Below are 72,089 nucleotides of genomic sequence, written 5' to 3' on the forward strand. Positions count from 1 at the left end.
AGAATGGTAATTCCAGAACACTTAATTGTGCTCATGAGGAACCTTTACATAGATCAAAAGGCAGTTGTTTGGACAGAACAAGGGGATACTGATTGGTTTAAAGTCAGGAAAGGTGTGCATCGGGGTTGTATTCTTTCACCATACCTATTCAATCTGTATGCTGAGCAAATAATTCAAGAAGCTGGACTATATGAAGAAGAATGGGGCATCAGGATTGGAGGAAGACTCATTAAAAACCTGCGTTATGCAGATGACACAACCTTGCTTGCTGAAAGTGAAGAGGACTTGAAGCACTTACTCATGAAGATCAAAGACCACAGCCTTCAGTATGGATTGCACCTCAACATAAAGAAAACAAAAATCCTCACTACTGGACCAATGAGCAACATCATGATAAACAGAGAAAAGATTGGAGTTGTCAAGGATTTCATTTTACTTGGATCCACAATCAACAGCCATGGAAGCAGCAGTCAAGAAATCAAAAGACATATTGCATTGGGCAAATCTGCTGCAAAGGACCTCTTCAAAGTGTTGAAGAGCAAAGATATCACCTTGGAGACTAAGGTACACCTGACCCAAGCCATGGTATTTTCAATCGCATCATATGCATGTGAAAGCTGGACAATGAATAAGAAAGACGGAAGAAGAATTGACACCTTTGAATTGTGGTTTTGGCGAAGAATATTGAATATACCATGGACTGCCAAAAGAATGAACAAATCTGTCTTGGAAGAAGTACAACCAGAATGCTCCTTAGAAGCAAGGATGGCGAGACTGCGTCTTACATACTTTGGACATGTTGTCAGGAGGGATCAGTCCCTGGAGAAGGACATCATGCTTGGGAGAGTACAGCGTCAGCGGAAAAGAGGAAAACTGTCAACGAGGTGGATTGACACCGTGGCTGCAACAATGAGCTCAAGCATAAAAACAATTGTAGTGATGACTCAGGCCCGGATAGTGTTTCGTTCTGTTGCGCATAGGGTCACTATGAGTCAGAACCAACTTGATGGCACCTAACAACAACAACAGTGTTAGATGACTTTTAAAAGTGGACTTTATATACCCTCTCTCCCCTGTGAGCACCTTCCTCCTATTATTGACATCGTGCATTTATACAGTCTATCTGTTACACTTCAAGCCCATACTAAAACATTTTATTAATTGAAGCCTGTCTTAGTTATCTGGTGCTGCTGTAACAGAAATACCACAAGTGAATGGCTTTAACAAACAGAAATTTATTCTCTCACAGTCTAGAAGGCTTGAAGTCCAAATTTAGGGTGCCAGCTCCAGAGACACGCTTTCTCTTTCCGTTGGCTCTGGAGGAAGGTCCTTGTCATCAATCGTCCCCTGTCCTAGGAGCTTCTCAGCACAGGGGCCTCGGGTCCAAAGGATGTGCTCCCCTCCTGGTTCTGCATTCTTGATGGTAGGAGGTCCCCCGTCTCTCTGCTCCCTTCTCTCTTTTATATCTTAAAAGTGATTGACTCAAGACAAATCTAGGTATTATATTTGGAAGTCTGGAAGTCCGAGGTCTCCTACTTTGTTCTTCTTCAAAACTGCTTTGGCTATTCAGAGCTTCTTTCCGTCCCATAAGGAGTTTACAATTAGTTTTTCCATTTCAATAAAGAATGCTCGTGTAATTCTGATCAGGATTGCACTGAGTCGATAGATTGCTTTGGGTAATACTGACATTTTCACAATATTAAGTCTTCCAATTCTTGAACACAAAATATCCTTCCATTTATTTAGGTCTATTTTAGTCTCTTAGAGCGATATTTTATAGTTTTCCTTGTAAAAGATTTTTAAGCCACTGGTAAGGTTTATTCCTAAGTTTTTTTTTTCTTTCTTCCTTTAGGTTATATTATAAGTTGTATTGTTTTCTTGATTTCCTTTTCAGAATATTGAATAGAAGTGGTGATAGTGGGTATCCTTGTCTCATTTCCATCCTCAAAAACTAACTCAAAATGGATCAAGAACCTAAATATTAAAGCTAAAACTTAGAGTTCTTGGGAAAAACAATGAAAAACAGGGATGGAACTGTGGGACCTAGTTTTTTTTTTATGATAGATTATCAAACACAACTACAGATGTACAGGCAGTGGAAGGCAAAATAGGTAACTGGAACTTCCTAAAAATTAAATATATATGCTCTTCCAAGAACTTTATCAAAAGAGTAAAAAGTACAACCTGCATACTGGGAAAAAAATTTCCTGGAATGACAAATCCAATAAGAGTCTAATTTCCAAAATATATATAAAACTTCTACAACTCAATAACAAAAAGACAAATATCACCCCTGTCAAAAGAACTATTAAAGCAAGGGATAATTAAAAAGGAAACACAACTTGTAATAACTCCATTAAAAAAAAAAAACTCCATACATCCCATAAAAAAAGTAAATTTGATAAAGATGTTTGACCAATATATATTTTTAAATATTTTATTGACTTTTTGGTGAAAGTTTACACAGCAAATTTTATAGCAACTGAATGTGTCAAAATTTTTGATGTTTTAGCTACAATATTGTAGTGATTAGCATGTGAGTGACACAGGAGTTAGTATACTGGGTGACACCAGCCCTAGCAATGCCACTGCCTTGTGGACAACCAAAGCTTTTTCTTTTTTTAACTTTCATCTTAGAATGCTATTCAAGACATAAATACCTGTAATTTATTTGCTTGGAATGAGATGTGTCTAAAAACCCTAACAAGTACAAAAATTTATCCAAGTCAAAAGAGCCATCCTCAGGCACTGCAGGACTGGATTCTCGCATACTGATTCCAAGAAGGACAGAGAGAGACTTTTGAGAGGAAATCCTGCAGTCAGCATTTTTGGCTTCCTGTATTTTTCAACCATGTGTTGATCCTGTGGGGATTTTAGAGCCTATATTCCTTATGCTTATTCAATAGTAAAATCTTGACTGACTATGGAGAGGGTAGTTCACCTGTCTAGTCTTCCAAAAGAGCAGAGAGCTAGAAGGGAGACTTTTTATAACCCAGGGACTCTTACATGACTATTGTGTGGCCATTGACCTTCAGCTGGTCAATTCAATTCAGAAGAAAACCATCCCATTCTCAAAGCCAAAACTGTTGGGGAAAAACAATGAAAACCAGAATTGCTCCCAACCCAGAAGACCTCTCCACAAAGTTAGAAAAGAACAAAAACAATTTTTTAAATGAATAAGCATCAAGCCAGAATGTGATGCATCACAGCCAGTCTGCTAAAGAGATAGCAAGGACAGAAAGAAATCTTAAAATTTATATAGAGTAGATGCAACCCATTTCATACATTTTCTCAAGATAAACAATTTGTCCTCAAATAAGTGAAGTTGACAGCACCATTTGTGGCACATTGTTTATCCTAACTTAACTGGGTTTTGGGGTAGCCGCCAGTTTTGTAAATCATTTTTATCCAAAGGAAAAATGAACTTCTCCTATGTTATGACAGGATGTAGCTTTACAGCTTGGAGCCACCAAAGTTACCTGCCCACAGAAATTGAGAGACAAGGGGGCTGTTTTCCTTACTGATCACGCTTTAAAGAGATGATTCTCAAGCCTTGAGGAAACATTCCTGGGTTGTAAAACTGATAAAAAAAAAAAAAGGCTATTTAGCTTTTCAAGAAGATCTCTCAAAGGAGGAAAAAAAATACTATTACAAATTTTCTAAAGAAAAGGCTCTAAGAAAAAGGGAAGAAGGAGGGTCTCTTCCCTTTTTTGCATCATAAAAAATTACATATCCATATTTTTTACTCTTCAATTTGTATTTTTTCTTACACAAGATGGACTGTCCCTGGCCTGTAAACAAAGAAGCGTTCCTGAATCTTTTTTTTCTTCTAAATTTAATTTATTTTGCTGTTGTTGAAAATACACACAGCAAAACACACATCAATTCAGAAGCAAATTTAAAAGCATTTCTAAATATGATTCCTGTTTTTTTTAATCTGAATAATTCTGCTTACCCCTTCTTTTTTCTGTATTATCTCCTTAATTTAACCAAAAGTCAAGAATATGTGTCTGGTTTTTCAAGAAAAAAAAGGAAAAAAAATACATTACATTCTGCATAGTTTGGCAAACTAATTAGAGTGAGAAAAGATTAAATACTTGGAGACCACATAGTAAGTGTAATTACAGTAATTCCCAGCATTCACGGGGTGCTTGCAATGAAGAGACTTCAGAAATATGCTAGTGAGGAGACAGTTATGTATGCTGTCTGAAGCCTCTCAAATCACATCTGATTTGTAAGATTCTCAAATCACATATGTGCAAGTCACTATTATGTATGCTTCTTTAAGGCTTTGTACACCTTTATGATGATTTTTATAATTCTTTTAAACACTTACTTATAAGTCACTCATAATGTGAAGTTAGAATTAGAGAACTTTAGAACTTAAAAATAGAAACATGTATATTTCTGTGATACTCTCTAGCCGTTAATTATAAGTCATTAGAAGCTATAAATACAAGTCATTAGAAAGAAGTTCTAACCTTGGAAATAGATAATAGAAATATGTAAAATATGTATTAAGCAAGGATATAAATATGTCATATAACAGCCCCCTTGATTTCTAACAAATCAAATTTCTATTAATTAGCAAAACAAATGTCACTAAACAATTATCATAATTTTAAATTAACTTAGCTTTGAAACTAAAATATGTCACAAAAAAAATACAACAGTTTAATTGGCAATAATTCATATCTCCACAAATTAGCAAAACATAAATGTTATATAGAAGAATTCCCTAATTGGCGATAAAGCATACCAATTATGGTTAAACACAATGGCATACATGGTATACAAATTTGTCGATTTCTGCTCATTCCCGAAAAGAAGACAGAACCAAAGGTCTCTTTGGTTCTTTGTCTGAAGGCTGAGAGTCCACTGAGTTATTGCTTGCCACAAGTGACCTAGGACTCTAGCTACAGGGGAGCTCCTCTGAGTTCAAGGCGTGGTTAAGTCTCCTCCTGGAGACCACAACTTAAAGGTGAAAGCCTGAAGTCCAAAGCCTTGGACTCTAACCATTGAACAAAGCTTTTAAATATGAAGTCTTATTCTCCAGTGCTGGGTGAATGTCTGAGGTCTTGTTCGTGTACCTTGCCATGAGTACCTTGAAGTAAATTAAACGAGTTTATGCATAACAAGCCTGAACTTTTAAAAATTTATTCTTAAGATAAAATCTCTAGGACAGAGACCACTGGGACTGAGTAATTATATAGGATAAATATCATTCAAGGAGGAAAGTTATAGTAAAAAAAATGATTTGGTTATTCAGAAGGAAGGATTGATAAAAATAAAAGAAATGTGAAAGTTAAAGACACTCTCACCAAACCCTCCTGCTTTCTCTGCTCCCTCTGCTCCCCCTGTGTCTCCTGGCCCCTTGTTGCCTCAGCTTGACTCCTGGAAGGAGGAGGTGACAATCTTTAGACAAGCGGTTTTCAATGTCGTTAGAAGATTTCCTGCAAAGAATGATGAGGATACAATTTCTCTAGCTGGTAATGAATTACCTGTTTGAAGACACAGTCTGTGTTCATACCATGTCTGACCCTACATTTCATCTCCAAGAGTTCCTTACCATCCACCCACCACACAGCAAGAAAATCAGAATTGATTAAAAAAAAAAAAAAAAAAAAACCTGACTGTGGAAGAATGGAGAACTTGGGTAAAAGATGAGGCAACAGGATGGAAAGTAGCCACACCAGTCACCTGGAAAAAAAGTGCACAATCAAGGTGCTAAGCTGATAAATGCCAGCATGGGAAGGGGAACCAACGTGCCTGCCTAAAAGCTCCTGGATATATGTTAATTTTTCCAAGTCAAAGAAACCGTCCTCAGATCTCTGAAAGACTGGATTCTCATATACCCATTCAAATATGACAGAACAATATTAGCTCTTTAGAGAAACACCCGCAGATGACATTCCTGTCTTCCCATTTTATCCAAACATATGGTGATCCTGATGAGATTTTAGAGCCCTTATTACCTATGCTTATTCGGTAGTAAAATCTTCACTGTGGAGAGGGTTCTTTACCTGGCTCATCTTCCAAAAGAGCAGAGAGCTAGAAGGGAGACATTTTTATAACCCACAGTCCCTTACCTGACTCTTGTGTGACCATCAACCATCGGGTGATCCATTCTATTCAGAAATTGTCAGACCATTCTGTCACATCACTGTAATTGTTGAAGAAATACATTGAAAAACTAAATCTGCTCGCAACCAGAAAGCTCACCCACAAAGGTAGATAAGAAAGAAAACATTTATACTACTGAATAAGCACTAAAACAGAATGTTATTCCTGGATAGAGTGGGAGAAAAATTTAGAACAAAATTCACACTCATTAAAAAGACCAGATTTACTGTTTGATAGAGACTGGTGAAGCCTCCAAGACTACAGCCCTTAGACAGCCTTCAAAACCTGAAACCGAACCTACTCTTCGAGATCACCTTCCAGCCAAACAAGAGACAGGCCTATGAGGTGAACAATAACACCTGTGAGGAAAGTGCTCCTTAGAAAAATCAACCATAAGAGACCAAAAGGGCAGCATTTGCCCAAAACAAAGTTCAGAAGGCAGGAAAGGGGCAAGAAAGATGAGTGAACACAAGCAGGGATCCAAGGGAGGAAGCGGGTACCATGCTGTCACATTGAGGAGAGTACATCTAATGTAAAGAAACAAAATGTGTATAAATTGCTGAATGGGAAACTAATTTACCTTGTAAACTTTCACCCAGACCACAATAAATTATTCCAAAAAAAGCAGTATGTGATTCATCACAGGCAAACTGCTACAGAGATTGCCAAGACAGAAAGGGATCTCACCTTTCATATATCTGAGTAGATGCAACCACTTTTATACATGTTCTCAATAACTAGTCCTCAAGTAAGAGGACTTGAAAGTACTATTTGTCACACTTGTTTATGCTAACTTTACCTCGATATTGGGGTAGCCACAAGTATGTGTTAATTAGTTTTATTCAACCACTGGCAACTTCTGACCTTTTTACTGTCGCTATGGTTTTGCCTTTTCCAGATTGAATGGCATATAGTTGGAATCACTTAGTACATAGCTTTTCAGACAGGCTTCTTTCACTTAGAAATACGCATGTAAGGTTCTACCTGGAACATTTCATACATTTTCATAGCTGGATAGCTTATTTTTTTTTATTTTTTATTTTTTTTTTTAGTCTCATGTTATGAATGCTCCACAGTTTATCTATTCACCTATTGAAGGGCATCTTGAATGGTTCCAACTTTGCACAATAATGAATAAAGCTGCTATAAACATTCATGTGCAGGCTTTTATGTTTTCAACTTATTTGGATAAATACTTAGGGGCAGAATTACAGGATCATATGATAACCCTATGGTTAGCCTTATGAGAAATGTCAGAGTGTCTTCCAAAGTGTCTGCACCACTTTGCATTTCCACTGGCTATTCATGTCATTCACTTTTACAAACTGAACAATGGTGTCACCCACATAACATGTGCTCTGCGCTGTGTGGAGGATACGCAGGTGTTCGTAGCAGAGTTCCTACTGCCCTGACCCAGCAGTCAAGAGGACATTCAGACAGAGAGGTGGTTCCCACTGTCACAGAAAGGATGTAGCAGTAAACATGTCAAGTAGAGTAAGGCAAAAACAGAACAGTCTTTGTATTCCAGGGTGAGCCAGGGCATGAAAAAACTTGAAGGATCGTCAAAATATTAACTATGACACAAAGCCAGACTACATTTTAAAAATAACTTGATATCATCCATATTCCTGAGTTTACTAATGATTCATCAGCATTATTTAGTATATCAGTCTTAAGAATGCTGTGCATAAGGGTAATTGTGAAGTCTTGAGTCTGAGAGGAGGATTTTGGGGAAAAATCCTGGGTAGGGAAAGGAGATGGAGGGGATGGAGCAGAGCCAAGACATCCAAAAGATCAGAAGTGGCCATAAGTGTTCAGTTCATAACCTTCTCATTCATTTATACCTCTCTGGGGGTTCTCAAAGTTAGACCAGGAAGGTCCCTCCCTATGCATATTATAGTTGCCTACTCATTTCCCTTGTGTATTGTCTCTCTTTAGTTATTGGTGTCCTGGTAATTAATTTTGAATCTTTATGTTCTCCTATGAACTGAATGAGTGCTGAATACGGAAGTCTTTCCAACCCCTCCACACCACATCTAACTTTTGCTTTTGGCACAAAAGTTTTTTTTTTTTTTTAATTCAGCCACATTACATTGAGATTTTAACTAAGCTTTATTTTTGAAAGGTAATGTATTCCATAGAACTTTTGGCAAAATGGAAGAAAATATTGGGGACATCCTACTTGTAAAATTTTAATAAATATGCATGCTTTTATTTAACAGTGAAAAATATTGAGGGACATTAAGAGTACATGATCCCGAGGCAAAGGCAAGATGGTACTAGCGTTCTGCCAAAATTTCCTCAGGGTGAAGCAGCCAGCCATACAACCTACTCACACCTCCAGAACCAGAGAAGAACAGTGCTCTCAGCAAAAGCTAAGTCCTTGCACATATTTTACTGTGCCCGATCCCCTGCACTCCCAAGCTGGCTTTAGAGGCTGATCTCCCTGGGCCTCAGATAGGCCCTGTTCAGGGCCTAGAGCCATCTTCCCTGCCTTGGAGAAGGAATAAATTTGCAATTGGGGGAAAAGATAATTTGCCAGCTCCACTAACAGTGGGAGCTCAGGACAGAAGCAACTCCTCCTGTCCAGGCATAAACAGTCTGTGGACTTTGAGTACCTTTCCCCTTTGCATGGACCTGTGTGAGCCTACTTTAGGAGAATAGGGCCTTGTTGGAAGACTCTAACCATTTCAGCTGTGTGGTGGAAAGGCGAGTGTTTGATGTTTGACATTGCTTTGCCTATTGAACAGGGTCCTCACCTACCCACATCATGGGCCTAAGGACTGGTGGCTCCAATCAGGTCACCCAGCCACTCATAACATGGGTCCAAGGATAACTGGTACCTCCCAGTCCTTACAACAAAAAAACACTGGGTGCCCATGGTCCATCTGCTGAACCCACCCACCTGTACGCTCTAGGGAACAGGGAAACACTTTCCTTAGAGACATGTGGGGGATGATTCTCAGCCTGCTGCCTTGTTCAGAGTGTGACCTCCTGCTGCAACCAGATACCGGTACCTACACCAATCACCCCTGCCCCTCTAAGACTGTAGGAAAGAGCCTGTACCAAACACTTGATGAGCAGCTCCTTGGAAACCTGAGATGAAATCATACAAGAAAAGTGAATGGACTCCTAGACTGATATAACTAATAACAACTCTAGCCATCTGGGAACAGGACATCAGAGCTCCAAAGGCAAAAATAATCAAGCTAGCTCACTCAAGCAACCCATTTGGGCATATCAAAACAAAACAAAGCAAGAAGCTACGACACAGTAAGCAAACATAAAATAAACTAATACAATAACTTATAGATGACTAGGAGACAACATTCAATATCAAGTCATGTTAAGAAACAGACCATGATCGCCTCAACAAGCTCTCAAAACAAAAAATCCAGGAATTTTCTAGATGAAAGTGCCTTTCTGGAATTACCAGAGGAAGAATACGAAAGGTTAACATACAGAACCCTTCAAGACATAAGGAAGGAAATGAGGCAATATGCAGAACAAGCCAAGGAACACACAGATAAACCAATTGAAGAAATTAGAAAGATTATTCAGGAACATAATGAAAAATTTAATAAGCTGGAAAAATCCATAGACAGACAGCAATCAGAAATTCAGAAAATTAACAATAAAACTACAGAAGTAGACAACTCAATAGAAAGTGAGAGAAGCAGAATTGGGCAAGTGGAAGGCAGAATTTCTTCCACTTAAAACACCTGGCACTAATATATTTCAAGAAAAATCAGATAGAGAATTTAAAAAAAAAAAAAAGAAACCTTAAGAATCATGTGGGCCTCTATCAGGAGAAACAACCTATGAGTGATTGGAGTACCAGAACAGCGAGGGATACCAGAAATTACAGACAAAATTGTTGAAGATTTGTTAGCAGAAAACTTCCCTGATATCATGAAAGATGAGAAGATATCTATCCAAGATGCACATCAACCTCCACATAAGGTAGATGTCAAAAGAAAGTCACCAAGACATATTATAATCAAACTTGCCAAAACCAAAGATAAAGAGAGAATTTTAAGAGCAGCTAGGAATAAAAGAAAAGTCACCTACAAAAGAGAGTCAATAAAAATAAGCTCCGACTACTCAGCAGAAACTATGCAGGCAAGAAGGCAATGGGATGACTTATATAAAAAATTTACAGAAAAAAATTGTAACCCAAGAACCATTTATCCAGCAAAACTGTCTCTCAAATATGAAGGTGAAATTAGGACATTTCCAAATAAAAGGAAGTTTAGGAAATTCATCAAAACCAAACTAAAACTACAAGAAATACTAAAGGGAGTTCTTTGGTTAGAAAATCAATAATATCAGGCATCAACCCCAGACTAGAACACTAGGCAGAGCAATCAGAAGTCAGCCCAGGTAGGGAAATCACAAAAATAAATCGAGATAAAAAAAAATGCTCAAAACGGAAACAGCGGTGTTATTATGTAAAAGAAGACAACATAAAAACAATAAAGAGGGACTAAGAAATGCAGTCATAGATCTTTCACATGGACAGGAAGAAAAGGCGATACAAAGAAATAAAATTGAGGTTCAAGTTTAGAAAAATAAGGGTAAATAATAACATAACCACAAAAGAGACAAACTATCCTACACATCAAAATAAAATACAACAAAAAAATAGAAACTCCGCAGAAACAAAATCAACAACAACAAATATGAGGAAAGGATAATATATAAAGATAATCTACTCAGCACATAAAATTAAGTGGGAAAACGAAACTGTCAACAACACACAAAAAAAGACATCAAAACGACTGCACTAAATTCCCACCTGTCCGTAATTATGCTGACTATAAACAGACTAAATGCACCAATAAAGAGACAGAGAGTGGCAGAATGGATTAAAAAACACAATCCGGTGAGAGAATGACTTGATTTGTAAGTGTTCACTTAAACACAATAAAAATAAAAATAAAGATCTGTCTATATGCAGCCTACAAGAGACACACCTTAGACTTAGAGACACAAACAAACTAAAACTCAAAGGATGGAAAAAATATATCAAGCAAACAACAATCAAAAAAGAGCAGGAGTGACAATATTAATTTCTGACAAAATAGACTTTAAAGTTAAATCCACCACAAAGGATAAAGAAGGACACTATAGAAAGATTAAAGGGACAATATACCATGAGGATATAACCATATTAAATATTTATGCTCCCAATGACAGGGCTGCAAGATATATAAAACAAACTCTATCAGCATTGAAAAGTGAGAAAGACAGGTCCACGATTATACTAGAAGACTTCAACACGCCACTTTCGGTGAAAGACAGGACATCCAGAAAGAAGCTCAATAAAGACACGGAAGATCTAAATTCAGCAATCAACCAACTCGACCTCATAGACATATACAGAACACTCCACCCAACAGCAGTCAAATATACTCTCTTTTCAAGTGCACATGGAACATTCTCTAGAATAGACCACATATTAGGTCATAAAGCAAGCCTTAGCAGATCCAAAACACTGAAATATTACAAAGCATCTTCTCTGACCATAAGGCCATAAAAGTAGAAATCAACAATAGAAAAAGCAGGGAAAGGAAATCAAACACTTGGAAGCTGAAAAATACCCTGCTCAAGAAGACTGGGTTATAGAAGATATTAAGGATGTAATAAAGAAATTCATAGAATCCAATGAATGAAAACACTATCAAAACCATGGGGACACAGCGAAAGCAATGCTCAGAGGTCAATCTATATCTATAAATGCACACATACAAAAAGAAGGATGAGCCAAAAATCAAAGAATTATCCCTACAAGTTGAAAAAATAGAAAGAGAGTAACAAAAGAAAACCTCAGGTACCAAAAGAAAGCAAATAATAAAAATTAGAACAGAACTAAATGAAATAGAAAACAGAAAAGCAATTGAAAGAATTAACAAGACCAAAGCTGGTTCTTTGAAAAAATTAACAAAATTGATAAACCACTGGCCAAACTGACAAAAGAAAAACAGGAGAGAAATCAAATAAACCGCATGAGAAATGAGATGGGCAATACTACAACAGACCTAACCAAAATTTAAAAAATCATATCAGATTACTATGAAAAATTGTACTCTAACAAATCTGAAAACCTAGAAGAAATGGATGAATTCCTAGAAACACACCACCTATCTAAACTAACACAAACCGAGGAAGACAACTAACTAGACCCATAACAAAGAACAGATTGAAAAGGTAATCAAAAAACTCCCAATTAAAAAAAAAAAAAAAGCCCTGGCCTGGACAGCTTCACTGCAGAGTTCTACCAAACTTTCAGAGAAGAGATAACATCACTACTACTAAGGATATTTCAGAGCATAGAAAAGGACTGAATACTCCCAAACTCATTTTATGAAGTCACCATATCACTGATACCAAAACCAGGTAAAGACAATAAAAAAAATACACATGCAAAAAAAAAAAAAAAATACAGACCTATATCCCTCATGAACTTAGATGCAAAAATCCTCAACAAAATTCTAATCAATACAATTCAACAACATATCCAAAAAAAAAAAATAATTCCCCATGACCAAGTGGGATTTATACCAGGTATGCAGGGATGGTTCAACATTAGAAAAACAATTAATGTAATCACCACATAAATAAAACAAAAGACACAAGTATCACATCATTTTTTCAATTGATGCAGAAAAGGCATTTGACAAAGTTCAAACCCGTTCATGATAAAAACTCACAGCCAAAAGGAATAGCAGGAAAATTCTTCAACATGATAAAGAGCATTTATACAAAGCCAATATCCAACATCATCCTAAATGGAGAGAGTCTGAAAGCACTCACATTGAGAACAGGAACCAGACAATGATGCCCTTTATCAACACTCTTATTCAACATTGTGCTGGAGGTCCTAGCCAGAGCAGTTAGGGAAGATAAAGAAATAAAGGCATCCAGAGTGGCAAGGAAGAAGTAAAAGTATCTCTATTTGCAGATGACATGATCTTACCCACAGAAAATCCTAAGGAATCCTCAAGAAAACTACTGAAACTAATAGAAGAGTTCAGCAGAATATCAGGATACAAGATAAGCATACAAAAATCAGTTGGATTCCTCTACACCAACAAAAAGAACATTGAAGAGGAAATCACCAAATCAATACCATTTGTAGTAGCTCCCAAGAAGACAAAATACTTAGCAATAAATCTTACCAGAGATGTAAAAGACTTATACAAAGAAAACTACAAAACACTACTGCAAGAAACCAAAAGAGACCTAGGTATGTGGAAAACATACTTTGCTCATGGATAGGAAGACTTGACATTGTAAAAATGTCTATTCTACCAAAAGCGATCTATAGTTTCAATGCGATTCCAATCCAAATTCCAATGACATTTTTTAATGAGATGGGGAAACAAATCACCAACTTCACATGGAAGGGAAAGATGCCCCAGAAAAGTAAAGCTTTACTGAAAAAGAAGAACAAAGTGGGAGGCCTCACTCTACCTGATTTTAGAACCTATTATACAGCCACAGTAGTCAAAACAGCCTGGTACTTGTACAACAGATACATAGACTGAAGGGAGAGAATTGAGAATCCAGACATAAACACATCAACATATGAGTAGCTGGTATTTGACGAAGGCCCCAAAGCAGTTAAATGGGGGAAAAGACAGTCTTTTTAACAAATGGTGCTGGCATAACTGGATATCCATCTGCAAAAACATGAAACAAGACCCATACCTCAAAGCATGCACAAAAATGAGCTCAAAATGGATCAAAGACCTAAATATAAAATCTAAAACTATAAAGATCATGGAAGAAAAAATAGGGACAACATTAGGAGCCCTAATACATGGCATAAACAGTATACAAAACATTACTAACAATGCAGAAGAAAAACTAGATAACTGGGAGCTCCTAAAAATCAAACACCTATGCTCATCCAAAGACTTCACCAAAAGAATGAAAAGATTACCTACAGACTGGGAATGAGTTTTTAACTATGACATTTCCCATCAGCACCTGATCTCTAAAGTCTACATGATACTGCAAAAACTCAACTATAAAAAAAAAAATAACACAATTAAAAAATGGGCAAAGGATATGATCAGACACTTCACTAAAGAGGACATTCAGGTAGCTAACAGATACATGAGGAAATGCTCACAATCATTAGCCATTAGAGAAATTCAAATCAAAACTACAATGAGATTCCATTTCACACCAACAAGGCTGGCATTAATCCAAAGAACACAAAATAATAAATGTTGGAGAGGTTTTGGAGAGACTGGAATACATATACACTGCTGGTAGGAATATAAATTGTACAACCACTTTGGAAATCAATTTAGTGCTTCCTTAAAAAGTTAGAAATAGAACTACCATACAATCCAGCAATCCCACTCCTTGGAATATATCCTAAAGAACTAAGAGCCTTTACACAGATACATGCACACCCATGTTCATTGAGCAGTATTTACAACAGCAAAAAATGGAAGTAACCAAGGTACCCATCGATGGATGAATGGATAAATAAATTATGGTGTATTCACACAATGGAATACTACACATCAATAAAGAACAGTTATGAATCTGTGATACATTTCATAACATGGAGAAATCTGGAAGGCATTATGCTTTGTGAAATTAGTCAGTTGCAAAAGGACAAATATTGTATAAGACCGCTAATATAAGAACTCGAGAAATAGTTCAAACAGAGAAGAAAATACTCTTTGATGGTTATGAGAGGGGAGAGGGAAGGTAAGAGGGAGAGGGGTATTCACTAATTAGATAGTAGGTAAGAACTACTTTAGGTGATGGGAAAGACAACACACAATACAGGAGAGGTCAGCACAACTGGACTAAACCAAAAGCAAAGAAATTTCCTGAATGCGTCGAAGGCCAGCATTTCAGGGGCGGGGGTTTGGGGACTATTGTTTCAGGGGACATCTAAGTCAATTGACATAATAAAATCTATTAAGAAAACATTCTGCATCCCACTTTGGAGAGTGGCTTCTGAGGTCTTAAACGCTAGCAAGGAGCCATCTAAGGTGCATCCATTGATTTCAACTTACCCAGAGCAAAGGAGAATGAAGAACGCCAAAGACACAGGTAATTATGAGCCCGAAAGAAAGAAAGGGCCACATAAACCAGAGTCTACATCAGCCTGAGACCAGAAGAACTATATGGTGGCCGGCTATGACTGATGACTTTCCTGACAGGGAACACAACAGAGAACCTCCGAGGGAGCAGGAGAGCAGTGGAATGCAGACCCCAAATTCTCATAAAAAGACCAGACTTAATGGTCTGCCTGAAACTAGAAGGACCCCAGTGGTCATGGCCTCCAGACCTTCTTAGCCCAAGACAGGAACCATTTCCAAAGCCAACTCTTCAAACATGGATTGGACTGGACAATGGGATAGAAAATGATGCTGGTGAAGAATGAGCTTCTTGGATCAAGTAGACACATGAGACTATGTTGACATCTCCTGCCCCGAGGGGAGATGAGAGGGCAAAGGGGGTCAGAAGCTGGCAGAATGGACACAAAAAGAGAGAGTGGAGGGAAGAAGCGTGCTGTCTCATTAGGGTAGAGTAATTAGGAGTATACATAAAGGTGTATACAAATTTTTGTATGAAAGACTGACTTGATTTGTAAACTTTCACTTAAAGCACAATAAAAATTAAAAAAAAAAAAAAAGAACAGACTTACTGGCCTGACAGACTGGAGAAACCCCAGAGTGTGGCCTCCAGACACCCTTTTAGCTCAGTAATGAAGTCACTCCTGAAGTTCAGCCAAAAATTAGACAGGCTCATAAAACAAAATAAGACTAAAGGGGCACGGCAGCCCAGGGGCAAGTACTAGAAGGGAGGAAGGGACAGGAAAGCTGGTAATAGGGTATGCAAGGTCGAGAAGGGAGAGTGTTGACATGTCATGGGGTTGTTAATGAGTGTCATAAAACAATATGTGTGCTAACTGTTTAATGAAAAGCTAGTTTGTTCCGTAAACCTTCATCTAAAAACGGCAAAAAAAAAAACCTACTAAAAAGAAAAAGGACAAAAACTATATGATGTCACTTATATGAAATAAGAAAATATATGAAATCCAAAAATAATTATTTGTTACCAGAAGGAGGAGAGAGAGAGAAAGAATTAGGTTTCACTTGGAGTGTCGTGAATGTATTTTAGTGGTCGTGGTCCATTTGGAAAAAGAAAGAATGGTTGGACAACTTGAAGAATGTTATCAATATCGCTGAATTGTACCTGTAGAAATTGATCTATGTTTTAAGTATATCAGTACATTAAAAAAAAACATACAATGAGACACAATCACACCCTTTAGAATGGCAATGATCAAAAAGACTGAAAATGTATTGATCCATCCAACAATATGGATGGAGCTTGAAGACATTATGCCGAGTGAAATAAGGCAGTCACAAAAGGACAAATATTGTATGACCTCACTTATATAAAAAGACAAGAAAAGGAAAACGTATAGAAACCAAGGTTTATTACTGGCCACCAGGGTTGGGAAAGAGGGAGAAACGGAGGGGTTAACAGTGATGGGAAAACCGCATTAATTAAGGGTAGCTGCACATTCAATTAATGTAATTGCTGTCAGTAAGTTGTATATATGTAAAATGTTGAACTGGCAAGGAAAAACAAAAGGATGCCTCCACCATACTCAGTCCAGTACAACTAGATGGTGCCTGGCTACCATAGCTGACTGCTCTGACAGGGATCACACCAGAGGGTGCCAAACTGAGCTGGAAAAAAAAATGTAGAACAAAATTCTAACTCAAAAAGAAAGACCAGACTTGCTGGCCTGACAGAGACTGAAGAAACCCTGAGAGTATGGCCTCCGGACACCCTTTCAGCTAAGTAAATGAGGTCACTTCTGAGGTTCACCCTTCAGCCAAAGATTGAACAGGCCCATGGAAGAAGACAAGACTAAAGGGACACACCAGCCCTGGGGCAGGGACTGGAAGGCAAGAGGGAACAGGAAAGCTGGTAATAGGGAAATAAAACAAGGTGTGCCCTGTTTGATGAGATACTACTTTTTTTCTGTAAACCTTCATCTAAAGCACAATAAAAGAAAAAAGAAATAAATGAGATCAACTGGGGAAAAAAAAAAAAGGATGACAGCACAGGGAATATTACTTGTCACCAAGGTGGAAAAAGAAAAAGCTTATAAAAATATAGGAAAAAAAAACCTGAAAACAACAGGTGTTGGCAAGGTTGTGGAGAATCTGAAACCCTCATCTGTTGCCATTGGGAAAGTAAAATGTAACAGCCACTGTGGAAAACAATTTGGCACTTCCTCACTAAGTTGAACATATGACCCTGCATCGCCAATTCTATAAACAAGAGGAAATGAAGGCTGGAATGCAAACAGAAAGCTGTACAACAATGTTCGTTCATTGCAGCAATTTTCGCAATAGCCAAAAGGTGGAAACAACTAAAATGTCCATCAACAAATGAATGGATAAACAAAACATTTTATATACACACAATAGAATACTACTCAACTATAAAGAGAAATGAAATTCTGATGCATGTCACAACATGGATGAACCTTGTAAAAGTCAAGAGGAGTGAAATATGTCAGTTGCAAAAGGACAAAGAGTGCATGAACTCACTTATATGAAATAAGCAAATATATAGAAACCAAAGAATATTAGAGGTTACCAGGGATAAGAGAGAGAGGAGAAAGGGGGAGTTTTGCTTAGGGAACATTGAGGTTATGCTTATGATGGGAGAATTATTTGGAGAAAGATAGAACAACTTGAATAATATAATCAATATTACTGAATCATACATGTAGAAATAGTTGAGATGGGATATGTTTTACTTATGTAAATTTTCACCACCATAATTTTTTTTTTTAAGATATTGGAATATTTATAGGGAACACATTGAATCTACAGATCACTTTGGGTAATATTGACATCTTAACAATATTAAGTCTTTCAATCCATGAACACGGAATGTCTTTCAATTTACTCAGGTCTTCAATTTCTTGTAGAAATGCTTTATAGTTTTCAGTATATGATTATTTCACCTCCCTGGTTAAATTTATCCCTAGGTATTTTATTGTTTTAGATGCTACCGTAAATGGAATTGTTTTCATAATTTCCTTTTCAGATTGTCCATTTCTGGTATACAAAAACTCAACTGGTTTTTGGGAGTTGACCTTGAACCCTGCAAATTTGCTGGATTAATTTACAACGTGTTGTAACTTTCTGTGGATTCTTTGGGATTATATATAGGATAGTGCCATCTGTGTATATAGTTTTACTTTCTCCTTCCTGATTTGGATACCTGTTGTTTCTTTTTCTTGCCTGATTCCTCTAGCTAAAACTTTCAGTACAATGTTGAAAAGCAGCGGTGAGAGCAGCATTCTTGTCTTGTTCCTGATCTTAAGGGAAAGCTCTCATTTTTTTTGCTGTTGAATGTGATGTTATCTGTGGGTTTTTTATAAATGCCCTTTATCGTATTGTATTCCTAGTTATTTAGTGTTTTTATCATGAATGAATTTTTTCCAATGCCTTTTCTGAAATGATCAAGATTACCATGTGGTTCTTTGTTTTGTTAATGTCATGTATTACACCGATTTTCTTTTCTTTTGAACACTTTATTGTGTTTTAAGTGAATGTTTACACAGCAAATTAATTTCCCATTCACCAATCCATGCACAAATTTTTCCGTGACATTGGTTGCTAGTCTCACATTGTGTAGGCACCTTCCCTATCTCTACCCTGCTTTTCTAGTTTCCATCCTGCCAATTTCCCTGCCCCTCCTTGCCTTCTCATCTTTGCTTTTGGGTAAATGTTGCCCATTTGGTCTCTTATAGCTGATTGTTCTAAGGATCACATTCCTCATGGGTGTTGTTTATTTTATAAGCCAATCTATTATTTGGCTGAAAGGTGACCTCCAGGAGTAGCTTCAGTTCCAGGTTAAAAGGATGTATTAGGGTGATAGTATAGGGGGTTTCTCCAGTCTCTATCAGTATAATAAGTCTGGTCTTTTTTATGAATTTGAGTTTTGTTCTCCATTTTTCTTACATTCTAAACCAGGTCCTTCTACTGTGTCCCTAGTCAGAGCAGTTGGTAGTGGTAGCCAGACACCATCTAGTTCTTCTGGTCTCAGGCTAGAGGAGTCTGTGGTTCATGTGGGCCATTAGTTCTGTGGACTAATTTTTTCCTTGAGTCTTTGGTTTCCATCACTCTCCTTTGCCCCAGATGGGAGGAGACCAATAGTTTTATCTTAAATAGCTGCTCACAAGCATTTAAGACCCCAGACACTACTCACCAAACTAGGATGTAGAACATCATGTTTATGAACAATGTCATGCCAATTGACCTAGATGTCCCCCAAGACTATGGTTCTTAGCCTTCAAGCCCAGGAACTCAGTCCCACAAGGTGTTTGGATATGTCTAAGAAGTTTCCATAACCATTCCTGCTATGTGTTATTATATATGCGAATATATGTACAGCACATAAAAATATGTACATGCAACTGCCCACAATTATACCTATATATGCACGTGCGCATACTCCCATATGCCCTCCTACACCCCTATGGCATACATGTCTATGTAACCACTCACAAATTTTTATAGTTGTTACTGTTGTTGCATAGTATCATACATTATAGCATTTACCGTAGCTTTCCTTAATTGTTGCATACCTCTCAGTGTCTCCATTTACATTGGTCATGTTCTGCCGACTTCCTCCATATTGTGCATTGCCTCTCCCTTCACCAGAATTAACATGTGTCTACTCTCTAGTAAGTGGTTCTCCTCCTCTCTCTGACCCATCCCTGGTAACCATCAAAGAACGTTGCTTTCTGTGTGTAAACCTATCCTGGACTTTTTATAAAAGAGGCATCATACAATATGTTCCCTTTTGTGGATGATTTATTTCACTCAGCATAATGTCCTCCAGATTCATGCATGTTATGTTTTACAGGCTCATCATTATTCTGTATCATTGCATAGTATTCCATTGTAGGTATGTATAACATTTTGTTTATTCATTCCTTCATTGATGGACTCTTAGCTTGTTTCCATTTTTTGCTATTGTGAATAAAACTGAAGTGAACGTGGGCATGCATATGTCTATTTGTGTAACTGCTCTTATTTCTATAGAATATATTCCTAGGAGGGGGATTGCTGGATCATATGGTATTTCTATTTCTAGTTTTTTGAGGAAAAGTCATGTCATTTTCCATAGTGGTTGTACCATTTTACAATCCCACCAGCAGTATATGAGTTCCAATCTCCCCACATCCTTGCCAGCATTTGTTATTTTCTTTTTTTGATCAGTGCTATTTTTACACAAGTGAGATGGTATCTCATTGTAGTTTTGATTTGCATCTCTCTAATGGCTAATGATCGTGAGCATCTCTTCATGAGTTTGTTACCTGCCTGAATGTCTTCTTTGGTGAAGTGTCTGTTCATGTCCTTTGCCCATTTTTTATTAGATTGTTTGTCTTTTTGTTGTTGCGGTGTTCCTATACATTTTAGAGATTAGGCTTCTGTCAAATATGTCATTGCCAATTTTTTTTTCCCACTATGTAGGTTCTCTTTTTACTATTTTGGTAAAGTCTTTTGATAAGCATAAGTATTTACTTTTTAGAAGGTCCCAGTTATCTAGATTATCTTCTGTTGTTAGTGCACTTTTAGTTATGTGGCAATTTATTTATGCTGTAAATTGAGACCCTTAGTTTTGTCCCTATGTTATCTTCCAAGAACTTAATAATTTTAGGTTTAACATTTAGGTCTTTGATCCATTTTGAGTTAGTTTTTGTATATAGTGTGAGGTATAGATCTTGTTTCATTTTTCTGTAAATGAATATCCAGGTTTGCCAGCACCATTTGGTAAACAGACTTTTTCTTCCCCCATTTAATGGACTTCAATCCTTTGTTAAAGATCATCTGTCCGCAGCTGGATAGATATACTTCTTGGTTCTCAATTCTGTTTCATTGGTTTAAGTGTCTGTTGTTTTAACAGTGCCAGGCTATTTTGATTACCGTGGCTGAATAGTAAGTTCTGAGATCAGGAAGTGTGAGGCCTCCTACTTTGTTCTTCTTTTTCAATAATGCTTTAGCTATTCACAGCCTCTTCCTTTTCCTTGAAAAGTTGGGGATTAGTTTTTCCGTTTTGTTAAAGAATGTTGTTGGGATTTGGATCAGGATTGCATTATATCCATAGATCGTTTTGCATAGTATTGACATTTTCACAATGTTATGTCTTCCAATCCATGAGCATGGAATGTTTTTCCATTCATGTGAATTTTTTTTTCTTTCTTGCAGTAGTGTTTTATAGTTTTCGTTGTGTAAATCTTTTACATCCCTGGTAAGGTTTATTCCTAGGTATTTTATCATTTGAGAGCTATTGTAAATGGTATTGATTCCTTGATTTCCTTTTCAGAGTTTTCATTGTTAGTGTAGAGGAACCCAACTTATTTTCGTGTGTTGATCTTGTACCCTGCCTCTTTGCTGAATCCTTCTATTAGTTCCAGTAACTTTCTTGTGGAGCCTCTGGGATGTTCTATATACAGGATCATGTCATCTTCAAGTAAGGATAGTTTTACTTCTTCCTTTCCAATTTGGATAACCTTTATTTCCCTTTTTATTGCCTTATTGGTCTAGCTAGGACTTCCAGTACAGTACTGAATAAGAGTGGTGATAAAGGTAATCCTTGTCTTGTTCCCATTCTTAAGGGGAATGCTCTCAATATTTCTCCATTGAGAATAATTTTCGCTGTTAGTTTTGTACATATGCACTTAATTATGTTGAGGAATTTCCCTTCTATTCCTATTTTTATTGAGAATTTTTATCAGAAAAAGGTATCAGGTTTTATCAAATGCCTTTTCTGTGTCAACTGAGATGACCCTGTGATTCTTTTCCTTTGTTTTATTTGTGTGGTAAATTACATTGTTTGATTTTCTATCCTTGCATCCCTGGTTTGAACCCCATTTGATCAAGATGCATTTTTTTGATATGTTGTTGAATTCTCTTGGCTAGAATATTGTTGAGAATTGTTGTGTCTATATTCATGAGGGATATTGGTCTGTAATTTTATTTTTTTAATAGTGTCTTTGCCTGGTTTTAGTTTCAGAGTTATGCTGGCATCATAGAATGAATTAGGGAGTATTTCTTCCTTTTCTACTTTCTGGAATAGTTTGAGTAGAATTGGTGTCAAGTCTTGTCTAAATTTATGGTAGACTTCTGCAGTGAAGCTGCCTGGGCCAGGGCTTTTTTTTTTATTCTGAGTTTGGTTTTTTTGTTTGTTGTTTAATGACATTTTCAATTTCTTCTACGGTTATGGGTCTGTTCAAATTTTCTACTTCTATTTGTGTTAGTTTAGGTAGGTAGTATGTTTCTAGAAATGCGTCCATTTCTTCTAGGTTTTCAAATTTATTGGAGTATAATTTTTCACAATATTCTGTTGTGATCCTTGTATGTTCAATCCATTTCAGACTGCAAAAGCTGATAAAAATCTCCAGTTTCTTCATCTTTCGCCTTTGAATAATAGTCATATTAACTGGTCTTCCTTGTAGTGTGGATATTATCCTATCACTGATGGCATTGTACTTCAGGATAGATCTTGAAATGTTCTTTTTGACAATGCAACACCATTCCTCTTCAAACTTTCATTCCTGGCATAGTAGACTATATGATTGCCTGATTCAAAATGGTCAATACCAGTCCATTTCAGCTCACTAATGCCTAGGATATTGATGTTTATGCATTCCATTTGTAAGACCAACAACTTCCTGATTACAAACACCTTTTTTCACCAACATAAACAGTGACTATGCACATGGACCTAGCCAGATGGAATACACAGGAATCAAATCAACTACATCTGTGGAAGGAGACAATGGAAAAGCTCAAGATCACCAGTCAGAGCAATGCCAGGGGCTGACTGTGGAACAAGCCATTAATTGCTCCTATGCAAGTTCAACTTGAAAGTGAAGAAAATTACAGCAAGTCCACGAGAGCCAAAATACAACCTTGAATACATCCCACCTGAATTCAGAGACTATCTCAAGAATAGATTTGATGCAACGAACACTAATGACCAAAGACCAGATGAGATGTAGAATGACATGAAGGACATCATACATGAAGAAAGCAAGAGGTCATTGAAAAGACAAGAAAGAAAGAAAGACCAAGATGGATGTCAGAGAACACTCTGAAACTTACTCTCATATGTCGAGCAACTAAAGCAAAAGGAAGAAATGATGAAGTAAAAGAACAGAACACAAGATTTCAAAGGGCGGCTCAAAAAGACAAAGTATTACAACGACAAGTGCAAAGACCTGGAGATAGAAAACCAAAAGGGAAGAACATGCTCTCCATTTCTCAAGCTGAAAGAACTGAAGAAAAAATTCAAGCCTCGAGTTGGAATAGTGAAGGATTCTATGGGGAAAATATTAAACAACACAGGAAGCATCAAAAGAAGATGGAAGGAATACACAGAGTCATTATAACAAAAAAAATCAATCCACGTTCAGCCATTTCAGGAGGTAGCATATGATCAGGAACCAATGGCACTGAAGGAAGAAGTCCAACCTGCACTGAAGACATCGGCAAAAAACAAGTCTCAGGGAACTGACAGGGTATCAACTTGAGATGTTTCAAAAAATGGATGCAGCGCTGGAAGTACTCACTCATCTATGCCAAAAAATTTGGAAGACAGCTAACTGTCCAACCAACTGGAAGAGATCTATATTTATACCTTTTCCCAAGAAAGGTGATCCAATCAAATGAGGAAATTATCGAGCAATGTCATTAATATCACACGCAAACAAAATTTTGCTGAAGATCATTCAAAAGTGGCTGCAGCAGTATATCGAGAACTGCCAGAAATTCAGGCCAGATTCAGAAGAGGATGTGGAACTAGAGATATCATTGCTGATGTCAGATGGATCCTGGCTGACAGCAGAGAATACCAGAAGGATATTTACCTGTGTTTTATTGACTATGCAAAGGCATTCAACTGTGTGGATCATAACAAATTATGGATAATATTGTGAAAAATGGGAATTCCAGAACACTTAATTGTGCCCGTGAGAAACCTGTACATAGATCAAGAGGCAGTTGTTTGGACAGAACAAAGGGATACTGAGTGGTTTAAAGTTAGGAAAGGTGTGTGTCAGGGCTGTATCCTTTCACCATACCTATTCATTCTGTATGCTGAGCAAATAATCCGAGAAGCTGGACTATATGAAGAAAAAACAGGGCATCGGGATTGAAGGAAGACTCATTAACAACCTGCATTATACAGATGACACAACCTTGCTTGCTGAAAGTGAATAGGACTTGAAGCACTTACTAATGAAGATCAAAGACCACAGCCTTCATTATGGATTATGCCTCAAAATAAAGAAAATGGACCATAAAGAAACTGGACCAATAAACCACATCATGATAAATGGAGAAAAGATTGAAGTTGTCAAAGATTTAATTTTACTTGGATCCACAATCAACAGCCATAGAAGCAGCAGTCAAGAAATCAATAGATGAATTGCATTGGGCAAATCTGCTGCAAAGGACTTCTTTAAAGTATTGAAAAGCAAAGATGTCCCCTTGAAGACTAAAGTGCACCTGACCCATGCCATGGTATTTTTAATCACATCATACACATGTGAAAGCTGGACAATGAATAAGGAAGACTGAAGAAGAATTGCCTCCTTTGAATTGTGGTATTGGTGAAGAATATTGAATATACCGTGGATTGCCAAAGAACGAACAAATCTGTCTTGGAAGAAGTACAACCAGAATGCTCCTTAGAAGCAAGGATGCGGTGACTTCGTATCACATACTTTGGACATGTTGCCAGGAGGGATCAGTCCCTGGAGAAGGACATCATGCTTGGTAAAGTACAGGGTCAGCAGAAAAGAGGAAGTGCCTCAAACAGATGGATTGACACCACAGCTGCAACAATGGGCTCAAGCATAACAAGGACTGTAAGGATAGCGCAGGACCAGGCAATGTTTCACTCTATGGTTCATAGGATCGCTATGAGTTGGAACTGTCTCGACAGCACCTAGCAACAACAACGACAACTATTTGAAAGGGGCCCTGGTGGAAAAGCTGGTGGTTTGAGACAACCCATCAGTGCCATGGAAGAAAAGTCCTGGCAATCTGCTTCTGTGAATATTACAGCCAAGAAAACTCTATGGAACTCAGTTCTACTCTGTAGAACACAAAGTCACCATGAATCAGAATCAACTTGACATCAAAGGATTTTTTGTTTGTTGTTTGTTTGATTAGGACAGTTACTACCAGGGGGAATTATTGGAAAAGTTCTTTTGTGGACTTAAAGAGTTGCAGATAGTATGGTTTGTGGGTGCAAGTACCGGGGATTCCCCTGCTGCGTGAAAATCTACTGAGAACAAAGATCTACTCAAGTGCTAGAAATATTGTCCAGGTTTAAATGAAGGGAAGCTTGTGATAGAGGAAGCCATTTAGTTCTCTTACAGGCCCACCAGGCTCTCAATGTTGCCTGTATTCTTTGTGTTCCTATAAAAGTAAATTGGTGTGGCTTGCTGCAATTCCAGTTGGTGTTAATAGGATCATATAATTTTACAGTCAAATAAACCTGTGTGTTATTCACCTTGCACTGAGCACTTGGGTCAACTAAATTTGTTATGGACTCATCCCACCATTGCTCACATATTTGTGTGAGTCTATCCTGTAGATAAGGAGCCCCAGTGGCACAGTTGTTAAGTGCTTGGCTGCTAATAGAAAGGTCGGTGATTCAAACTCACCAGCAGCTCCATGGGAGAAAAGACGTGGTGATCTGCTCCCATAAAGATTACAGCCTAGGAAACCATATGAGTGTAGTTCTTCTGTGTCCTATAGAATCACTATGAGTAGAGTTGACTTAATGGCATAAAACAACAAGCCTTTAGATATTATTGTTGGGAGGGGGTCAGTGGTTAAGGGGGTAGACTCATTTTGATAGGCGAGGTTTTTGGTAGAGGTGGGCTTGGCCAGAGGAGAGGTATTATACTACGGGTACTAAAACAATGTTGGTGGAAGCAAGCTCAGGAGCATAAATTGACCATCTTATGTATTGCTGTGGCTAAGGCTATGTGTAGTTTAGGTTTAGTGGGCAATTGTATGTATACTCCTTTTTCTTCAGATCGGTGTGCATTGGTGATTGAGTCCCCGCTGATTGTCAATAGTAGATAGAGAGCTTCAGTGGGTTTCCATGGGCAAGGGACAAGCATTATAGTTGCTCTAAGCAGTTTGAAAAAAAAAAGTTGTTAAATTAGCCATGCATCAAATTAGATCCTGAACTAAGGGATACTCACATATGAGGACCTCACAGGTAGGCCAAGTTATTTCAAAAATAGACATCAATTGTTTTATAGGTTTGGCCAATTTCTATCCTTACTTATTGTGATCTTACAGTGTTTCAGTGGGAACCACCTCCAGTTCTAGGGGAAAATTTTAGGGCATCCATTTGTATAGACGTAATATCTTCAAGGTGATGGTGTGAATATACCAGTAAAGTTCCTCCAAGGTTATCAAAGGAGAATGAAGAACACCAAGGACACAAGGTGATTACGAGCCCAAGAGACAGAAAGGGCCACATGAACCAGTGACTACATCATCCTGAGACCAGAAGAACTAGATGGTGCCCAGCTACAACCAATGACTGCCCTGATAGGGAACACAACAGAGAACCCCTGAGAGAGCAGGAGAGCAGTGGGATGCAGACCCCAAATTCTCATAAGACCAGACTTAATGGTCTGACTGAGACTGGAAGACCCTGGTGGTTATGGCCCCCAGACCTTCTGTTGGGCCAGGACAGGAACCATTCCCGAAGCCAACTCTTCAGGCATGAATTGGACTGGACAATGGGTTGGAAAGGGATGCTGGTGAGGAGTGAGCTTCTTGGATCAGGTGGACACTTGAGACTTATGTTGGCATCTCCTGCCTGGAGGGGAGATGAGAGGGTGGAGGGGGTTAGAAGCTGGTGAGATGGACATGAAAAGAGAGAGTGGAGGGAGAGAGCGGGCTGTCTCATTAGGGGGAGAGTAATTGGGAGTGTGTAGCAAGGTGTATATGGGTTTTTGTGTGAGAGACTGACTTGATTTGTAAACTCTCACTTAAAGCACAATAAAAATTATTTAAAAAAAAAAAAGTTCCTCCAAGGTCAGTTTTGCTACCAGGCTTCTCATTGTTGTTTCTATCTTTTGTAAGGTAGGGTGTAAATGTTTTTTAAGAATCCCCAAAAGGGTGACATTGGGTGGAATCTCCCTCAAATATTGCCCAAAACCCAGAATCCATTGCTGTCGAGTCAATTTTGACTGATAGCAACCCTATAGGACAGAGTAGAGCTGCCCCATAGAGTTTCCAAGGAGCATCTGGTGATTTCGAACTGCCAACCTGTGCAATGTTGGGTACAGCTGCAAACAAGGGGAGTCACCTTGTTCAATTCCCAGTAGTCTACCATCATTCTCCAGGAGCCCCCCAGCTTGCGCATTGGGCAGACAGGACTACTGAAGGGGCTTTTGGCCGTTTTCAGATTCCCCACTGGGTATAGCTCCTACATGGCCTCAGTGATTTCTTGGTGCCCACCAGGGAGGCGGTACTGCTTAAGAGCCATGACCAGAGCTGGGGATTGCAACTGCACAGGGAACCATTTAGCATTACCACTACGCCACCAGAGTTTCCAAATATTGCCCAAGTCCTTATTAATGATAATTTTGGTAGGCCTAGCAGTTTTGTAATAGCTGCAAGCAAATGGTAATCAATTTAGGTGGAGAGACTCCCATGCAGACAGTGGTTAAATTTCGCTATGGGATCAGATATGTTTTTCATAAGAATTGTCTTTTCTGTAACACCCAAAGCCTATGATTTTTTACTGTGGGTATCTAGTGTTGGAATTGTTGTAGAGCCCATTTCTATTAAGTGTTATGTAAAATTTGCAGTTGGTGTTGTGAGAAGATTGGACTAGGAAAAAATTCCCAAGTTGGCTAAAGTCTCCAATTTTTTGGATATTCCTTGGCCCAGGTAATATTATATATTATGTTTACACATTGTCTTTTTTGTATATATTGATTAGTGGCCAGTGATCAGTGCTCTGGTAAGTGCAGTTACCCTCTGCCTCAGTAAATGAGGCTTGCGTTAGAGGGGGAGAGAGATCATTATAATTTGGTAGGAAAAGAGGCCAAGAGTTGTTAGGGTGTACATTGCTGGCAGGGTTTACATTTGTCATTTTACAAATGTAAACCCTGGGATTAATAAATGGTAAAATTTTACACCAGGGATTAATAAATGGTAAAATTTTATCTATATAATCCTGGAGGGTTTTTTTGATTTTGGCTCTGGATTACAGTGTTTTTAATTTGGTTGCACCAATTAGGAATATCCTGGTTATAAAACTGGATGCATATTATTTCTGGGCAATCCGTGATTTAGACTTGATAGTTTGTGGTCCATTGCTCTATCTGTTTGATGGTGATAAGAATAGTGGATTCCATCTGAGTGGCTGAAATTTCTAATTGTATAAATCCTGTCTTCAGGACACTAGTGGGAGAGCCAAAGTAATAGCCTTTAATTTACCTAGTGCCTGTTGTTTCTCAGGTCCCCGCTGAAAAGTGAAAATCTTATAGATGACTGTATACTGTATAGATAAGGACCAGCAAATAGTGGAGGCAAGCAATGTGTTGGTACCAGAATCCAAAACAAACATTCCTACAAATTATTAGGCCTCCTTTACCAATGAGGGTGGTTGGAGTGCTAGAAGTTTGTTTTTTACTCTATTTGGAACATTTCACCCCCCTGAGCCCCAAATATAGCCCCAACATTTTACAGACTGGGAGGGGCCTTGTACCTTATGTGGAGCAATTGCCCACTCCTCTCGGTGAGGTGTTTACTCATGATTGTGATGGTGTTGGGGGACAGCCCCAGCAAGGAAAGACCCTGGCTGTGCATCCTGGCAGATAACCTGAAGAACTGACACATAGCCCTTTCCAGATTCACACGTTCAGGGAAACTTACTGACACGGGCAAGCAGCTGCTTTCTCCAGTGGCGCCTGGCTGGGGTATTTTCCACAACCACCTAGCAAGGGACCCAAGCTTATATACCATTCCGGCTGGGACCAAGGCTCATCATTTTCTCCCACGTCCTTGGGCAGTCAGTGTTCCCAGGGACTTCACGCCAAGGCCCAGATGTTTTACTTCTTGTTGCTAAGGCATTCCCCAGCCTTGGCCACAGGCCCAGTCGTGCCACTCCCGGCATTGTACCTTAGCCCGAGTCCATCCCAATTCATCCCCAGCATGCTTCTGGGAAGAGCAAAGCTGATTCTACTAGGGAGGGGATGCATATAGCTGGATAGCACTACCCTGCAGTCCACCCCTGCATACCCTTCTAATGCCCTTACAATCTTACCACCCCCTCTTCTGCGATAGTCCTCGGACTTGTGTTACTGGAGTAAGGTTCTTGCCTCTCACTGGTCAAGAATGAGCAGGTGAAGCACGTAGTCTTCCACACGAGCAAAGCTTTATTGAAGAGGCTTGCAAGGGGAGACGAGGAGAGCCTACAGCAACGCTTACCCTCATCTCACAGTACAAAAGACAGGCCGGAGGTTTTAAAAGTTCTTGGGCGGGAAAAGATTCATGTTTATTCATAGGCACAGGCAGGGATACGCTAACTAAGGTGCACTTGCAGTAGCTTTCCCAGATGGCTCCTGTCCTGGAGGCCTCTGGGATTCGTAGCAGGACTTATTATGGGGTGTCATGCCTGTGCAGTCTCCCGCTTTCCGCCCCTGGCTGGGGCTGTATGCACTCACTGCCCCTGGTGGAAGGTCACACAGTGGCCACAGGTGGATGTTCTGCACATGTCCCTGGGCCTCGTTTTCTCCAGCTGCTTCTGAAAGGCAACTTTAAAGAAGTTTGCAGGGTATTTTTAGGTACCTTGCCACAATGATCTGGGGAACAGCTTTGTTTCTGCACCCTGGCCCATTTCTTGTTACTTTGTTTGCAGATTTGGGGGCCCCTCTGTTCCTTGTCTTACTAAGTCTCTAGGTTTCACACTCAACCCCTTATTACCGCCCTTATAATATAGTCTATTTCTCTTTTACTTGTTTCTTCTCTAGCCACACCAGTCTCTTCACTATTTTTCAAACAGGCACCCTCGGATCTCAGGGCCTTTGCTCCCTGTCTTACTTGGTATGCAAAGGAGCATTGCAAAATCAGATCACATACTCAGTATAACCAGACATAGTAATAGTAATAAGTAATAGTAATAAGAGTCCCAATATTACCCAGAAGCTTGTCCGCCAGGCAAATGGAAGGAATTGCAACCAGCTGGAGACAAGGGTCAGCGGCGTCATGTTGCCAGCAGTGATGTGTTGTTGCAAGTCCTGCAGAGCCAAAGACACATTTCTAGAGGTATCAGGGCTACACATGCAAAATTCAGTTTTCATCATGGCACAGGTGCCACCCTGGGTGGCAGTCAGGATGTCAAAGGCCATCCTACTCTGAAGGACGACCTTCCATATTTGTTGAGTCTCTACATTCAGAAGGGTGTTAGTCTACCTGGTGTTGTTAAGTGCAGCTGTGGTGTGTCTGGCTAGCACCTCTACCTGCCACTCCACATTTATTGTGGTGGTCTGGGGTGAGAACAGGGACAAGGGGCAAAACCACCATGATGTGCACTGGTATCTGTGCTGGGCTGTTACAGTTTGCCAATTGCTGGGAACATGTGGGAGGGTGGGGTAAATATTAGCAGCTATGTACAGCTGCCTCCAGGTGCAGCGCCCCACTTATACCCCTTAGGGTAACAGGCTACGTCCAATTTCCATGGCTGACCCTGGATTAACACTCCTAAAACCTGCATTTGCTTTACAGTTTCTGGGCAGGGTAGGCTTGGACCTTATCCATCACTGCTTCAGGCATCACTTGCATCTTACCCAACCAGATAACACCCAAGTACTTGACTGACAAACCAGGCCCCTGTGTTTTTCCCTCTTTAACTGCCCATCCCCGCGACTGGAGGTGCGTGATTACCTCACCAGCTGCAGTCTGCAAAGAAGCAAACGAGTCAGTGGTCAGCATAACATTATCAATACAGTGGAATATGGGCACCTCAGCAGGTGGAATCCACCCCTTGAGGTTGGTGGCAACCATGCCATGACATATGGTGGGGCTATGCAGGTACCCTTGTGGGAGCACAGTGAAAGTCCACTGCCTCACCTACCAGCGGAAGGCAAACTGGTCCTGGCTGTCTGAGTGTAGAGTGATGCTAAAGAAAGCATTAGCCAAGTCTAGCACAAAGTGGTAAGTGCCCAATGCCTCCCCCATTTGCCCCATCATCTGTGCAATGTTGGGTACAGCTGCAAACAAGGGGAGTCACCTTATTCAATTCCCAGTAGTCTACCATCATTCTCTAGGAGCCGTCCAGCTTGCGCATTGCGCAGACAGGACTATTGAAAGGGCTCTTGGCCAGTCTCAGAATCCCCACTGGGTGTAGCTCCTACATGGCCTCAGTGATTTCTTGGTGCCTGTCAGGGAGGTGGTACTGCTTAAGGGCCATGACCAGAGCTGGGAATTGCAACTGCACAGGGGACCATTTAGCATTACCTTGTACTACAGTTTTTATGGCTCTCACTTGCAAGTGGAACTCACCGGAGGTCTGCAGCTCCAGCCCCAACAAGACATCTCTGCCCAGAATGTATTCCAGTATGGGGGCTAGGTAAACTTTGTATCCCTTTGGGGGTAGCCTTCCAATCTGCAGCACTAGTTTGATTTGTCATACCCTGACAGCCCCACCCCTGTATCCATCAATTGTTGTTAGTGGGGGTCCAGTGTATGATTATTTCCATGTGTGGCCTCTGGTCCCCTGTCACCCAGCGGAGGGGCTCCTGTTCCTGTGGTGCACCTTGGCCACACATCTAGTCGAGGGGTGAGGGAGACTCCCACCCCTCGGCGGGAGAACCGTAGGCTTGGCCTCCTCTCATGGGCCCTGGTCAGTGCCTTTGTGGAACCCAGATCTTTTGTGAGAAACAACTCTACACCAAAGAAACACATTTTATAGAATAGACAGTTTGATCAAAACATACGGCAGAAATAAGAAATGCCCTTGCAGGGAACTGCTGCACTGAGACCCCAGACTGCTTGTCTGAGATCCATGGTCCAGGCTGGGGCTATCTTGTTCCCTCCGATCAGCCATTTAAACCTGTCCATTAAAGTGCTCAGTTGCCCTATGTCTTGGGGTGATAGAGTGTGAAGAGTTCATTCAAGATCCAGTGGAAGCCTCCGTATAGGATAAAAAGCCCGATACAATTTAACTGCCGAGAACACCCTGGCCTGTTGGCTCAAGAATTTGTCCCTGCACAGGTTTTAGCCTTAGCCAAGGTCTCATTGGTGGGTCAGCTTTCCTGTGCTATCCAGTGTTTTCTGATGACAGCGGCAGTCCACGCATGTAGACCCAGTCTAGGATGGGGTGTGAATCTCCAAGGATGGTCCTCTCTTAAATCCGGAAGGTAGTTGGTTGCACATCTCTTTGCTCTGGAGCAGACAACGCTTCAGCCTCTGCAGTCAGCTGGTGAGACTGGCCTGCTCCTTGACTGTTTTCCACTCTCAGCACAAGGGCTTTTCTGATGACTATCCACACAAGTAACAAAAGCTTCTCGGGAGCAGAACTGATTTTGTTATTTTTTTGTCCAGACATCTCATTTCTATAGGGGCTTGCTTTATATGTCTGTCCGAGGGTTGTCAGTGGCCAGATTGAATGGCCAGGCTATTAGCTATAGCCCACGTCACGGTTTCCTTGTGCCCCTCTAAAAATGGCCCTAACTGCAGCAATTCCCATCAGGACTTGGAGGCAAAAGTCTACAAAGGTGGGCATTAATACATCAACATCATCAGTACGTACAATAAGGATTTGTAGGGGCCCCAAGGGACTTATCCATAGTCAGGGTGGGGCAAGTGTCTCAATGGTAGTGACTTCAGACCCAAAGTATACCTCATTAGACTTTAATTGTAACATAAAACCTTTGCTCCTCATTGATGACAGAGAAATTAGGCTTAATCATCAATCTTAATTATTTCTGAAAGAAGATCTGGGAAAAGTTGGCAGAGCCCTCACTCATTTGTGGGGCCACACCTCTACCACATCAAGTGCAAGCTTAGGGTCCAAGCCAGTTGCCTGGCAACCTGGAGGTGGGTCTGTCTCCCTCTTTTAGTTTTCCCCTTACCATTGCAGCTGCAGCTAGGTTTCTGTTCACTTATCTTGAGAGGGGCAGATATCAAGAGAATTCTGAGGTCTTTTCAAGGTCACTCAACACAAGGTATCTTGAAGGGCTTTTTACTCCTTTTTTTTTCCCCCTGCTATTTTAACTCTTGCTTTACAGGGTGTTCTCAGTGCCAGGGACCTGTTTATCCCCCCCAACTAGCTCCAGTCCTATGCTCTATTGACTGAGCTAGCCAGGCTTCACTGGCCAACCTGGGATTTCTCCCACAGAAAAGCATACAGGCCAGACCTCCCCACATAGAGATCGCTGTCTACCACGGGATTTCACCTGAAGATGCCTCTTGCTTCTCCAAACAGGGCACTAATGTTTCAATGGAGGAGGAATATGATGCACGCAAATCTTCCAGTTGCAGCTCTGCTTCCAGCTTCCTAATTAGGGCCCTAGCGGCTGGCTCTGCATGGATGCCCCTCTCAATGCTGCCAGTAGAAGCCATCCCACGCAAACCACCTCAGCACAGCAATCTGGCTTTTGCCATGAATATCACCATGCCCACAACAGCAGCCATGCAATTCCTGCAACCAAAACACAAACATCCTTCTTTTCTTTCTCAACATGCAAAGATTCTAGTAAATGCAACAATCCCTGTGGCATTTTTGGGGCATCCCCGTATTCACGCACAGGTCCCCAGGCATCAACAGCCTGGGCTAGTGGTCTCAGGGCATGCATCCCTGGCCACTCTGGGATTTCCTCAGTGGAGCCCACTTTTCCCCACGCATCTGGGAAGGTATGGTGTGCCCCTCAGATCCTGCCGACTACACCACTTGTCAGGGGACAGCCACAGCAAGGAAAGACCCTCACTGTGCATCCTGGCAGATAATCCAAAGAACTGACACGTAGCCCTTTCCAGATTCATACGTTGAGGGAGACTTACTGACACGGGCAAGGAGCTGTTCTCCAGTGGTGGCTGGCTGGAGTATTTTCCGCAACCACCTAGCAAGGGACCCAAGCTTATATACCACTCCAGCTGGGACCAAGGCCATTTAAACCTTTTCTCCCACATCCTTGGGTAGTCAGTGTTCCCAGGGACTTCACATCCAGGCCCTGATGTTTTCCTTCTTGTTGCTAAGGCACTCCCCAGACATGGCCGCTGGCCCAGCCATGCCACTCCCGGCCTTGTACCTTAGCCTGAGTCCATCCCAAATTCATCCCCAGCATGCTTTGGGGAAGAGCAAAGGTGATTCCATTAGGAGGGGATGTATATAGCTGAATGGCATTACCCTACAGATGGCCTGTGAGGCAGAGTCTTCATCCAGCCCGGTGAGAAGGATATCATGAATATAATGTCAAAGTGAAGTTTCCATGGAAGTGTGGGGCAGTCAAATCCCACATGCAGTCACAGGGGTGGTGAAAACAGTTAAGCACTTGGCTACTAACCAAAGCTTGGTGGTTCTGATACAGCCAGAGGCACCACAGAAGAAAGGCCTGGTGATCTACTTCCAAAAGATCAGCCCTGAAAATCCTATGGAGCACAGTTCTACTCTGACACACATGGAGTTGCCATGAGTCAGAATCCACTCAGTGGAAACTGGAAAAAAAGAAAAATGAGAAAAGGTATACTATTGACTCTCAAAAGTGAAGACAAATTGAGATTGAGTCTCTTGTTAAATTTTCACTGAATAGAACATGTTAGCCAAGTCTGTATCTCCAAACCATTTATCCAGGTTATTTTGAATGTTATCATTATGGCAAGAATATCTGGTAGAGGTGCTCTAATACAGGGAAGAGACTTGTTTAACTCTCTATAGCCTATAGTTAGCCTCCACTTCTTAGTAGTGGTTTTAAGCACAGGCCATACAGGGTATTGAAAGGTGAGATGTTAGGCATCAGGAATCCTTCTTTAACCAGCTCAGCTATGACAAGCTGCAGACCTTCAGTGGCTTGTCTTATCCTGTGCTGTGGTATATTAATTACTCACAGTGGTAAGGGAAAGTTAACTGGTTCCCACTGCGCAGAGTCTACCAATACTATTGAAGTCTTAGGCTTATTCCATGAGGTTAACTGCTCACTGAGGAGCTCCATTCCAATAATGGAAAAGGGACATAGCCTCTGGGGGAACAACCAGGACAGAAGCATCTTTTTGAAAAGCCAGGTCAATTTTCATTGTTAAGTGGGTAATTAACCCTTTGATTATTCCTCATTCCAAGGCGGTAACCTCCTGGGTGGGTCCCTTTAAGGCAAGAGTGCTTCCTGGGATTGGAGCTATGTGGGCATCTGTGTCCAAGAGAGGTAGGCAGTATCTTTTTTTTTTTTTTTTGGAGCTCGTACTACAGTTAATATGGTAAAAGGGTGATTGTCGGAAGGGGTTACTTCCCAGGCCACCTGATTTCTATGTGGAAGTGGGTCTCTGCCACTGGCTAGCAGAGATCAGGGGCAGATGAAGTGGAAGAGGTGGACAGGGGACACCAGTACTGGGTTGTAATCTAATCCTAGTAAGTGTTGTAATTGCTTCACTGATTTGCCAGAGATCATTCAATACAACCCATCTGGTTCGTCTCAGTGCTTGTGGTTAACCAGGGGCCTGGTTCTAAGTGATCTGTTTCAACTAGGAGAAGGGCAGTCTCACTGATGAGGCCAAACGAGGTGTCATTTGTAGAATTAACAGGCAACACTTGAGTCTGAGTTTGTCTTTTGTGGGTTTCTATTAAACTGAAGGCACCTATGGATTCCTGAATTGTTTTAGCACTAGCCATCATTGCCAGTAAGAAGGACTTACATTTGTCAGGAACTCCCTGAGAAACACTTGAGTGAACTCAGGGCTCACATCAGCCTCCTCTGGACTCTAAGTTACTACGCCATACACCATCTATTGCTTGATAAACCCACTCCAACATCTCCAGCTGACAGAGGAGATCTTTGTTCTCTGTCCATTGACAATCTTCCTGGGCTATTTTTGAGACCTAACATAGGGCGGGCAGCCTTCCAAGCCATAAAAATTCCCATCAATAAAGTATATGTGGTCTAGAGAACCAAAGTTTCCTCTGAGGGTCATGCCCACTTTGCCTACAAATTGTGCAGGGTCCTTAGCAGGGACACAATTTTTCCATCCCATGCTGTGGCAGACAATTGTTTAATTTCAGACCCTGTTAAGTGGAGCTCACTTCCTGCCAGATACATTCTGTACAGCCAGGGAGCTGCTTTCTCATTTGATTCCTAGGAGAGGCCCTAAAAGAGAGACTGAGCCTCAGGGTGAGAGAAAGAGAAGACGGGTTTCCTCTTCCAATTGAGAATCAGCCTCTTTTTCTTTGTCCTCTCTTTTGGATTTTCTCTTTATTAGTTTGCAGGTGGTTACCTGCAGAGCACTGGGTAGACTATCTCAGTCATTATTGTGGTGATACCATTCTGCCTCTTCCTTTGGAGAGCCCCAGCCTCTCCACAGGATCCTCGCCTCCATCTCCCGCAGGAATTTTAAGCTCCTCCCCTCTCCTTCCCTCCCTTCCCCTCTCCCCTCTCCTCCCCTCCCCTCCTCCCTACTTTTCATGGTATCCTAGTAAGAAGCTGCCAAGAGCAAGGCCCAACAGCATCTCCTGGTTTGGAGCACTTGTTCAGTAGGAAATTGACCTTCTTCTGAGTCCTGGGAGGGGTGGGAATATGAGTGTCCTTGTCTTTAGTTACTTTACGTAAGGCTTTAGCTGACATGGCCCGAAGGCAGCAGTCTCCATATCCCATGGGGAAGGGGCTGGAACAACACTGAAGCAGCAGATCTGAGTAAGACAGCAAGAGAAACATGATGCTAGCTGCTTGTAAAGACCTTTCCCAGCTGCACTTACAAGACCAGACTTCTTGGCTCATTTGCCTTCCATAGTGGTCCTCAGAGATGACCTCTTGTCTTAGAGTACCCCAAATCACCTCCCTGGCTATGGGGGGCTCTTCCTAGATGGAGTCAGCCCACTCTAAGCCCAGAGGTTTACACTCCTCCCCTTTTCATATTCAGGCCCACAGATGTTACCGTGTCCAGTGTTGGCACCCAGATGGCAGACTGACTTCCTTCCTCCTTGGGAAGCTCAGCACCTTTGGCCCCAAATGTTAGTACTCCTGGTATGGGTTTATTCCCAAATACTGATGCTACCATTTGACCAGGCTAGACATGGGGGAGATCACGAAAAATATAGAGCACAGCACAACAAAGAGCAATGTCTTGCCAAACTGAATTCTAAACGGTCCAACCACTTAAGACCGTCCAGGATCATTTTACCAACTGATTGTCCTACCAACTAGGCAGATCCTATACCTTTTTTCCTGATTAATGCCAAAATTATCTCATCCTCATCACCTCTTGTAGTAGTTCTGAGGGAATTTGGGAAAGGAAAAAGATATGACCATAAGATAACAGCAGTGCACAACAAGATATTCATCGTGGCCAATGCACTGACAGCCACATGCAGGAGCTGGTGCCCCACAGTGGGAGATCTTCCAGAAGCAAGAAGCATAGAAAGCCACCAGCGGGGATGAGAGTATGAAAAAAAAAAAAAAAAACAGGGAAGACGTAAAGGGAGGGGAGGGGAAGCTTTGGTGCACCCTCCTGCTGCAAGGTGAGGATTCCTCTGGGGTTCTTATAACTACAGGGTTTTATCTTTTCTAGAACTAGCAGATGTGTGCAGTTTTGTGAGTTATGTACATAGCTCCCAAACTGATCAAAACAGACACACTGAACAGTTTACCAGCAAAGTTTGTCCTGCTCACTCCTGAGCCAGAGATCAGGCCCTCTTTCTGATATCACGGGCCTTGGTCCACCTGTGCTGCAGACACCACTGCCACTGCTGCTGATTCCTACCATTTAAACATCACCTTTTCCTTGTTTCATCTTCAGCTTAGTTGCTGCAACTCTTCACTTGCTTTTCAGACTTCTTACGGAGCTGAGCTTACAGATTTCTAGTTGATTTCCTTGGTGATCATGTCGGGGGGTTGGAACTATAAACCTGCTCACACAACCATCTTCCTGGAATTCTCAAGAAGTACATTTAACATACATATTTCTAGCAACATTTTGTTCATAAACCAAAAAAAAAAAAAAATCCATTGTCATGGGTCAATTCTGACTCATAGCCACCCTACAGGACACAGTAGAATTGCCCCACAGGGTTTCTGAGGAGGAGCTGGTGGATTCAAACTGCTGACCTTTTGGTTAGCAGGCGAGCTGTTAACCACTGCACCAGCAGTGTTTCTGCAACATTTTGTGATATGTGTATTCTCTAACATGACGAAGCTTTCTCTACAACTTTCTTCTTTGAACTTCTTTTTGAACACTCACGATAATCACCTTTAAAGTCCATAATTCTACCATAATTCTCTTCAAGGCAGTCTAGGATTTTACTTCCAAACACCTCAAAGCTCTTCCAACTCCTACCCATTATTCAGTTTCAAAGCCATTTCCTTATTCTTAGGTATTTGTTACAGCAGCACCCAACTTTCTGATACCAAAATCTGTAATAGATTTTTAGGGCTGCTGTAAACAAGTACCACAAAATGGGTGGCTTATAAGATAATAAATGTATTATCTCACAGTTATGGAGGCTAAAAGTCCTAAATCAAGTGTCCGCCATGTTGATTTCTTCTGAGCACTCTGAGTGAGAATCTGTCCCATTCTAATCTTCTAGATTCTGGTGATAGTCAGCGATCCTTGGTGTGCTTTGGCTTGTAGATGCATTACTCCTATCTCTGCCTCCATCTTCACTTGCTTGTCTTCCCTCTGTGTGCCTTTCTGTGTCTTTTATCATTTTATAAGAACATCATTCATATTGTAGTATGGCTTGTCCTACTCCATTGTGAGTTGATGTTAACTGGTAATATCCTCAAGGATTATTTCCAAACAAGGCTACACTCACAAATATCAGAGTTTAGGACTTCAGTATATTTTTCAGGGGGAAACAATTCAATCCAAAATACTGGCCCATAGGCAGTATGTGTTGAAAGCATAAATGGATGAGGTACTTTGAATTTTGTATGAGAAAAGGGACTCAGGTAGAAAATGTATTATTATAAACAAAATTTTCAGTTTTATCTAATACATGCATGAAACTTAATTCCTTATTATTAAAATAAATCGAATAATTGACAACTAAATTGTTTTTAATATTGTTAATAACTTCACTGTATTTTTCCTTTGCATCATCCCCTTAGTTTAATTGCAAGAAGCGTGTGCCACTTATTAATTTATTGCCTCTCATCACCAAATTAAATTTCATTATTGGTAGTCTCAGTTATCTAGTGTTGCTATAACAGAAATACCACAAGTGGATGTCTTTAACAAAGAGAAATTTATTTTCTCACAGTTTTTAGTAGGCTAGATGTCTAAATTCAGGGTGTCAGCTACAAGGGAAGGCTTTCTCTCACCATCAGCTCTAGAGGAAGGTCCTTGTCATCAATATTCTCCTGGTCTAGGAGCTTCTCAGTGCAGGGACCACAGGTCCAAAAGACAAGCTCTGCTCTAGGCGCTGCTTTCTTGGTAGTATGAGGTCCCCCTGTCTCTCCGCTAGCTTCTCTCTTTTATATCCCAAAAGAAATTTGCTCAAGACACAAACCAATCTTGTAGAGTGAGTCCCGCCTCATTAACATAACTGCCGCCTATCCCCCAACATTAACATCCTAGAAGCAGGATTTATAACACATAGGAAATCACATCAGATGACAAAATGGTAGACAACCACACAGTATTGGGAATCATCGGTTAACCAAATTAATACACGTATTTTGGGGGGACACAATTTATACCATGACACCTATATTGTGAAAATTCTACCAGGCACTTTTTAAAATGTTTCATTTGCCATTTGGCATGATGTTCAGGTTCATTAGTAGAGAAAGGTGGTGAGACATTATAAGAGGAAGGTTTTTCTTTACATTTCAAATGTGGTGTTTTAGCAGGTTCCTTAGCAGCAGTAGATGTTCTCCAGGACCAGGATCCTCAGGTTTACATGGCTTCCTTAGCTCCTGCGCTGAGAAGGCTTCCATGGCACCAAACCAAAAACCAAACTTGTTGCCATCAAATAGACTCCCACTCATAGCAACCCTACAGGACACAGTAGAACTGCCCTACAGGGTTTCCAAGGAGTAGGTGGTGGGTTTGAACTGCCAAACTTTTGGTTAGCAGACAAACATTTAGCCACTGCACCACCAGGCCTCCTCTGTAGTACCACGCCTCTGCATTACATGACAGTCAGCAGCACCTAGTGGTCAGCAGCTTCCCAAGACACCCCCTGAGGTGGTTTTGTAGTGGAGTACCACCAATGAGACACATAATTATGAACGTATTTTCCTGGCACAATAGGAGGAAGAATTCCGGCAATTTCCACTGCTGTGACACACAGTGACTACTCTGCCATCCAATGAGCTACTGCCACATACTCTCCAACAAGGTTTGGATCTCAGCCCAGCTATAATACATATTCATAGGAAACATCCCCTGTTCCAAATTTTTGTGAGGTGTATGCCTCCTGATTGGACCCTCACCGAATAAGAATTAATGATGAGAGTGTTTCCAGGAGATAGACTGGCAGTGAAGAAACTTGGGGATTTTCTTGGTCATTTCTTTGTGCTTGACCATAGTGCCAAGCTCCTTGCCAATGTGAAATGGCATAGTAGAAATCTGTGGCATCTAGTGGTATCACAATTAGTCAAGCCACAACTTGCAGTTGATTGTAATGAAGTGACAATTGGAGCATGTGCCTTGGGACCCCAGGTAGCTGTTGCACTTTGCTATTATAGCAGTAATAGTGATTATAAGGATTATGACATGAGATGGATTCTATGGAGTGCCTTTCAGTGCTTACAAAGAAAAAAATAAGGTCAAGTTTCTTAATTCTCAGCTCAAGTCATAGTCTGATTGGATGAAACTCATCGATTGGAGTGCAATTGCCATGGAGTCAAGATTCATTGTGCTAATTCATGCAGGTGAGGTAGCTCTAGCAGCTTACTTGGCTGATAATTGGACTTTTGGCTCAATTATGACTGAGAGTTAATGTGGCTGAGATTCCAGAGGGAAAGAACCTGAAGGTTTAAACCAAACCCACCGCCATCAAGTTGATTCTGACTCAAAGCAACACTATAGACAAGGGCAGATTAACCAGTAAGCACTGTATGTACGAGCTTACAATAAGTGATATGATGTGATGATAACCAAGTGAAATTGTGCACTACAGATTAGTAAGTGAGCACAATTAAGCCCATGCAGACCTTGATTATTGGGTAATCCATCCTTGCCTATAGGATGGGGTAGAACTGCTCCATAGAGTTTCCAAGGTTGTAAATATTAATAGAGGCAGACTGCCACTTTTCTCCCACAGAACAGCTGATGGGTTCAGACCTCGGAGCTCTCAGTTAGCAGCCAAGCACTTAACCACTGTGCCACAAGGGCTCCTTTCTGAAGGTTTAGAGCAATAGAAATGTTGGGCTACATTTATCTTGTGTTATCTGCAAACTACCGCCATTCAAAATGTGTTCCATGAAAAGATCCAGACGATACTCCATTCCTTATGGGGTTGAGAAACACATTAGTGAGGGAGTGGCTACTTTCTTGAAACATTTTATGGTCACTATCCTTTGTGGTCCAGGTATGACTGTAAGGGATGCTTCTATTGAGATATGCTCCTTGATTTCAGTGGGGATGATGGGGTCCTGGAGTAACAGAGGTCAAGTGTCAACACTTAACTGCCAAAGATGAGGTGTGCAATTTACTCTAATAACCAGCAGATCCATACCACCAAGCAGAATGCTTTGACATACAGGGATCTTTGATGTAGGCTAAGTGGTCACAAGGTTCCTAGAAATGAAATAGATGGGAAATCTATTAGATTATGTCTTGATCTATATAACAGGATAAGTTCCAAGTCTGGTAGCCAAAACCTCAAAATGGAGGGTTATAGATCTCTACCTACTTTCCAAACCTAAGTCACTTCACAAACTCAGAGCTTCAGGATTAAAGAATAGTCGAGATCCTCTTGAAAAAGGGCCCCACACCATTGCCAGAAGAACACACTGTAAAGCTTTCACCAAGCTTTCCCCCAAAAGGACCATTGGTCATTTACTACTGTGGCTGTGTATTGGGAAAAATAAATAGCCAGACTTTTTGCATATTTTTCAGACCCTGGCTCTGAACTGACAGTAATTCCTGGAGATACAAAACAACATGTGGTTAATCAGCCAAAGTAAGGGTTGATGGTGTTCAGGTAGTAGATGGAGTCTTAGCTCAGGTCTGACTTACAGTGAGATTAGTTGGCTCACAGACCTACTGCATGATTATTTTCCCAGTTAATGAAAAACTGGATGAATCTCCACTTGGCTTTCTGAGTGAGTGTTATTATGGTAGAGATAAGTGAAAGTCCGAGGAACTTTCCCTCCCTACCAAGATGTTGTTGTTGTTAGGTGCCGTCAAGTCAGTTCCTACTCATAGCGACCCTGTGCACAGCAGAATGAAACACTGCCCTGTCCTGCACCATCCTTACAATCGTTGTTATGCTTGAGCTCATTGTTGCAGCCACTGTGTCAATCCAACTCACTGAGGGTCTTCCTCTTTTCTGCTGACCCTGCACTTTACCAAGCATGATGTCCTTCTCCAGGGACTGATCCCTCCTGACAACATGTCCAAAGTATGTAGACACAGTCCCGCCATCCTTGCTTCTAAGGAGCATTCTGGTTGCACTTCTTCCAAGATGGATTTGTTAGTTCTTTTGGCAGTGCATGGCACATTCAATATTCTTTGCCAACACCACAATTCAAATGTGTCAATTCTTCTTCGGTCTTCCTTATTCATTGTCCAGTTTTCACATGCATACGATGCAATTGAAAATACCACAGCTTGGGTCAGGTGCACCTTAGTCTTCAAGGTGACATCCTTGCTTTTCAACACTTTAAAGAGGTCAGCCCTTTGCAGCAGATTTACCCAATGCAATGCACTGTTTGATTTCTTGACAGCTGCTTCCATGGCTGTTGATTGTGGATCCAAGTAAGATGATATCCTTGACAACTTCAATCTTTTCTCCACTTATCACGATGCTGTTTACTGGTCTAGTTGTGAAGATTTTTATTTTCTTTATGTTAAGGTGCAATCCATACTGAAGGCTGTGGTCTCTGATCTTCACTAGTAAGTGCCTCAAGTCCTCTTCACTTTCAGCAAGCAAAGCTGTGTCATCTACATAACGTAGGTTGTTAATGAGTCTTCCTCCAATCCTGATGCCTCATTTTTCTCCATATAGTCCAGCTTCTGAGATTATTTGCTCAGCATACAGATTGAATAGGTATGGTGAAAGGATACAACCCTGACGCACACCTTTTCTGACTTTAAACCAATAAGTATCCCCTTGTTCTGTCCAAGATAGTAAGCCAAAATAAATAATGCATCATTTGGAGAACTTCAGGGATTAATGTCATAATTAAAGACTTAAAAGAAGCAAATATGGTGATACATATCACCTGTTTGACCTTTACAAAACTCAGATGGATCTTGGAAAATGACTGTGGACTATTATAAACATAATTAGATGGCGGCCCAAATTACAACTACTGTGCATAGTGGTTAAGTGCCTTGGCTGCTAACCAAAGGGTTGGCAGCTTGAATCTGCCAGGTGCTCCTTGGAAACTGTTTGGGGCAGTTCTACTCTGTCCTATAGGGTTGCTATGAGTTGGAATCAACTCGATGGCACTGGGTTGTTTTTTGTTTGTTTGTTTGTTTTGTTTTTGTTCTAGATTTAGTATATTCTCTGGAACAAATGAATATGAACTTTGGCTTTTGATATGTGGCTGATGCCTGACTACCAGAAGCAGTTTACTTTTATCTGGCAGGTCCAATAGTATATCTTCACAGTGTTGCTTCAAAGGTGTTAATTCTGCTCTCTGACAAAATGTCTGAAGAGATCTGGACTATCGTGACATTCTATGAAACAATGCACTGGTCCACTATGTTGACATTATGCTGATTGGATCTGATGAGCAGGAAAATAGCAAATATTTCAGATGCCTTCATAATGCATGTGCAAACTACAGTGTTGGGAGATGCAGCACAAAAAAAAGTTGGGGGCTCACCACCACAGTGAAATTTCTTGGGGCTCAGTGGTTGGGAGCATATCTACATATTCCCTTTGTTATGGACTGAATCATGTCACCCAAAAATATGGTTTGTAAATCCTAGCCCCTATACCTATTATTATAATCCCATTTGGGAATAAGTTTTCTTTGCTATGTTAATGAGACACAACAGACCAGATTAAGCAAGCAAGCACAAATGGAGGGGAATATACATGCCACATGATCCCCAAGGAACTTTGGAATAGAAACTAAAAAGAGATAAGGACCTTCCCCCAGAGCAGACGGAGAGAGAGAGAGAGTCTTCTCCTAGAGCCAGCACCCTGAATGCGGACTTCTAGCTTCCTAAACTGTGAGAAAGTAAATTTCTGTTTGATAAAGCCACCCACTTGTATTTCTGTTATAGGCAGAACTAGTAACTAAGACACCCTCCAACAGGAAAAAGAAGTTGCTGCATCTCACACCACCTACCCTGAGAAAAGAAGCACAGCACTTGGTAGGTTCATTTGAAATTTGGAAGCAACATATACCACATCTGAGCGCGCTACTCCAACCTATCTAGAGTCATTCTTAAGAGTGGTGTCTTTGAGTAGAGGATAGAGCAAGAGAAGTTTCTGTAGAAAAACTGCAGTACAATCTGTTCTACTACTTAGGTTTCATGATGCAGCAGATCCAAATGGCACTCCAAGTGTCCATGGAAAGTCGGGTTGCTGTATGAAATCTCTTGCAAACCCCAGAGGGGAAATCGCTGCACAGAACTCCATGATTTTGAAGCAAATATATTACCTCTTTAGCAAATAACTATTCTCCTTTTGAAAAACAGCTTCTAGCTTGCTACTAAGCTTTGGTAGAGGCTGAATGTCTACCCTTGTAATGTCAGGTGACCATGTGGCCTAACTGGTTGTTGTTTTACTCACTTAGTCATAAGATGGAGTATGTGCAATACCAGTCTATCACCAATGGAAATAGTACATAAAAGATCTAGCTGAACAGATCCAGAATATACAGCTAAGTTTTATGAGCAACTTATGAAATGTTAGCACCAACTGAGGGACTTGCTATCTTCCCTCAATCAATGACTGTGGCCTTCAGGGATATTTCTTATGACCAGTTAAATGAGGAAGAAAGAAAAGAAAACCTCAAGCCTGATTTACAGATGGTTCTGCAAGATATGCTGGTACCACCCACATGTAGACAGCTATAGTACTACAGCCTTTTTACTGCCCTTCTCATGGGGGACATCAAAGAACAGTAGTGAAAGAAAATCCTCCCAGTAGGCATAACATGGAGCAGTACATTTGGTTACCCATTATGTTTGGAAGGAGATATGGCCAGAGTTATGAATCTACATTGATGTTTGGGACATTTCTACTTGTTTGGCTAGATGATCAGAGGTTTGTAACAAATGGGATTGCAATATTGGTAAAAAGGCAATTTGGGGAAGAGATAAGTAGATCAGCTTCTCAGAACAGACCCATATTGTGAAAATATGTGTATCCCATGTGAATGACCATCAAAGTGTATGCAATGAAGAGGAGGCTGTCGATAATCAGGTGGACAAAATTGCACACTCTGTATATGTCACTCAGCCTTCTTCTCCAGCCACTCCAAGGTTTGGTGGACGGAACCATTAACAAAGTATCCGTGATGAGAGGAACAGAGGCTATGCATGGGCTCAGCAATGTAGACCCTTACCAAGTCTGACCTGGATAATGTTACTGCTGACTGACTAATTTGCAAAAAAAATGGAGCCCAGCGCTACACTTTTGATATGCCAACGTTTACCACAAGAACCAGCCAGTCAGATTGGCAGATTGATTGAATATGACTGGACATGTTCCATAATCAAGGGGCAGAGATTTTTGTCACTGGAACAGACACATATTGTGGATATGGATTTGCCTTCCCTGCTCCTGATGCTTCTTCCAGTACTGTCATTCTTGGAGTTACAGAATTTCTCCCATAGCACTGCATTTGTTCAAGGGACTTATTTTACAGCAAAGAAAATGCAGCAATGAGTACATGAGCATGGAATTAATTAGTATTATCAAATAATCCATCACCCAGAAGTGGGTGGTCTAAATGAAAGGTGAAATGGCTTACTGAAGACATTACAGTGTCAGTTGAGAGATGACACCCTGAAAGGATAGGTTTATGTCATGTAAATGTTTTGAATCAGAAACCATAGCAAGAATACAGGGGATTGAATTCTGTTATGGATTGAATTGTGTCCCCAAAAATATGTATTGTAAATCCTAACCTCTATGCCTGTGGTTATTATTACATTTGGGAATGGGTTGTCTTTGTTATGCTAATGAGGCAGGATTAGCATGGGGTATATCTTAAGTCGATTTTTTTTCAGATATAAAGAGATTTAAAAAGCAAGTCAGTTAGCAGAGATGGGGAAACAGAGATGCCAAGCCACATGAAGATTGCCCAGGAGCAGATCCTCAGAAAAGACACAGACCTTCCTCTAGAGTCGCAGAGAGAGAAAGCCTTCCCCTAAATCTGGTGCCCTGAATTCAAACTTCAAGCCTCCTAAACTGTGAGAAAATAAAATTTTATCTGTTAAAGCCAACCACTTGTATTTCAGTAATAGTAGCACTGGATAATTTAGACAGAATTTCGTATAGGAAGAGTGAGGTGCTGCTCTAAAAGATACCTAAAATGTGGAAGTGGTTTTTGAATTGGGTAACGGGTACAGGCTGGAAGAGTTTTAAGGTGCCTAATAGTAAAAGCCTAGATTTCCTTGAAGAGATGTTGGTAGAATTATAGATGATAGCTCAGAAGGAAGTGAGGGGAACTCTAGTGAAAGCCTTGTCTTAGAGAATACATATGGTGCCAACAACAGAATGTTGCTAGAAATGTGGATGTTAAATGTGCTTCTGATGAGGCTTAAAAAGAAAATGATGAATATGTGATTAGACAATGGAGGAAAGGTGATGCTTTTTATGCAGCGGCCAAGAACTTGTCTGAATTATGTTCAAATGTTTGGTGGAAGGTAGAACTTGTAACAGATGAACTTGGATATTTACCTGAGGAGATTTCTAAATAAGATCTTAAAGAGGCTGCATCCTTTCCGCTTATAGTAAAATGCGAAAGGAAAGAAACAGACTTAGAAATGAACTGTGCAAAATGAAAACAAAACTTCATGATTTGGAAAATTCTGTTGCACAAGCTAAGGACATTGGTCCTAGAATTTCCACCAAGGATGTGGCTATGCAATCTTTTGCTAAAGAGATTAAGCCTGTGTTTCACGAATCTAACCAACTACCACAGCAGAAAACTCATCAGCTTAGACTGAAGAAAACCAAAAAACCCATTGCCATTGAGTCAATTTGGACTCAGCGATCCTATCACACAGAGTAGAACTGGCCCACAGGGTTTCCAAGGAGCAGCTGGTGGATTCGAAATGCCAACCTTTTGGATAGCAGAGAAGCTATTAACCACTGCACCACTGGTGCTCCAAAGACAAAAGGGGACAGAGAAAGAACAAAAAGAAAGAGCGCTGTCTGCCTATTGGAATTCTACAGGCAGGACAGGCCAAAGGATCTACATTTGTTCTCCTCCAGAAAAGGAAGCAACTCAGAGATCAGCAGAACTGTTGGAAGGAGCACGGGAAGCAGGGATGCATCAGTTTCAAAGGGTGGAGTCATTGCCTCCTATGTTTAAAAGAGTCAGATAGTCACCAGCTTGGTTCCAGAGTGTGGGGATGCCATTCATGAGTGCCGGGGGTTGAGGCCACCATCCAAAGCTGAGGGGGTGGGGCCACCATGGCCAAAGGGTAGAAAAAATGGGCCTGCCAGGCCAAGGGGGTGGGGTCACCACTCAAATAGACCAGGAAAATGGGGCCGCTCAAAGCAGAGAGAGCAGAGTTGCCATCGCGGGGGGCCTGGAAGGCAAAGCTGAAGGCCAGGGCGGGGAGGGGAGGGGGCTCTACCCAGAATCATGACGGCATGGCCAACACCCAGAGTGTGGAAGGCAGAGCCCTTCCCTAGATGGTACCTAAGAACAGTGGATTATTTTCTGGACTTGAGAGCTAATGCAAACTGTTCTGTTAGGTTTGGGGCTTGCTTGGTGCCCATTATCCCTTCTTCCCCTCCAGTTTCTCCCATTTGTAATGGCGATGCCTGCCTTATACTTGTTTGGCCATTGAAATTTGGAAATAGATAATACATAGTTTAGATGTCACAGGTTCATAGATGAAGAGGAATTTGGTGCAGGATGGAATATGCCTGAAGTCTCATCCATATTTGATTTAAATGATTCAGAAGTTGAAGTTTTGGACTTGGAGTTGATTTAAGACTTTGGGGTGATGTGATGGGTTGAATGTGTTTTACATGTGACAAGGAAATGAATTTTTTGGGGAGGGCAAAGGTGGAATGTTATGGATTGAATTGTGTCCTCCAAAAATATGTGTTGTAAATCCTAACCTCTATGCCTGTAGTCATAATCCTATTTGGGAATGGGTTATCTTTGTTATGTTAATGAGGCAAGATTAGTGTAGGGTGTATCTTTTTTGTAATTTTTATTTTTTATTATACTTTACATGAAGGTTTACAGAACAAACCAGTTTCTCATCAAACAGTTAGAACACACGTTGTTCTATGACATTGGTTAACAATCTCAATGTCATCACTCTCCCTTCTCAACCTGGGTTCCCTATTACCAGATTTCCTGTTCCCTCCTGCTTTCCAGTCCCTGCCCCAGGGCTGGTGCATCTCTTGAGTCTTGTTTTGTTCCATGGGTCTGTTCAATCTTTGGCTGAAGGGTGAACCTCAGGAATGACCTCATTACTGAGCTGAAAGGGTGTCCAGGGGCCATACTCTCAGGGTTTCTCTAGTTTCTGTCAGGCCAGCAAGTCTGGTCTTTCTTTCTGAGTTAAAATTTTGTTCTGCATCTTTCTCCAGCTCTGTCTGGGACCCTCTATTTTGATCCCTGTCACAGCAGTCAGCTGTGGTAGCCAGGCACCATCTAGTTGTACTGGATTCAGTCTGGTGGAGGCTGTGGTAGATGTGGTCCATTAGTCCTTTGGACTAATCTTTCCCTTGTATCTTTAGTTTTCTTCATTCTTCATTGCTCCTGAAGGGGTAAGAACAGTGGAGTATCCTAGATGGCTTCTCACAGGCTTTTAAGACCCCAGACATTACTCAGTAGGGTGTGTCTTGAGTCAATCTCTTTTGAGACATAAAAGAGGTTAAACAAGCAAGGCAGTAAGCAAAGATGAGGAAAGAGAGATGCCAAGCCGCATGAAGATTGCCCAGAAGCGGAAGTTCAGAAGAGAAAAGGATCTTTCTCCAGAGCCAGCAGAGATAAAATCTTCCCATAGAACCAGCACCTTGAATTCAGACTTCTAGCCTCCTAAACTGTGAGAAAATAAATTTCTATTTGTTAAAGCCGTCCATTTGTGGTATATCTGTTATAGAAGCACTGGAAAACTAAGACAGAGTAGAAGTAAGAGTGGTTGCTCTGACTATAACCCCATCACAGCTGGTTGGGAGTCCTTAGTGTCCAAGAGGATAATAAACTAGGTGGGACAACAATGATTTCACTTAATTAGAAAATTAGACTGCCACCTGGCTGTTTTGGGTCCTTAATGCCATTGAACAACAGGAAAACAAGGGAGGGATTGATCCTAATTACCAAGGAGAAATTGAGTTGCTGTTACAACAATGAACACAAAGTCTGGAATCCAGGGATTGTCTTGGGCTTCTTTTACCACTTCCATGCCTCATAGCAAAAATTAATAGGAAACTACAACAACGAAAGAAAGAAGGAAGAAACGGAAGGAGGGAGGGACTGAGGAAGGAAGGAAGGAAGGAAGGAAGGAAGGAAGGAAGGAAGGAAGGGAGGGAGGGAGGGAGGGAGGGAGGGAGGGAGGGAGGGAGGGAGGGAGGAAGGAAGGAAGGAAGGAAGAAAACAGGGTGATTGAAGAATCAGAACCTTCAGGAGTGAGGATTAAAAAAAAAAAAAAAACTAAGGTTCGGCTTGATGGCAGGGGAAATATGGAAGAGTAAAGCCATGAAAATCAATTGCAGCCTCATGACCAATTTCAGAAAAAATGAATTTTGTGTATTTTCTACTTTCTTGCCAGTTGTCTATCTTTATTTGGATATGTGAACCATTTTCTTTTCTTCCTTTCTTCCCATTTTAAATTTAAATACAAGTTTTTGTCTGTTTGTTTTTGTTTTTTTAAGTTAACTTTACTGTTTTGTCTTTAGGTAACAGAATATTTAACGGGCCTGTAAATGAATTTGAGAAGCAATTAATATACCCAGCAATGAATATAGTGTTTTTTGGGATTGTGCATCTCCTCATTTTGGGGAATGAGAACTTCACTCACAAAGTAGATAGGTATATCTTGTTAGGTGGAAATACAGAGTTCTTTTGTTGGTGTTTGGGAATTCAAATGCATTCAGAAGGCTGCATATGGGAACTTGAAGGAAAAGAAGTGGTCTGAGATAGTTATCAGTTTATTACATCTCAGTTCCAAATTTTCCCTTCAATGCCTTTTGTGTGAAAATGAAGCTGGTCAGTTTAAATATTTTTTCTTGCCAACTGGCATGATGTTGTATTTGTCAGTGGACAGCACTGGAAATATATTCCAGGAGGAAGGAGATTTTCTTTCAGGGTTCCGATACGCTCCTTTAGATTGTCTTCTCCAGTGAATGGCTCTGCTGTGTGCAGTTTCTCCAGGGCCAGGATCCTGCAGCACTGGCTTTTTTGTCAGGGCCAGGTTCCTTCTATGCACTCATGGCTTCCCTAGCACCTGGTTCCTGAATGTGGCTAGCTTCTCCAACACCCAACTCCTGGGGCAGCAGTAGCTATTCCTGCACTTGCCTCCAGCAGTGCACATAGATTATCTAGCACCCGGTTCCTGTAGTGATTGAAATTCAGCAGCAATCAGTGGCCAGCAAATTCTGTTGGCATCCTCATGGGGTGTGATCATATTAAAGTGTCTATAGTTAGGCTCTTCCCATGAACAGCTTTCTTTGACACCCCAAGGGTAGATTTCTGGCATCTTCCTGAAGATATATATCCAGCAAGACCCTCTTCCACACCACCATAATTTCTCTGCCATTCAGTGATCTACGGTCTTGCCCTCTCCAACAAAGTCTGGACCTCAGTCCTCTTATAATTATTTCAATTAAACTTTTCCTGATATAAATTACTGCGTGGTTTCTGTCTCTTGATTGGATTCTGAGTGATACGCAATTGAAATTATAGCCAGAAATATATGTATTAAAATTTCATCTGTGAGTAATTAAACTGTTAAAAAATATTTAAAATGATTGTATTTTAGGAGAAATGAAATGGTACCTATAATTTAATATTTTTGGTTACTAACCGAACAGGAGCTGGGGGAAGAGGCAAAGCTCCTGGTTTAACTGGAGCCAGCTAAGACAAGAGCAGACTCACAGGTTGCTGGTGTTTGGATTTGGCCAGGCTCCTCCAAGCACCTCATGCATGCCCCAGCCCCTGAGCCCTGTCCCTTTGCTGCCCAGCAGCCTGCAGTGCCAGCATGCACACATCTCCACCTTGGGGTTTGATTTTGCTAGCTTGAAGACAAATGGTCTTAGAGTTCATTAAGTCCCATCACTTCATTTGGCTGTTCCAGCCCGCATCTTCTTAGCGCTCCTATTCCTCTTCTGGGGCTAATGTCAGCATCTATAGACAGCAGACTATTTAAAAAAAATCATCTTTAAAACAGGAAATGAAAGGCATTTGATGCAGAATTTTTGCATAATGATATAGAAATAATTTTAAAATATTTAGTATTTGTTCTGAATGTTCATAGCTTTGTTACAATGAAACCTTGAACTGAAGATATTTAATGAAATAACCTTTAAACAGTAAAAAAAAAAAAAAAAAGAAAGAAAAGCTAATGAGTTTGACATTTTTCCTTGCTACCATTGTCTCTGGCTTTCCTGTGCCCACAGGAAAGGCACTCAGATATGTAAAAGGATTCTAAACATTTAGATCATGGCTTATTAGAGTTGCCTGTTTTGTTTCTCCTTATAAATTCATGGCACCCCTAAAATTAACTTTCATCTCTGCTTTTTTGCTAATTGGTAACTCTATTGCTCTTGTTGCTGTCAGGTGCCATCACATCAATTTCAACTCACAGCTACTCCATGTAACAGAGTAGAACTGCCACAGAGGGTTCTCAAGGCTATAATATTTAGGAAGTAGATCTCGCCAAGTCTTTCTCCTGTGGAGCTGCTGGATGGATTTGAACTGCCAACCTTTCAGTTAGCAGCCAAGCGCTTAACCATTGCACCACCAGGTGACTCTATTGAGTTGCATAAAATTAAAAGGGAGCAAAACACACTGAACAAGGTGGACAATTAAACACTTGTATAAAAAAAAAACTTGTAAGGAGGAAGTAAAAAAAGTCCAATATATTTTGCTAATTAAAAAACAATATATCATGGTACAACATGGATAAACCTTGCAAATATATGCTGAATGAAATAAGTCTGTCGCAAAAGGACAAATATTGTATAATTCCACTTACATTAAATATCTAGAATAGGCAAGTGTATACAAACCTAGCAGCTTTGGAAATGGATCATGGTTATAGTTGCACAACATGATGACCACGGTGTCACTAACTCCTACATGTGAAGAATGTTAAAATAGTCATTTTTTTGTTACAAGCATATTTAAAACTTCAAAATTTGTAGAAAATGGAAAAAAAAAACTGACAGTATGAGGGATTAAGGTAAGTTTCTAAAGTAAGATGATGATTGAGTTAATTCTTAGAGGGTAAATACAGATTTCAAGAACGTAAAAGAAAGAAGGGAAGAATATCCAAGTCAAAGAGGAAGATGGGCAAGTATAAAAAGGTGAGAAGGAGCATGGCACATTGACAAATTCCAAAGGAATTAGAAAGGCCTGTCATGGAGTCGTGAAAGGGGGGTGGGAGAAAAGATAACAGACATTACTAATGTATTTTTACCTCTATGCAATTAGGGGTTATAGGATCACTATAATTCAGAATGAAAACTCAGTGGCAATGGGTTTGGGGTTTAATTTTTTGTTTTTTTTAATAAATTGTAATTTTGTGGTGGTGCTACTTAAATGCTAAATCATGCCTAATTTGGGGAGAGGAAGAATGGAGATAATGAGATGGATGCATTTGTGCAAACAAAATTTGAGTAGCAGCCATGTGACATGTGCTCTGGTTACTTGTGGTAGATTGACAGCTTTGAGACAAATGAATAGGCTATTAAATTCTGGAAAAAATGCTGTGATTTGGACTGTGCACTGTACTGGACGATTTCAGAGGGTGTATGGGCATGTGGAGCCCTGGTAGCACAGTGTTTAAGAGCTCTGCTACTAACCAATAGTTCAGCAGTTGAATCCACCAGCTACTCTTTGGAAACTCTATGGGGCAGCTCTGCTCTGTCCTACAGGGTCAATATGAGTTGGAATCAACTTGACAGCAACAGGTTTTTCTCTTCTTTTCTAATGGGCATGTAGTCTGGATTTAAGTGGTCAAGAAGGCTCCCTGGATGAAGCAATTTATAATCAGAGACATGAAGAGTAAATAGTAGGAACTAAAGACAAAATAGAATGGGGATGACAAAAATTGGATTTTTGTTCCAAGTAGGAAACAGGGTGTAGGGTAATGCTATTCAGCTATATGCATCCCCTCCTGATAGAATCATCTTTGGTCTTCCCCAAAGCATGCTGGGGATGAATTCAGGATGGACTCGGGCTAAGGTACAAGGCCGTGAGTGGCATGGCTGGGCCAGCAGCCAAGGCAGAAGAAAGCCTTAGCAACAAGAAGGAAAACATACGGGCCTGGACGTGAAGTCCCTGGGAACACTGACTGCCCAAGGAGGTGGGAAAAAACAATGAGCCTTGGTCCCAGCTGGAATGGTATATAGGCTTGTGTCCCTTGCTAGGTGGTTGCAGAAAATACTCCAGCCGGCTGCCACTGGAGAGCAGCTACTTGCCCGTGTCAGTAAGTTTCCCTGAACTCATGAATATGGAAAGGGCTACGTGTCAGTTCTTCACATTATCTGCCAGGACTCAGAGTGAGGTTCCTTCCTTGCTGGGGCTGTCCCCTGACACAGGGTATGAACAGATAACAAAGGATTTAAGTCACCACATGGAGAGTGAGATTTTGTCTATTTAAATTAAGTTGGACATATACGCAGGAGCCAGATTCTTATGGAACTTAATGACACGTCAATTATGTACGATCTTATACTGTTCTTGTCTTCCGTAGTCATAAGCTGGTATGACTATAAATTGAGAAATTTGTGTTCTGGTGTCTGATAATTTACTCAAGTAAACACTTGGATTTAGGGAAAGATTCTGTGCAGGCAGAGAAACAATATTCTAAAGGTCAGGAAAGGTGGTCACAGCAATTATGGTTTTCAGTTTGTGCCATTCTCTTCATCCATTTAGATTCCTGTTATGGTTATTCTTGTTGTTAGGTCATCCAGTCACCTCTGACTCATAGCGACCCCATGGACAACAGAATGAAACACTGCCAGGTCCTTCGCCATCCTCACAATCGCTGTTATGCTTGAGCCCATTGTTGCAGCCACTATGTCAATCCATCTCGTTGAGGGACTTCCTCTTTTTCTATGATCCTCTACCTTTAACAAGCATTATGTCCTTCTCCAGGGACTTGTCCCCCACCTCCCCATCCCCCAACAACTTCTGTGTGCAGGATCCCAAATCAGTCCATGAATGTCTCTCTGGAAGGAGACACCTCAGTTCCAGGTACAAGTTTCTTTCTTTCATCACTCATATTTCAGGAGTGGGAACTTCAGTGATTATAGCACTACAGAGCCATCTGGCATTAATAAAATGGGAAGCTAAGGTCAGCGTCTTAAATGAGGGAAAAAACAAATAAAAACTCAGAGAATGCTAATACCAGCAGCTGTTGGGGATAATAATGAGTTGTGATAGGATGAATCAAGTCCTGGAAGAAGAAAGGAGGAAATAAAGAAAAGATGTGGTCCAGGAGCCAGAAATGACTGAGTTCATTTGAGCAGGAAAATTTTTTTTAATCGTTACTTTAAAACTGAAACATAACGCTAGGTTTTGCTGGGGTGGGTGGGTGAGAAGGAATACAAATTAAAAATGACTGACTGAGATACAAACATGCTTGGCCCATACCCGCTTTTTATGCCATTTCCTGTAGTTAACCATCGAAGGTTGGTGTGAATCCTGTAAGGCCAAATGATTTCCATTACAAGCATGGTTGTCACTGTTCCCTTAGCCACATAAACGTGGTTCATATTTTATTACAAAACTTGGTCAGTTTGTACTACATCAAATTCATCCTTGAATAAGAGAGAAATAATGTAATTTTCCTCATTGGTTGCAAGACAGTTCATAAAATGAATGCAATTTCTTACCCTAACTCCTTTGTAGGATTTAAAATCTTTCTTTGAAAAGTTTTCCAAACTGACAGGAAAAAAAATCACCTTATTTTCAGATATGTATTGTTTTCCTTCTTTTGCTAGTTATTAGCTTTGAATTCTCTTCATCTAATAACTGAAGTCCCCCACGTGTCTGTCAGTTTGTCGTACTGTGGGGACTTGGGTGTTGCAGTGATGCTGGAAGCTATGCCACTGGAATACAGATAGCAGGAGGGTCACCCATAGAGGACAGGTTTCAGCTGAGCTTACAGACTAAGACAGACTAGGAAGAAGGACCCGGCAGCCTACATCTGAAAAGCATTAGCCAGTGAAAACCTTATGAATAGCAGCGGAACATTGTCTGATATAGTGCTGGAAGATGAACCCCCCAGGTTGGCAGGCACTCAAAAGATGACTGGGGAAGAGCAGCGTCCTCAAAGTAGAGTCAACCTAATGACATGGATCGAGTCAAGCTTTCGGGACCTTCATTTGCTGATGTGGCACAACTCAAAATAAGAAGAAACAGCTGCAAACATCCATTAATAATCAGAACCTGGAATGTACGAATTATGAATCTAGGAAAATTAGAAATCATAAAAAATGAAATGGAACACATAAACATCTACATCCTAGGCATTAGTGAACTGAAATGGACGGGTATTGGCCATTTTCAATCGGGCAATCATATAGTCTACTATGCTGGGAATGACAACTTGAAGACGAATGGTGTTGCATTCATCGTCAAAAACAACATTTCAAGATCTATCCTGAAGTACAATGCTGCCAGTGATAGGATAATATCCATATGCCTACAAGGAAGATCAGTTAATACAACTATTTTCAAATACATGCACCAACCACTAGGGCCAAAGACGAAGAAACAGATTTTTATCAGCTGCTGCAGTCTGAAATTGATCGAACATGCAATCAAGATGCATTGATAATTACTGGTGATTTTAATGTGAAAGTTGGAAACGAAGAGGGATTAATAGTTGGAAAATATGGCCTTGGTGATAGAAACAATGCTGGATATCAAATGATAGAATTTTGTAAGACCAACGACTTCTTCATTGCAAATACCTTCTTTCACCAACATAAACAGCGACTATACACATGGACCTCGCCAGATGGAACACAAAGAAATCAAATTGATGACATCTGTGGAAAGAGATGATGGAAAAGCTCAATATCATCAGTCAGAACAAGGCCAGGGGCCGGCTGTGGAACAGACCATCAATTGCTCATATGCTAGTTCAAGCTGAAACTGAAGAAAATCAGAGCAAGTCCATGAGAGCCAAAATATGACCTTGAGTATATCCCACCTGAATTTAGAGACCATCTGAATAGATTTGATGCATTGAACACTGGTGACCGAAGACGGGACGAGTTGTGGAATGACATCAAGGACATCATCCGTGAAGCAAGCAAGAGGTCACTGAAAAGACAGGAAAGAAAGAAAAGACCAAGATGGATGTCAGAGGAGACTCCAAAACTTGCTCTTGAAAGTCAAGCAGCTAAAGCAAAAGGAAGAATTGATGAAGTAAAAGAACTGAACAGAAGATTTCAAAGGGTGGCTCAAGAAGACAAAGTATTATAATGACATGTGCAAAGAGCTGGAGATGGAAAACCAAAAGGGAAGAACACCCTCGGTGTTTCTCGAGCTGAAATAATTGAAGAAAAAATTCAAGCCTAGAGTTGCAATAGTGAAGGATTCTATGGGGAAAATACTAAATGACACAGGAAACAGCAAAAGAAGATGGAAGGAATACACAGAGTCTTTATACCAAAAAGAATTAGTCAATGTTCATCCGTTTCAAGAGGTGGCATATGATCAGGAACTGATGGTACTGAAGGAAAAAGTCCAAGCTGCTCTGAAGGCATTGGTGAAAAACCAGGCTCCAGGAATTGGTGGAATATCAATTGAGGGGTTTCAACAAACGGATGCAGCATTGGAGGTGCTCACTTGTCTATGCCAAGAAACATGGTAGACAGCCTCCTGGCCAACTGACTGGAAGAGATCCATATTTATGCCTATTCCCAAGAAAGGTGATCCAACCGAATGTGGAAATTATAGAACAATATCATTAATATCACACGTAAGCAAAATTTTGCTGAAGATCATTCAAAAACTGCTGCAGCAGTATATTGACAGGGAACTGCCAGAAATTAAGGCCAGTTTCAGAAGAGGATGTGGAGCCAGGGATACCATTGCTGATGTCAGATGGATCCTGGCTGAAAGCAGAGAATACCAGAAAGATGTTTACCTGTGTTTTATTGACTATGCAAAGGTATTTGACTGTGTGGATCATAACAAATTACAGATAACACTGTGAAGAATGGGAATTCCAAAACACTTAATTGTGCTCATGAGGAACCTTTACATTGATCAAGAGGCAGCTGTTCGGACAGAACAAGGGGATACTGGTTGGTTTAAAGTCAGGAAAGGTGTGCGTCAGGGTTGTATTCTTTCACCATACCTATTCAATCTGTATGCTGAGCAAATAATCAGAGAAACTGGAATATATGGAGAAAAAACAGGGCATCAGGTTTGGAGAAAGACTCATTAACCACCTGCATTATGCAGATGACATGACCTTGGTTGCTCAAGTGAAGAGAACTTGAAGCACTTACCAATGAACATCGAAGACCACAGCCTTCAGTATGGATCGCACCTCAACATAAAGGAAACAAAAATCCTCACTACTGATCAATGAGCAACATCATGATAAACGGAGAAAAGATTGAAGTTGTCAAGGATTTCATTTTACTTGGATCCACAATCCACAGCCATGGAAGCAGCAGTCAAGAGATCAAAAGACGCATTGCATTGGGTAAATCTGCTGCAAAGGACCTCTTTAAAGTGTTGAAGAGCAAAGGTGTCACCTTGAAGACTAAGGTGCACCTGACCTAAGCCATGGTATTTTCAATTGTGTCATATGCATGTGAAAGCTGGACAGTGAATAAGGAAGACCAAAGAAGAATTGACACCTTTGAATTACAGTGTTGGTGAAGAATATTGAATATACCATGGACTGCCCGAAGAACGAATAAATCTGACTTGGAAGAAGTACAACCAGAATGCTCCTTAGAAGCAAGGCTGGAGAGACTGGGTGTTACAGACTTCGGACATGTTGTCAGGAGGGATCAGTATCTGGAAAAGGACATCTTGCTTGGCAAAGTACAGGGTCAGCAGAAAAGAGGAAGACCCTCAAGGAGGTGGATTGACACAGTGGCTCCAACAATTGGCTCAAGCATAACAAGGATTGTAAGGATGGCGCAGGACTGAGCAGTGTTTCCTCCTGTTGTGCATAGGGTTGCTATGAGTCACAGCCAACTCCACAGCACCTAACAACAACAGTAACTGAAGTTATGACAGCTTTATTTTTCCAGGTACTTGATTTCTTTAACTTCTCTTCTCTATAGTGCTTTAAAGTTTTTCATTGTTATGAAATCAATTTTGTCAATATACTCCTTTTAGACTTAAAAGATGTCTTGCCATGCTTGGAAAGGCTCTCTGAGCTCTAAAATATTTCCTTTGTATTGGAATTATACCATTTAATTCAGCTAATTGATACACTGGTAAATGTCACCCCAGCCAATTAGTTTATTATGTCGAAAACTGTTTTAGCTGAGGTTTTAAAATGTGTTCATTTTTTATGCTAATCTACAGAGCATTAGAAAATTCAAGAGCAGTACAGACTCCCCTCCCCCCGAAATCTGTGAATTCCTACTCCTTTTAGCATGTTGATAGACACTGAGATCTAATTTATGCTTTTACGGAAGCATAAATTTTATGGTATATCCGATTTATAATTTTCTTCTGAGCCGTGTGGAAACAGGGCAGTGGGAAACCAGGGTCGTTACAGGAACTGCAACGAAAGCCGAAAGAACTGGAGCCTTCGCTTCAAAGTCCATTGCGGGGTCCAGCCTAGCACCACCGCCCACATTACAGCGCCATTATTCCGCGAGTTTGGCTCACCCGCGGGACGCTAGGAACTATCACGTGGTTAGAAAGAAAGATGGCGGCCCGCAGGCGCCGATCCAGTGCGCGCCTGCGCTCTCTGGCCTGGCAGCACCTGTTTAGAAAGAAAGACGGCGGCCCGCAGGGGCCGATCACATGTGCGCCTGCGCTCTCTGGCCTGGCAGCACATGGCTAGAGAAGGATGGCGGCCCTCAGGGGCCGATCACGTGCGCGCCTGCGCTGTCTGGCCTGAGGGCACATGGCTAGAGAAGGATGGCAGCCCGCAGGGGCCGATCCAGTGCGCGCCTGCGTTATCTGGCATTGTGGCACGTAGCTAGAAAGGAGGATGGCGGCGCGCAGGGGCGATCCAGTGGGTTACTGCGCTGTCTGGCCTGATGAGGCCGGCCACCCGTTTCGGGCCTCCCACTATGGGGCCTCTAAAGCTGTTCTGGTTTAAGGCGTTAGCTTAAAATTCCCCATTGGTCCTTTGTCCCCAAAGAGATGGAAATGCCCAATAGAGCTGTACTTCCCCCCACTTTTTCTCGCGGGGCGGGGCGGGGGGGGGCTTGGGCCATTCTTACTGGTTTTTTAGTGTGAGCGTTAGAGGAAGTCACCTTTAGTCAAAGAAAAAAAGTGGTGTTTTTATTTCCATAGCTTGTTTTGTAATATTGTCTGTATATAAGTAGCTCTAATTTTATTCTGGTGTTTTGATTTTTTAAACTATGTTAACGCTTTTATGCCTTATTCGTTTATTTAATTGGAGCTACCACTTTAATAACCACTTTTATAAAGTTAACTTTTAGGTTTTGTCTTGTGTTCTTCAGTGGGGTCTTTGTTTTTAATATTTCCACCAAACTAAACATTTTTTGAGTGTGGCAAAATCTCACCAGAATACGTATCAAGGTTTATATCAAAAAAAATAGTAAATTTTGATATTTAAATATGCTTTCGACTTTTTGCCTTGTTTTATTTTGCAAATTTTCTTGGTAAGTCTCAATTCTTTTTAGAGCAGCTATTGAACTTCATGTATATTTACTCCCACTGTATGCGTCTATGTTATCCTGTCCCCCACAGGGCTCTCACTGGAGCTCCGTCCTCTGATACAATGGACACATTTCCCCTCTGCTGGTCTGCTTCCAGGAGCCCTGGTGGTGCAGGGGTTAAAACACTGGCTTCTCACAGTTGGAACCCACCAGCTGCTCCGGAGGTTGAGGTCGGGGGGTGGGGGATGGGAGGTGAGGGTGGCTGTCCGCTTCTGGTTAAAGCCTTGGAAACCCTGAGGGGCAGCTCTACACTGTCCTATAGGGTGACCGGACCTGGTCTCCTTGTTTCATTATCATTTATAAATAAATATACACATATGATGCAGATGAAAGGTTTATGTATCTTATATCGTCTTTATCAAGAACTTTTGCTTCATTGAACATTGCAAGCAAGTCAGTACTCCACACTACAAGGTGTGTCTTTTTCCTTTGTGTTGTTAATTATTTGGGATTTGACTGTTAAATTTTATGTCATTAGAGGACTTTAGAAAAGAGAGGGAACAGGGAATAATCCCAACACCATCTAACTACTAGTATCATCGTTAGGAACAATCTTTAACAGTTTTCCCATATTCTTCCCTTGTATAGTCAGATACATGCCAGTTTTCTTTGTTTTGCTATGTTGACTTTTTTTTTTTTGAAAGAGTGTATGCTAATGTTAAAAATGGTAAGAAACCCTATGCAAAAATTTAGGGAGTGAGGTATACGTTCAGCCTTTCCATTTGTGATTTCACCTTGCAACATTTCCAATTCCGTTTATGTTCAGATCTACAGTTATATACCTACGTGTTTATTTCTATGTATGCTTCATTGTTCACATATTTATCATAGAATCGAAGGGACAGCAGTGGGTTTTAGTGGGTGGGTATCATATAATCAAGGGCAGATTAAGCAGTAAACAAGGTACACATATGCTTACACTAAGCAAAATTCGTGAGGCTTAATTGTGTTCGCTTACTAATCCATAGTGAACAGTTTCACATGGGTTTTACCACGTTTGATGTGAAAAACAAGGGAATTTGTGCACTACAGATTAAGTAAACCCGTGTGTACCTTGCTAATTGAGTAATAACTTCCCTGCATATAAGGATAACAGCATTAAATTTAACAAATATTTATTGTGGGGTGTAGTGTATGCCAAGTTTGAAGTTTTAATTAAGAGCCAAATTTTGAAGATCACAGATTTCCCAAAAGGTACGAATATAACTAAAGAAAGGGAAACTTCCTATCTGTGGTGTCCTTCTCTCCTCCTCCACTCAATGATTCAAATCCTGCATGAAACAATTTTAGGGCCATTTCTTTTATTGCAGATGTTATCTTTTGTCTTAACACTTTAAAATTAGCATTTCCGGACTATCCGAAGAAAATGCAGTTAGGTAAATATTAAATTCGCAGAATATTTTCTGGCCGTGAAGCACAGTTTGCAAGGCAAGATCATAACAGAACGGTCTGCTCGGGATCCCGCGGCACTACGGAAACAACCTCTACCACGGCGTCCAGGTGAGTAATGCACCAGGCACCACAAGGGCGCCCTCATTGGCACAGCGGCCCGCAGGAAGTGCGCCATCACTCGGCGCGGCCTGCTCTTCCGTCGGACGCCTGGGAAGGTCACGTGGCTGGCGGGGAGCCTGGCAGCGCCGGGTGCACGTCCTGATCGCGCATGCGCCGCAAGCGGCTGCGGAAGACCGGCCCGCTTTCCCTGCGGAGGTGCTGTCTCCGGGGCATGGAGCAGCTCTATCGTTTCTTGTTTGTTATGTTTGAAATTTATTGTTTTAAAATATGAATTTGAATTTATGCTCTTTAAAATGTACTGTATCTAAACTTTTCCTATTACATTTCCTTTACAAATGTAGCCTAAGTAGAACTTTTCATTTTATGCAGAATAATATGAAAATATTTTTGCGTTAATTCTATACTCACCAAAAAAGAAAATTGCCTCCAAACTTGTTTATGTACTTCCCTTTTAAAAATATTATTTTGTGTTTTTTAATAAAACATATTTGCCAAACCGTTTGAAATATTTTTCAGTAAACCTGATGGTAGAGGGTTCATTGCTTTTTTTTTTTTTTTTAATGAAAATCCTATAAAGAAAATATTCAGAGTTTGCTGTTTGTGCAACTTTTTCATCCAAGTATCTCTAATGACAGAGAGCAAGAGACGAGTCAAGGGCTTGCCAGGGCAAGTTTGCCACAGTGCCTTTTTTTTTTTTTTAATCTTAAGATATCATATAGACTTTGCAAAACATCAGTATGTACCTGTTTTATGTTTTGTTGTTGTTATTTTGGAGGAAGTCAAGTTTTTGTAAAATGTTTTCTCACCTCCCCCCATATCTCCTGTATCCAAGAGATCAAAAAAAGCTTTTGTATTAATGGCCAGATGCGTACACCTTTATTTAGAATGATCTGTTAAAGTTTTTAACTTTGTAATGCTTAACTTCAGCATAGAGGAAGCTGAATTTAGAGGTCAAATTTTTCTGAATGCACTCTTCTGCCAGAATGTCCTCCATAGAGTTTGTTTGTACCACTAACCAGTCATCGAAGAAGGTACTTGGTTATGTAAAAAAATAAAAATCTTACCTCTCTCCACTTATATGCACACACTGTGTAGTCCACCACTTGTTATATATGCTTATAAAACTTTCTCTTTATATCAGAAATATTTTCATATTGCTAAAACAGTCATTTTAATTTTAACTTATACCATAAGTTAGCCCTTTCTCATTTTTTGATACTTGCTTTTCTCTGATGCTTCTGATTGACTCTTTCATATCCTTCTGGTAAAGACAGTGGTTCCCCAACTTGACTGTGAATCAGCATCACCTGCGGGGCTTATTAAACACCTGCAGCCCACCCTTCATTCAGTGTTTCTGAATTCCTAGGTCTGATTGGGAACCAAGAATTTGCATTTCTAACAAGTTTCAGGGTGATGCTGGTACTGCTAATGTGAGGATCACACTTTGAGAAAAGGAATAGCTCAACCAGTGGGCTTGGTTCACTAACCTAGGGTGCACTGAGGTGCACCCAATCTGAGAATAAAGCAGAGCAGAAGCCCAGTTTCAGTATCTGAATGAGTGCTTTACATATTCAAACTACCTCAAAAGACTTGCTCAAGATCCAACAATGACTTAAGGAAAAGTAAGGTTCTTTCTGCCTCTGTCTACCTGGCCAGTCCTGTTCTTAAGCACCACGCTACATCCTTGCAGTGTGGGGTTTATGGACCAGCAGCCCTGGCAACACCTGGGGCTTGTTAGAAATGCAAAATCTCAGCTTTCTCCCCAGACCTATTGAATCAGAATTTGCATGTTAACAAGATCATCCCCAGTGATTCCTAGGTGTACAGTTTGAGAAACACTGGACTGGACTACCTACCAAATCTCAAGTCCCAGAAGCAGAGCTCACCCCAGAGTGCATCTGTATGGCTGGTGCTTCTAGGCAGGCAGGCTATATTCTAAGATAAAGCTGCTGTTAAAAGTTTGTTTGATAGATATCCATGTACTATCATCCCTTCCTACCTAGGAACAGTTTCTAACGGGGAAGTAAATCTCAGGATTTACTCTATGGGGACCCTGATAAGTTCTGGCAGTGACATAGATCTCTGGTATTTTTCTTTCTCCCAAGCTCACAACACCCTCCTACCAAATCAAAGCCTCGTTTAAGATTTACAGTCCCTGATAGGGGCAGAAGACCCAATAAGCAAGGTAAGCACAGGCTTACTTGTGCTTATTTACTCATCTGTAGTAAGAAAAATTCTCATTCACGACAGATGAGTAAGTAAGCACAAGTAAGCCCATGCATACCTTGCGTACTAGGTTATCTGCCCCTGCATCCAAGGCTCACCTGTCAAAAAAAAAAAAAAAAACCTGTCAGGCCCACTTTAATTAATGCAGCGAAAGTTCTGACCCAGAGTTATGAAGGCTTGGGCACAGTGATGTTTTTAGGCAATTGGTATTAAGCAGGTGAGCAGAGTTTCCCCTGAGGTGCAGGTAATTGTAAGGAAGCAGGTGCGCATTTTCAAGTGCATGAAAAACCCAGGGCTGGAGGAGTTGTTGCCCCTCCTGGGAAGTGTCCGGACAAAGTGGTTGGGAAAACCCATCCGTCGCATTCAGGAAGAATCCTCTTTCTATTAGCCTGAAATCTAAGGAGAGCCCAACTAAATTTCCAGGTAAGGGAGTTGGAGCAACACTGATACAGAAACCTAAGGCAGGGTATTGGTTGTAATCCAGGCAACACACAGGGTCAGTTTCTGCAAGTCATGATGTAGTTAAAGGGCTCCAGCCAGAGAGACGAGCTGCAGGCCAGACCATGCAAGTGTTCCAAGGCTTGGTAAACTAGCTTTTGTGTGGTTCCAGACCTGTGATCATGGCAGAACCATGGCTGAGGAATTGTTTCCTGCTATGCATTTGCTGGAAACCCTGGTGGCGTAGTGGTTAAGTGCTACGGCTGCTAACCAAATGGTTGGCAGTTCGAATCCACCAGGCACTCCTTGGAAACTCTGTGGGGCAGTTCTGTTCTGTCCTAGGGGGTCGCTATGAGTCGGAATCTACTCGACGGCACTAGGTTTGGTTTTTTTTTTGGTATGCATTTGCCGGTAAAATGGCCAATGTTGAAAACGAGGAGGGAACCACCAGCTCATTCTGGCTCCTTGGCCCATTAAAACAATTGTTCTTTTGAGCAGAGCCTAGAATTGTTAGAGGTTGGATATAACAGGTTATGTGAATGTAACCAGCATCAGCCAGCATCTATTGAGTAGTTTTTCTGTGTCAGCCCCTGCTGTTCTTGCTTTCCATGGAATTTTCCATTTTATAGATGACAAAAATGTTGCAAAAAGAGGCTAGGTGTCTTGCTCAAGCTCATACAGGAAGTGGCAGAGCTGGGGTATTAATTTAGACATTGATATTCCATGTCTTCACTCTTTAAATATTCCACTGACTTGAAACCCAGAGGTATTTGGAGTACTACCTGGAACCCAGAACTTTTTTTTCCCCCTTTTTCTGTTAGAACTTTTTTTTTTCTTATAATTTTATATAGGGAGTGTTGCAAAAAACATAGGTACACCTTTACAGATTTACAAGGTTAATACCCAAGTCAAGAAATACACAATCCCTGGCTGTCCCCAAACTGCTGGGTATTCCTTTCCACACTTCACCTTCTTTTCCAACAGAAGTGACTCCTTGATGCTGCTCTTTATACTTTAAGCACTTGTTGAATACGCATTTATTTTATTATGCTCTAAGTGAAAGTTTACAATTCAAGTCAGTTTCTCATACAAAAACTTATACATGTATTGTTATCTAATACTAGTTGCTCTCCCTACAATGTGACTGCACACTCCTCCTCTCCACCCCATATTTCTCCATCCATTCAGCCAACTCCTGTCCCCCTCTGCCTTCTCATCTCACCTCTAGACAGGAGCTGCCCACATAGTCTCATGTGTCTGCTTGAGCTAAGAAACACTCAACAGTATCATTTTATGTCTTATAGACCAGTCTAATCTTTATCTGAAGAGTTGGCTTCGGAATGGTTTTAGTTTTGGGTTAACAGAGAGTCCAGGGGCCATGACCTCTGGGGTCCCTCCAATCACAGTCAAACCATTAACTCTGGTCTTTTTACAAGAATTTGAAATCTGCATCCCACTTTTCTCCTGCTCCATCATGGATTCACTGTTGTGTTCCCTAACAGGGCAGTCACTGCTGGTAGCCAGGCACCATCTAGTTCTTCCAGTCTCAGGCTGATGGAGTCTCTGGTTTATGTGGCCCTTTCTGTCTCTTGGGATCATATTTTCCTGTGTCCTTGATGTTCTTCATTCTCCTTTGCTCCAGGTGGATTAAGACCAAATGATGCATTTAGATGGCTGCTTACTAGCTTTTAAGATGTGAGACGCCACTCACCAAAGTGGGATGCAAAACTTTTTGTTAATACACTTTGTTATGCCAGTTGACCTAGATGTCCCCTGAAACCATGGTCCCCAGACTCCCACCCCTGCTACTCTGTTCCTCAAAGTGTTTGGCTGCATTCAGAAAACTTCTTAGCTTCTGGTTTAGACCAGTTGTGCTGACTTCCACTGTATTGTGTGTTGTCCTTCCCCTCACCTAAAATAATTCTCGTCTGCTATCTAATTACTGAACGCACACCTCCCTTCCTCCCCTCCCTTGTAACCATCAAAGAATGTATTCTGTGTTTAAACCTTTTCTTGAGCTTTTGTAATAGTGGTCTCATACAATATTCGTGCTTTTGCAACTGATTAATTTCACTCAGCATAATGCCTTCCAGATTCCTCCATGTTACGTTTCACAATTCATCCTTGTTCTTTATCATTGCAAAGTATTTCATTGTGTGAATATAGCAAAATTTGTTTATCCGTTTATCCTTGATGGACACCTTCACTGTTTCCATCTTTTTGCTATTGTAAACAGTGCTACAATGAACATGGGTGTGCATATATCTATTCGTGTGATGGCTCTTATTTCTCTAGGATATATTCAAAAGAGTGGGATTGCTGGATCCTGTGGTACTTATACTTCTAGCTTTTTAAGCTTTTTAAGGGAGTGTCAAATCAATTTCCAAAGTGATTGTACCATTTTACATTCCCACCAGCAGTGTAAGTGTTCCACTCTCCACAACCTCTCCAACATTTATTATTTTGTTTTTTTGGATTAGTGCCAGCCTTGTTGGGGCAAGATGGTATCTCACTGTAGTGTTGATTTGCATTTATCTAATGGCTAATGATCTTGAGCATTTCCTCATGATCTGTTAGCTGCCTGAATATCTTTATTGGTGAAGTGTCTGTTCATATTGTTTGCCAATTTTCTAATTGGATTATTTGCCTTTTTGTTCTTGAGGTTTTGCAGTATCTTGTAGATTTTAGAGATTAGACGCTGATCGGATTTGTTGCAGCCAAAATTTTTTTTCCCAGTCCATAGGTTGCCTTTTTACTCTTTTGGTGAGCATAGGTGTTTGGTTTTAAGGAGTGCCCAGTTATCTAGTTTCTCTTGTGGTGTTTGTGCGTTGTTAGTAATGTTTTGTGTACTGTTTATGCCATGTATTAGGGATCCTAGAGTTGTCCCTATTTTTCTCTGATGATCTTTATCATTTTAGGTTTTATATTTGGTCTTTGATCCGTGTTGAATTAGTTTTTGTGCATTATGTGAGGCACCGGTCTTGTTTCAATTTTTTTTTGCAGATAGATATCCAGTTCTGCCAGCACCATTTGTTAAAGAGACTGTCTTTCCTCATTTAAAGGACTTTGATCCTTTGTCAAATATCAGCTGCTCCTAGGTGGATGAATTTATGCCTGGATTCTCAATTTTGCTCCATTGGTCTATGTATCTGTTGTTGTACCAGTACCAGGCTGTTTTGACTACTACGGCGGTATAATAGCTTCTAAAATCAGGTAGTATGAGTATTCCCACTTTTTTCTTCTTTTCCAGTAATGCTTTGCGTAGCCGGGGCCTCTTCCCTTTATGTATGAAGTTGGTGATTGGTTTCTCCATCTCATTAAAAAATGCCATGGAATTTGGACCAGGATTGCATTGTACCTATAGATCGCTTTGGGTAGGATAGACATTTTCACAATGTTGAATCTTCCTATCCATGAGCAGGGTATGTTTTGCCACTTACGTAGGTCTCTTTTGGTTTCTTGCAGTAGTATATTGCAGTTTTCTTTGTGTAGGTCTTTTACATCTCTGGTTAGATTTATTCCTAAGTATTTTACCTTCTTGTGAGCTATTGTAAATTGTATTGATTTGGTGATTTCCTCTTTACCATTCTCTTTGTTGGTGTAGATGAATCCAACTGATTATTGTATGTTTATCTTGTATCCTGCTCCTTTGCTGAATTCTTCTGACTTCCATTTCCTCAGTTCTGCTCTTATCACTTTCTATTGGGTTATAAAATTCTGAAATTTTATTGTTAATCTTCTGAATTTCTGTTTGCTGTCTCTCTATGGGTTTCTGAAGTCTATTAAATTTGTCATTCTGCTGTTCTCTAATTTTAAGTTCCTCTAATGCTATGTCTGTACATTCTTTGATTTGTTCTACGTTTTGCCTGATCTCCTTCCTGATCTCTTGAAGAGTTCTGTATATTAATCTTTTGTATTCTGCTTTTGGTTGTTCCTGGAAGTTCTCTTCATCTGAAAGATTTCTTGATTTTTTGTTTTGGAAGCTTGCCGAAGCCATTATGGTCTGTTGCCATCATGGTCTGTCTCTTTACTTGATGTGGTATTGACTGTTGTCTATGAGCCATCAATAAGTTATTGTATTTATTTATTTTATGTTTGCTAATTGTGTCCTAGCATCATGTTTTGTTTTGATATGCCTAAATAGGCCACTCAAGTGAGCTAGTTTGATTATTAGAGCCTTTGAAGCTTTAATGTCCTTTCACCAGGTGGTTAAAGCTGATACTAGGTATATGAGCCCAAGAGTCTTTTTACTTTTCTAGTATGGATTCAGCTTAGGTATCCAGGTAGTTGGTCACCAATTGTGTAGGGCATGATCTCACCTACAGTTTTAGACAAGCAGGTGTGATTGACGTAGGCACAGGTATCTGGCTGCAGTAGGGGGTCAGGTGCTGAGCAAGGAAGGGACAGACAACCTCCACTGAGTGTCTGTAAAGAAAGCATGTCTTTGTTCCCTAGGTCACGTTGGTGGCTGCGTTTTGCATCTGGACTACGGGCACCCAATGCTGTTGGTTATAAGGACTGGGAGGCACTACTTATCCTTTGACCCCTGTTCAGGGTGGCTAGGTAGCATGTGTGAAGCCACCAGTCCTCAGGCCCCTGATGTGGGTAGGTGTGGACACTGCTTATTAATAGGCAGAGCAGTGTCAAACATCACAAATCTACCTCTCTACCATATAGCTGAAACAGTTGAACTTAGATTAAGGTATATACCCTGTTGTACCATGCTAATGAGGGCTTATGCTGTTGAAATGGGCCCACACAGGTCTATACAAGGGCGAAAGGCTTTCAACGTCCGTGGACCACTTATGCCTGTGCCTAGGTAAAGGAGCTGTTTCTGTCCTGATTTCTCAGCTTAGGGGACCCAGCACATTATTTTTCCCCCATTTGTTAATTTGTTCCTTCTCCAAAGCCAGGAGGATGGCTCAGGGCATGTAACAAGGTCCTACTTCCAGCCCAGGGAAAGTGACAAACACTGACTAGGGACCCAGTGCAGAGCGGGGAGGGGTCAGTTAAATGGCAGAGAGCTTTTTTCCAGGGGGTGTTTTTTGCTCCATGTGGCAGATTAGATACAAATACTTATTTTGTGCTGAGAGCACTGCTTTTCGCTGATTCTAGAGGCATGAGTGAACTCTCCACTGCTCAGTCTCTCCCAATGTAGAAAATGTGTCCCAAACACCACCACTTGTCTCACCTCACTCATACTAGTGGATCCAACCTGTGGGGTGCCGGTTCCCACTGGGTCAGGTCTGGCAACTCCTCACTGCTTCTGAACAGTCTCTCCCTCCCCCTGCTGCTCAGTCCAATTCCTCAACTTTGCCTTTGATGTTCAGGGCTCCTAGACTTTCATATATATCTGATTTACTTGTTTTTTTGGCTCCTTGTTGTAAGAGGGACCACCAGAAGCATCTGACTACTATACCATCTTTACCCTACCTCCCTATAGGTAAGTTTTTAAAAAGCTCTGGGTAGTGCAGGAGATTAAGTGGTAAGGGGAGCTGTCTGAGGAAGAGAAGGAGGTGGGAGAGAAGGGATGGCCCAGACCTGTGGCTGCCAGAGCTCCAACCTCTTCACAAGGCAGCACTTCTGTGAGGTGAGCCTTCCCCCTCCACCTGTAGCCAGGAGACAGAGCCACAGCTGTGCCCACTGCTCTTCCAGCAAGATCCCAGCTGCCAAGAGGGGAGTCATTATTACACATTTAAGCAAAAGTAACAGAGCTTATAGGTTTGCCTATTTATAACCATGTGTGATTGGAAGAAGACTCATTAACATCCTGCATTATGCAGGTGACACAACCTTGCTTGCTGAAAGTGAAGAGGACTTGAAGCACTTACTAATGAAGATCAAAGACCACAGCCTTCAGTATGGATTGCACCTCAACATAAAGAAAACAAAAATCCTCACAACTGGACCAATGAGCGACATCATGATAAACGGAGAAAAGATTGAAGTTGTCAAGGATTTCATTTTACTTGGATCCACAATCAACAGCCATGGAAGGAGCAGACAAGAAATCAAAAGATGCATTGCATTAGGCAAATCTGCTGCAAACGACCTCTTCGAAGATGTCACCTGAGGACTAAGGTGTGCCTGACCCAAGCCATGGTATTTTCAATTGCATCATATGCATGTGAAAGCTGGACAATAAATGAGGAAGACCGAAGAAGAGTTGACGCCTTTGAATTGTGGTGTTGGTGAACAATATTGAATATATCATGGACTGCCAAAAGAATGAACAGATCTGTCTTGGAAGAAGTACAACCAGAATGCTCCTTAGAGGCAAGGATGGCAAGACTGCATCTTACATACTTTGGACATGTTGTCAGGAGGGATCAGTCCCTGGAGGAGGACATCATGCTTGGCAGAGTACAGGGTCAGCAGAAAAGACGAAGACCCTTAATGAGGTGGATTGACATGGTGGCTGCAACAATGAGCTCAAGCATAACAACAATTGTAAGGATGGCTCAGGACAGGGCAGTGTTTCCTTCTCTTGTGCATAGAGTCGCCATGAGTCAGAACTGACTCAATGGCACCTAACAACAACAACATATGTGATTTTGTCTGTTTTAACTTAAAATTATGTGTATATTAATCCATGTTGTGTAATGCCAGTTGATTCATTTTCATTGCCAGTTAGAGTTCTACCATATGTATATACATGTATCTACCTATACCGTTAAATATATACTTAACACTATTATATATAGTGGTAAAGAGCGTGGCTGCTACTCAGAAGATGGGCAGTTTGAATCCGTCAGCCGTTCCTTGGAAACTGAATGGAGCAGTTCTACTCTGTCCTATACAGTGCTGTGAGTTGGACTCGATTCAACGACAATGGGTTTGGTTTTTGGTTATGTATATTTATATGAATATATGTATATCCATGTATATACATCTTTATGTTGTATATATGTTTTTTGTGTATATACATACGCACATACCTATACATATACGTATATGTGTGTGTATGTATATATATATATATATGTTGTTAGGTGCCATCAGGTAAGTTCCAACTCATAGCGACCCTACATATAACACATTGAAACACTGCCTGGTCCTGCGCCATCCTCAATCTTTGCTATGCTTGAGCCCATTGTTGCAGCCACTGTGTCAATTCATATCGTTGA

Source organism: Loxodonta africana, chromosome 13 (assembly GCF_030014295.1).
Source record: "Loxodonta africana isolate mLoxAfr1 chromosome 13, mLoxAfr1.hap2, whole genome shotgun sequence".
Lineage (NCBI taxonomy): Eukaryota > Metazoa > Chordata > Mammalia > Proboscidea > Elephantidae > Loxodonta > Loxodonta africana.